This window comes from Xenopus laevis, chromosome 5L, assembly GCF_017654675.1.
Source record: "Xenopus laevis strain J_2021 chromosome 5L, Xenopus_laevis_v10.1, whole genome shotgun sequence".
Lineage (NCBI taxonomy): Eukaryota > Metazoa > Chordata > Amphibia > Anura > Pipidae > Xenopus > Xenopus laevis.
This window is the reverse complement of record NC_054379.1, coordinates 154,701,557-154,773,645: the sequence shown is the minus strand read 5'-3', so window position 1 is coordinate 154,773,645 and position 72,089 is coordinate 154,701,557. Positions and strand designations below refer to the sequence as shown.

General features: G+C 42.2%; 2 protein-coding genes across 2 annotated transcripts; both read right to left on the bottom strand.

Moving 5' to 3' along the window:
- Positions 1-34,450: 34,450 nt before the first annotated feature.
- rhob.L (ras homolog family member B L homeolog) lies at positions 34,451-37,391 on the bottom strand. The gene has a single exon (XM_018264046.2). It carries the CDS (start codon positions 36,842-36,844, stop codon positions 36,254-36,256), a length of 591 nt encoding a protein of 196 aa, XP_018119535.1. The 5' UTR covers positions 36,845-37,391; the 3' UTR covers positions 34,451-36,253.
- A 15,891-nt stretch (positions 37,392-53,282) lies between these two features.
- On the bottom strand, positions 53,283-70,751 carry LOC108717199 (b(0,+)-type amino acid transporter 1). The gene is made up of 7 exons (XM_018264045.2): positions 69,857-70,751; positions 67,206-67,339; positions 63,133-63,262; positions 60,707-60,831; positions 57,767-57,854; positions 55,908-56,151; positions 53,283-53,885 (listed from the first exon to the last, which is right to left on the bottom strand). Exons 1-6 carry the CDS (start codon positions 70,601-70,603, stop codon positions 55,921-55,923), a joined length of 1,455 nt encoding a protein of 484 aa, XP_018119534.1. The 5' UTR covers positions 70,604-70,751; the 3' UTR covers positions 53,283-53,885; positions 55,908-55,920.
- Between the last annotated feature and the right edge of the window lie 1,338 nt (positions 70,752-72,089).

Genomic DNA, 72,089 nt, shown 5'->3' with positions numbered 1-72,089 from the left:
CCACACTCCCTTCCCAGACACTATTATCCCACTGTTACTATAGGCACCACCTCTCCCTACTATACCTGCTATCCCACAGTCACACTCCTTTCCAGAGACTATTATCCACTGTTACTATAGGCACCATCTCTCCCTACTATACCTGCTATCCCACAGTCACACTCCCTTCCCAGAGACTATTATCCCACTGTTACTATAGGCACCAGCACTCCCTACTATACCTGCTATCCCACAGCCACACTCCCTTCCCAGAGACTATTATCCCACTGTTACTATAGGCACCATGTCTCCCTACTATACCTGCTATCCCACAGTCACACTCCCTTCCCAGAGACTATTATCTACTGTTACTATAGGCACCATCTCTCCCTACTATACCTGCTATCCCACAGTCACACTCCCTTCCCAGAGACTATTATCCACTCTTACTATAGGTACCATCTCTCCCTACTATACCTGCTATCCCACAGTCACACTCCCTTCCCAGAGACTATTATCCCACTGTTACTATAGGCACCATCTCTCCCTACTATACCTGCTATCCCACAGTCACACTCCCTTCCCAGAGACTATTATCCACTGTTACTATAGGCACCATCTCTCCCTACTATACCTGCTATCCCACAGTCACACTCCCTTCCCAGAGACTATTATCCCACTGTTACTATAGGCACCAGCACTCCCTACTATACCTGCTATCCCACAGCCACACTCCCTTCCCAGAGACTATTATCCCACTGTTACTATAGGCACCACCTCTCCCTACTATACCTGCTATCCCACAGTCACACTCCTTTCCAGAGACTATTATCCACTGTTACTATAGGCACCATCTCTCCCTACTATACCTGCTATCCCACAGTCACACTCCCTTCCCAGAGACTATTATCCCACTGTTACTATAGGCACCAGCACTCCCTACTATACCTGCTATCCCACAGCCACACTCCCTTCCCAGAGACTATTATCCCACTGTTACTATAGGCACCATGTCTCCCTACTATACCTGCTATCCCACAGTCACACTCCCTTCCCAGAGACTATTATCTACTGTTACTATAGGCACCATCTCTCCCTACTATACCTGCTATCCCACAGTCACACTCCCTTCCCAGAGACTATTATCCACTGTTACTATAGACACCATCTCTCCCTACTATACCTGCTATCCCACAGTCACACTCCCTTCCCAGAGACTATTATCCCACTGTTACTATAGGCACCATCTCTCCCTACTATACCTGCTATCCCACAGTCACACTCCCTTCCCAGAGACTATTATCCCACTGTTACTATAGGCACCAGCACTCCCTACTATACCTGCTATCCCACAGCCACACTCCCTTCCCAGAGACTATTATCCCACTGTTACTATAGGCACCATCTCTCCCTACTATACCTGCTATCCCACAGTCACACTCCCTTCCCAGAGACTATTATCCACTGTTACTATAGACACCATCTCTCCCTACTATACCTGCTATCCCACAGTCACACTCCCTTCCCAGAGACTATTATCCCACTGTTACTATAGGCACCATCTCTCCCTACTATACCTGCTATCCCACAGTCACACTCCCTTCCCAGAGACTATTATCCCACTGTTACTATAGACACCATCTCTCCCTACTATACCTGCTATCCCACAGTCACGTTATCTCTGCTACTAATGCTGCATTCCTACCAGTAATTACTGTTCTGCAGGACCAACTCTGTAAGGAGGCCTTTACTTTGATCGTACAATAGAAAGCTGTAATGAATAGTAAAGAATAAGCAGTGTCTTGCTGGGGAATCCTTACAAAAAGCTATGGGATGTTTTGCTTCTCTGAATGCTCATGTTACTGGGAGCCACTGGGAGATCTTGCTGGAACCAGCCAAAGCCAGAACCTCTCCCCCCCCCACCCCAGCTCCTTCTTCGGGATGATATATAGATATATATATATATAGATTTATTATACAAACAAAAAGGGAAACTCTGCTGCCCCTGAGAAGCTTTATGTTATGAGTCCTTTGCTAACACTGAGCAGACCATGTGAGCGTGCATCTGGAGAATAGCATGGGAAAGCCCACACGTGTCTGCCCACATGTATGTATGTGTATATATATAGAGAGTGTGGGAAAGGGACATGTAGCAGCAGTACAGCTGTGCCCCAGATCCCTCTTGCAACATCCTACAAACATTATTATGCAGTTAGTAACCTCAGTGTAGTTCCGTATAGAAAGCTGTCTGTGGGGTTCATTAACTCTTTAAAGCATATTAATTAAAAGCACCAGCTGTACACGTCAATGTTGTACTGGAGTGGGGTAAACACACGAAGAACAAGAAATAAATCAGAGGAATGTTCTGCCCATTTCGTGCTATGATGTATCCCTCTATTTTTAGTTCCAATAATAAAAGAAAGACTTCTTCCACCCCCTAGACAGTAGATAAATAGATGTACAGACAGACATATATAAGACGCAGAACACATAACAGACACATATGGAGTTCACATGGAACCTGCGAGGATGGAGCATTCTGTTCAATGTACATTTCCAGTCTGAACTAGTAATGGCTGCTTTATCCCTTTAGCTGAGAAAACTGCAATTCAAATTTCTCAATATTTCACCAACTCTCATAAAATAAAATAAATGAAATTCATATGCATTTCATTATCTATTCTTCATTGTTATCTTATACGGTAGATGCAGTAGATTTACAGGTAGATAGCGAAATATATATATATATATATATAACACTGACTTAATCAAGGTTCTAAAAGATAGAATGTGAATAGCCAAACAGAATAGATAGATAGATAGATAGATAGATAGATAGATAGATAGATAGATAGATAGATAAAAGATAGATAGATATATAGATAGATAGATAGATAGATAGATAGATAATAGATAGATAGATAATAGATAGATAGATAGATAGATAGATAGATAGATAGATAGATAGATAGATAGATAGATAGATAGATAGATAGATAGATAATAGATAGATAGATAGATAGATAGATAGATAGATGATAGATAGATAGATAGATAGATAGATAGAACGATCGATAGATAGACACATAGATAATAGATAGATAGATAGATAGATAGATAGATAGATGATAGATAGATGATAGATAGATAAATAGATAGATAGATAGATAGATAGATAGATAGATAGATAGATAGATGATAGACTAAGAGATAGATACAAATGGGAAATAATGGGCTAAATAATACGAAAACCTCTAAAAATGTGAGTTTTTCTGATAAATCCTAGAGGAGAAAAAAATCCGAAAACCCTCTAAAAGTCCGAATTGATTTAAAATGGCCCAATAGGATCAGCGCAGCTCCCATTGACTTCTGTAGGACTTATAGACAAATACATATAGACAAATACAAGAGTCCTTGTTTGTTCTGTAGGACCTCGACAACTTTTACCTGGCAAATTTTGCGTTTTAGTTTTTGTGATTTTTACACTTAATAAATGTAAAATTAGTAATGAATGAGAAAACCACAAATTTTTTGAAATTCGTGGAAAAAAATCAAAGTTTGATTGTTAGTAAATGGGCCCCATAGTGTATCAGCCAGTTTTAGTTTCAAGAATAACTAGGACTGCAACTATTTATTAACCCCCAAATATCACCCTAAATGAACTTCAAGATGGAATGTCAGATGTATCTAGGAGAGCAAATGCCCATCCTCTTCAATTCTCACCTTAACTGACCTTTAGGTTGAGCACCCCAGCACTAGGGGCAATACTAGGGGGCAATAGGTTAACACCAGGCTTCAATTAGTGAAAAGATTATCATTCTATACTCATGGGTGGGGGGGGGATGAAAATGACAAATTGGGAAATGTATCTCATAGTGAGAGGTGTTGGCAGATGCATAACACATGCATAAGAAAAGGATTCAGTATCATTTAGGTTTACATGGGACTCCATGTAGGATTACAATAATTACAGGCTGATAGGGGGTTGATCTTGGAGATAAGGATTCCCTTTCCTTTCCCAAACACCAGAATAGCTTCAAAGGGTATTTTTGTTGTTTCCCTTCCTCTGAATCAACACACAGGATTTGGCACAAGCTCCACTTGGTGGGCATGTGTCACATTTCAGTTTTTAGAAATGTGCAGTGGTTGGACCAGATAATACTTGATATTATTCAGGTGCCAAGTACAGGAGGGACAAAATATTTCATACAGCCAACTTTTAGGCAATAACATAACCAGAGCCCCCAGACCATTGTAATACTATATGTTTTGAATTGACAGTCTGGGACCCAATGATTTCCCCAGCAGTTTGGGGAAAGCTGGGTTGGGAACATGAACAACAATATACCTCTGGTTTCCATCGCCATATCATGCATGCATCCATTTGGACAAATCTTGAGATTGACCATTTAGCCATATCTTGAACACTAAAATATTTCTGGTCCAGAGGTTCTCCAGCTGTGATCATTTGCTTACCCTCAGTAAGTAGCATATTACTGACACCATTATTTAGTATTCCTTACAGAGAGTCCCATGGGTCTGCCTGAGAAATGGAGACTGTTGATACCATGATGTCCCAAGGGTCTGCCTGAGAAATGGAGACTGTTGATACCACAATGCTTACTAAATGTTAATAAACATGAAACAGCAAGCAAATGGCGCCATTACGGTGTTACAGTAAGAACATTTGTTGAGAAAAAACAAAGCAATATGGCGCCCGCATCTGATCTACACAGTTGTAAAGATCCACAGTGTGAAGACTTTTCAGGTTCTTTGTTGTAAGACAGCTGCCACCCATAGAAGTCTGCAGGGATTCTGTTGTTTTGTGTCTTTGGCTGATGGTTTTCCTATCTTCTGGCCATTTGGTGACCTGCTCATTCTATAAAAGCTGGATAGTTTGTTGTATGTCTCTGAGATGATTACTGCAAATGTTGACCAGGTGCATCCAGACTTTGATACAGTGGTTATGTAGGTCAGTCCAAAGGCCTATTTGGATGGGATCTGAGGACAAAGTCAATAGACTTGCTCTTCTAGATATACCTGAAAGCCCAGCTTGAAGGTTTATGGTGAAATTTGGGATGGACATTTATTTGCTGCCCTACATTTTCTTGGAACAATGTCTGAATGGCTGATATACCAATGTTTTACAATATATAAAACCATGTTACAAACTTACATGGTCTCCAACCAAAGTTTGAACCTCCAGTGGGGGTTTGAACCAAAAAGTCTGAGGGAGCCTCCAGACTCTGGCACAACAGTTATCAAACTGTAGGTCAACCTAAAGGCTTATTTGGATGAGATCTTAGGACAAAGTCAATAGACTTGCTGCCCTAGATATACATAAAAGCCCATCTAGAAGGTTAATGGTGAAATTCAGGATGGATATTTATTTGCTTCCCTAGATATCCTTGGAACAATGTCTGAATGGCAGATATACCAATGTTTTACAATATCTATAAACTTGTTACAAACTAACATGGGCCCTAACCCAAGGCTGGACCTCCAGTAAGTGTTATAACCAAGAAGTCTAACACTGTTCTAATATGACGTTGATGCAGGGATACTTCCAATCCTCCATCCACCTGAGGGCGCAGAGTCAGTGCTTTATCAGTTATGTCTCCTGGGTTAGGATAGAGGTGCAGAGGGTGAGGATTTGCTAATGCAGAGAGTACAGTTGCATCCTCCCCTTAGTGTTTTTGCAGCAGGGGGTGTCTTTAAATGACCCCCAGTCACTCTCATACACGTACTGTGCAGATGTTAGAGGTTAAGACTTATCCCTAAGGGAGCCTAACAGAGCATTCTTGGGTTCCAGAGTGCATTAGTGACGTTAAACGCATCCTTCTGTGTACCTGTAAACACTTAGCGGCTAATCAGTAGCCGTCCCTAACGACCCCCCTGTTTAAACATGATACAGGCTCCTTTGAAATGAATACATTATCATTGTCAACTACTGTGATAGCAGCGGGAGACAAATCTGCCATTAGGCTAAGCAAATAAAAGCTAACGGCTGTCCCACATGGCCATCAGTGCGTGGCACTAAAGTAAGCATGGAAGTATGGCACATTTACTGATCTCAGCGAGCAGTCTGGAGGTGGGCAGGCAATTAGAGAAGAGGCATTTCTGTCCAGCTGAGAATGTAATGAAGGGAATGCAATATATCAGCTCTGCCACTGGCTTCTTCTGAGAAGTCTTATATTGACTAGGGCAGAGTAGGTAACTGTACAAAGCAGATGGTGCTGTAATGCCTTCAGAAACGGGCTGTTAAACATAATATACATTCTATAGCAGGAAACTTCAGATTCCGTGTTAGGTTTCACCTGTGGGAGTCTACAGTTCATTTCTCTGCATGGGGAGAGAATTGGAGATGCACAATGGTCTCAGTGGAGCTCAGCAGGTGAGGAAAGCTGAAAATCTCTAGTTATACAACAGCAGTTTTTCTCTCTCTCAAGCCACAGAGCGCTATCAGATACTGTGACTAACTGCCTGGCCAAATCTGGGGAAGCATGGCCACCCATGGTCACTGACCCATGTACCAAAATATTCTCCAAAATCCATTATTTTGGATTCGGCCGAAAACCCCCGAATTCTTATGGACTGTGAAAGATTACTGAACCTAATCCAAACTCTAATTTGCAGGGGAGGGGAGGGAAAAAGAGACCCGCGTTCAGCACCTGGATAAAAAGATTTCCTTGTTTTGTGATGAAAAGTTACATGATTTTAAGGATTCAGTTTGGACAGGCACAAGGATTCGGCCAAATCCAAATCCTGCTGAAAATGGCCGAATCTTGGGTTGGTGCATTCCTAGTTTTTTAAATATACACCAAGTTGACTACGAAAATCCATTTGTTCTGCATTGGGTCCTGAAGGTATTGAACAGCACAAGTTGAGATCAAGTTGAGATCTGCTTATTGGCATAATTTACATAAAATGAAAGGACAAGGCAAACCAAAGAGCATGTAGCAAAAGCCTACTTCATCATATATTGGACACAGGATGGGTGCACAAAGTTTTGGGGTTCCTCTTTCTCAACTGCCAAACAGGATAAGGAAACAAATACAAAGTTCGAAATTAATTTCTGAATCTTTGTCCCAGTTAGGTCCCAGTAGGCAGTGGTGGAACTACCAGGGGAGCAGGGGGTGCGAGCGGGCTAGGCCGGCACCCCCTCAGGGTGAATGCAGCCGTACAGAAGGGGTCGGGGGCCCTGCTGCATGTCACCCCAGGGCCCGCCCCATCTAGTTACGGTACTGCCAGTAGGGCTCAAGTTTCAGCGTCTGTCAGGGGGCCTAGCGGCTCCCAAAGGGAGTAGTTGGGACCAAGGAGGAAGCCCAGGAGGAGGAGTCCAAGTCGTGGTAGCCAAAGGGTTAAACAGGAGTCGTAGACAAGTCACAGGCAGGCAGCGAAGGGTCAGAAAGCAGGAATATTCAATGGAATTAACACCCAGGTTCATATAGCAGCATAAACCTATACTTGGTCAGGCGCCCTTTTATTTGAATTTGGTGCCGGGTGATGACGTAATCGCGCCTGTATTACCGCGCCGGCGCTGTAACTACGTGGGCGGCATGGGCTGCTGTGGGCTCCCGGCAGCGGTGTTCCTGACAGGGTCAACCAGTGAACAAGTGTCTATATAATCCATGTGGTTACAGTTAGTAACACAACACAATCAGAATTCTGTCCAAATGGTTACCAAATTATGCATTTCGCTGTGCATGACTGGCAGAGATTCCTCACTGGCACATACCTGTATATTTATGCACTGGAAAGTACATATATCTGACCTAATCTCTCAGACTAAGCTGTGTAGGATATGTCTGACAGGGAAAGATGGAATTCCCTCCTGTAGATTTGGAAGAGGTTCACTGATTCCATAATTCTGGTTTAGGGCAGATACAGAGAGTATTTTGTAACTCTCGGTGGGGTGTCCCTGGGAGCAGACTCACGCTACATAACACATGATTCTGCACAAATTCTGCAATTCTGGCTCTGACCGGCTTCAAAATGTTATACAAACCAGCTGGACTTTTTTGGCTAATGTTATAATAGGAACATTTATGAAACAGGCCACATAAGGTCCCTATAAAATATGTAAAATATTAGAAATCGAAATTGGTGCTTAATTGTGCCCATTATACTGGCACCATGAGCCACGTTGCCAGTTGTGCTTATTTTGGTTAAGTAACCAAGTTCTTAGGCCTTTACCAAGATGCTATCGGCCAAACTATCTATTAGGCAGACATCATACAATGCAGGACCCACTGGCCATGAATGCAAAGGGGCTCAGACTTGAGCAGGCTTTGGATGCTGGGAGCTGGAGAAGCTGAAAGACATTCCTTGATACAGTACTATAAGTGGTCCCTTTACCAGGGTGTTGGGCAATCATGGGCAGCAGCCTTGGGTCCTACATGCAGACGACACACTTTAGCTGGGGGTACATAATATCCTTTAATACATGTGTGATTCCACAACTTGGCTTGTCTGGAAGTTTAGCAACAGCTGATGGGCACCAAACTAAAGCTCCATTGTATTAATACTGTACAACCATTATTATTCCTGCACTAGAGTCCTCCAACATTTTGTGAGTGGCTGAACAAAACCACCCCACCCCCCAACTGCAGATCTATAAGGCAATTTACAGTAAGAGATAAACAGGCTGAAGGCCTTTAGTGTTGGCAATGTATAGGGGCCATCTGTCCTTGGTCATTTTAACACATTTGTCAAATGATGTGACACAGAGGACAGTGTCCCTTTTGGAGAGAATACTGTAAGTAATTGTAATCATCTTCACCAGACTTGTGACTGAGAGCCGTGTTTAAATTAATGTCTACTGGCCCATTGGTGGGATTCAGCTGTGATCTCTATAATAGCAGCTCCCAATTCTGCACTCTACTTTATACTACATATTGCAGAAGATCTGTGGTCTCCTTACCCCTCCTGGAATGGTTCTCCAGTTTTCCTAGTGACCATATGAGACCTTCACTGCAGCACCCACTGCTACCAGAGGAAGGGTGGTCTCACCAGTTTGCCAAAGGAGATCCTTTCTAAACAGAGGTGGGGGTGGTTGACAGATAACTTCATTTAATTGCTAATTCAGTTACAATACAATTCTACGTATACAGGGTAGAGACAGATCATCACTTATTATTCAGTTTACCCTCATCCCGTTCCCCTGGTTCCAGAAAAGTATCCTGACATCATTTAGTTGCCTGACATGATTTATTATCACCAGAATATGGACAATTGCATCTTTCTATGTGAAACAAACCATTACAGGATGCTGGAGTTTGATATCTGCTATTTATATCAATGAAAGGACATTCCATGTGCCATTGCCCCTAATCCACTAATTTGTTATGTGTCATTTTTCTCTTGATCAGGGGACAAATTGCTCACCATGTTTATTCCAAAAACAGTTATGGAATCTAGAATTGCCAACAGGTTTAGTCTAATGGCCCTTGCATCAATGCATACACTTACATTACATGTTATTCATTAGAGCAGGCTGCAGGAGAAGGGGTGCATTGGCAAGTACCTTCATGGATAGAACCAATACCTGCTCAATTTTATATCCATTTTAGAACTTCATAAAGGAGCCTTTTTAAATGGAGGAAAAATTGGGCTGATCCAGTTCTCAATTCCGATGATTGGATCTACAATGGGCCTGAAGTGGTCCTCATCTCATAGGATTTTTCTACCTAGGCTTGAGGAGTAGTGATGGGCGAATAAATTCCGCAGGCGTGAATTCGCTGTTAATTTCTGCGTTTCGCCGCCGGCAAATAAATTTGCAAAACTGGGGAGAAAAATTGCTGGCAAAAAATCTGCTGCATAGAAAAAATTACAGAATAATCGTGCGCATAAAAATTGTTGTGCGTCAAAATTATTTTACTTTAATGCATTTGGACATAATAGGCACGCCTATAAAAATTGAAGCAGGCGATGAAATTGACGCGCGACAAAATAATTTTGACCCCCGTTGACTTCAAAGCGTTTCGCCGATGTTTTGCCTGGACATATTCGCTCATCGCTATTGGGGAGACATCAGCAAGGTAAAGGATTATTTGAGAACAGGGCCAAGAGGCCAAGTCAGCAGCCAGTGGCACCTTAAAATATTCAGGCCTGAGTGATGGATACTCACGTTCCTGAAACCCTTTGTTGAATAAAATACTCTGCCAGTCCTTGTGCTTCAGTGTGAGCTGTGAATGGCTATTGTATTCAGCAGGGGGTAAGGATGGAAACCTGTTGCTAATAGCCAGTGACAGACCAGCAGGAATGTTTGGGGGATGGTGCAGACAAAGCACTCAGAAGTCCTAGTTTCGGAGAGTGACACAGGGAGAGTATGATTGGGTATTGAAGGAGGCATGGAAAAGAGAGAAAATGCTGTTTGCTGAAGTGTGAAAATACATTCAAGAGCAACACGGCCCAGACGTCACCAGTAGAAAATCAATGCTTAACCTAGAAATGTCTGTCCTGGCCCTCCAGCTCCAGCACAGCACAATTTTTAACTAGGTTCATAATCTGTAGGAACTAACAATATGTTTGCTTTTAAACAGGTGTCCAGTAAAGGCTACCTGCTGATTGGTTGCTATTGGCGATTAGACCTGAAGCAAATGTTCAAGTCAAGTCAAGTCAAGTGGATTTTATTTTCATTTCAGCCATATACAGTAAATAAAGTACATAGTAGAAACGAAATGACGTTCCTCCAGAACCTTTTATTGCATAGACCCGATGGTAGTGATCAGACTTGAGTGATCCAGCATTAATGCTCCTCTTTGTGGTCCAGCATCTGTTCAGCTATGGTTCATACGATATCCAGGACAGTGATTAGCATTCACTCAGAAGTTCACCATAATTGTCACCAGACTATGTATCCACCCCAAACATCACATTAAAGGAGAACTAAAGCCTGACTAAAGAAGTAGCTAGAAATGTTGTACATTATGGTTCGTGCTTCTGTACCAGCCCAAGGCAACCACAGCCCTTTAGCAGTAAAGATACCCCAGTAGCTCCCCATCTTCTTTTCTGCTTATTCACTGCACATGCTCTGTACTGCTGTCACTTACTGAGCTTAGGGACCCACTCGCAATATACAGTACACATAGAATAGAAATGTCACAGTATAAGGCTGATTAGTAATTAATACAGATAATTACTACATGGCAGCACAGAAACCAGTGCAATTAGCATCAGAATTGAATAATCAGCCCTGTAGCATCAGCTTATATTACATACACTTTCCAAGATGGTGACCCCCTGTTATAAATTTGAAGTCCTGGATCATTGCTGCTATTAACAAGCTGAAACGTTGGGCTGGTGCAACAAAGTAATTATATAAAATAAATAATTTTTAGCAATATTCATTTTTAGGGTTTAGTTCTCCTTTAACTGGCCATCAGGCTGTACAGTTATAAACTTGCCAATAGTCTGAAGACCCACAGGTTTAAAGAAACACTATCCAGCACCTTAACAGCAGGAGGAATGGGGTGCACTGGGTGCAAAATGTTAAGGCTCCATGTGTAATTTCGGGTGTTCCCTAGACTGCTCTACAGCCAAACAGTATGAGTAATATTGGCAAAAGAACTTCATCCATGGAAAATAGACTGAAAATGGATGTCTCTGCTTTATTTTTAGTTGTGCTTTGCTGACTACAGTCACATTAAATCTCAGTCTAAATGTCATGGCACAGGGGCCGCAGATTAGTGCCCCAAAACTGCTCTGGAAAGGCCGGGAGCGACTACTTGAAAGAATGACCCTCTCTGTATTTCAGCCGCAGCTGTGGAAACTCCAGACAGACAAACGCTGAATCCGTTCATATAAAGAAGAATTTTAATGGATGCAGATTGTTTTGGAAGTTCCTATTAGTATAAGTTGCTTAGAGGCATCTTTCGTGCCATGGACTGTGCCATTGCACTGCATTGACCCATATCATGAAAGGATCTGGGACCTTCATTGAGAGCAGAAGGGTGCACATTGTCTGCCCTTGTCAGCTTGTGGTTTGATCTGTACAATCGTTACTACTGAGGTCCTAACCTCTAAGCACACAATGCCAGTTCTACTGAATAGAGATCTAGGTCCCCCAAGAAAAAAGCTTGAAAATATATATTTTTTTAAAAAAAATATTCTTTTGCAGTTTACACCCCATACATATGACTGCTCACTGGGGTAATGTGTGGGTAGCCACCTGGTATTTTGCTGTGTGGATAACACACCTGGTATTTTGTTTTCTTTTTTACAGCTGGTTCCTCTATAGCAGGGGTCATCTGACATTTTTTTGTAGTTGGAGAGATCCAACATTTGGTCAAGGCCCCTCTTAGCTCATACTATGGTACATTTATATGAAAACATTGCTGAATCAAACATTTAGCCACTGTTCTAAGAATATATAGGACAACAAATTTGCAGTTTTAGCCCCAAATCTCAAATCCTAATTGGCCTTCAAGCTGAGATTTTGAAGGTGCAGCAAGGAGAGCAAATAAGCATTCTACCCAAATCTTCAGACTGAGCTTTCCCTGCGGTGCTGCTCCAGGCAGGGCTGCCATCAGTAGTCACATGATCCCATACTACTAAGTTATCAGGGCCCTGCCTCCAGCTGGCCCCAATTATTATCCCACTGGTTTCCTGGGCCCACTGGGTGCTGGGGCCTTCAAACATGCAAAATGATGTCCCAATGAAAAATGAAATGCCCCTATCATGCATGGCCAAACACCACCCCTGATCTGCCCAGAAACTTACTAGTTATGCCAAACTTCACCATTATTCTCCCAAACTCCACCCACTCAACAAAGCTCTGTCCCTTTCACAGCTTAAAAACCTATTTTATCCATCTTGGCCCCTTCCTCTGCCATGACTTCCATGATGGTGGCCCTGGCTCCTGGCCACCCCAGATAGGCTGACCCACAGTTTGAAAACAATTGATCCAAAGGAAGGTGTATTTGTGCTTTTCTGCATTCTGTTCTTTCATCAAGGTTGTCTAAATTGTCAGTTTTATGGCTAATTGACTTTTGGGTTGGTCTTACCTCTTCTTCGTTAATTTAGGAACCTGCAGCCATTCAGCAATGATTTCCATGGTGTATCTCCATTATTTTAGTAGTTCATTCTCTAGAAACATGTTCCAAGATCAAGATAAAACCAGTTACCCAAGTTAGTCATGTTTCATTAAGGAATATATAATACACAAAAGACATGAATATCCTGTAAATTATATCCTTATAAATGGTGAGTTCTGATGTCATCAGTTATAAACGGTGAGTTCTGATGTCATTTCTGTCACATGACTCATTGAAACTTGTGTATTATAATTAATAAAGTACCCCCAGTTGCAAAATATGAGGATATTAGAAGTTACGTCGGAGTTCCATGACCTGTATAAAAACACTCGGCCTTCGGCCTCGTGTTTTTATATGGTCATAAAACTCCTCGGTAACTTATAATATCCTTATATTTTACAAGAGGGGGTACTTTATTCACTATATAGTTGCAGCAAAACTTTTTTATTCTAGGATGTCCAACCTAAAATACCGGGCAATAGAGAAAGTAGAACAGATACCATACCATGCATAATAAACCCAATCCTCAGGGCTTTAGAAGTCCATGTCAACAGAGGAAATAGACCCAGAAGATACAGAGGTGGGTGGACATAGATAAATGTATAAACTCTGCCTGCTCAGGCTTTTAGGTAGAAGAAATGAGATCTATTTTACATGCATAATAAAGCCTTCTGCTTAGGGCTTTAGCAAAGTCCATGGATCCTGGTGGGCATTTAGAGCATGACTTTCACCAAGGCCTCAACCCTTTTAGCTACAGTATCCTCCTGCCTCTATAATAAATGTAATGGTTATATGCAACCAGTGAATAATTCACTGACCTTACATTTACATGCTAAGATGACCCCAGGCAGACCATGCAAGTAAGGGTGATTGGTTGGTCTTGATTATTTAATGTAATCACATTTGAAGTCAAGCATGCCCAGTTTAACAGAGTCAATGTAGGAGATGGTTAGACCTCTGACCTTATGCAGTCACAACAGAGGACATTCAGTTCTACTTCTTTACGTCCCTGTTTCTAAACTGGTTCTGAGGACATTTGCATTAACCTAAGCCGCTGAATGTGTGCTCTCACCCAAACAATAAGTTGTTCTAATACATCTCTTAGTTTTTTGTTCTGCTCTGTCTGAAAAGTAAACACACTAGGTCCTTATCTGTTTCCGATCAGCATATAATATGATTAGGACAGCCTGGTGTGCCTGTATTTCTAATCCAAAAAATGCAGAGTGACTGGGTAATTACTCTAGACAACACCACATGAACTTCTTAACCCCAATGCAATGTGTGCAAAAAACTAACACAGCATTCTGATGGAGAAAAATGTTACCCCTACAGGCATTGCTGTCTTGTTGTGGTAAGGCCCAGATGAAAACAGAGATTGCAGGGCTTTGTTGTAAAGTAGCACTGTTCAACTTATAGCCCTTCAGAAGTTGCTGCTATAGGCAACGTCTCTCCCTACTATACCTGCTATCCCACAGTCACACTCCCTTCCCAGACACTATTATCCCACTGTTACTATAGACACCATCTCTCCCTACTATACCTGCTATCCCACAGTCACACTCCCTTCCCAGAGACTATTATCCACTGTTACTATAGGCACCATCTCTCCCTACTATACCTGCTATCCCACAGTCACACTCCCTTCCCAGAGACTATTATCCACTATTACTATAGGCACCATCTCTCCCTACTATACCTGCTATCCCACAGTCACACTCCCTTCCCAGAGACTATTATCCCACTGTTACTATAGACACCATCTCTCCCTACTATACCTGCTATCCCACAGTCACACTCCCTTCCCAGAGACTATTATCCACTGTTACTATAGACACCATCTCTCCCTACTATACCTGCTATCCCACAGTCACACTCCCTTCCCAGAGACTATTATCCCATTGTTACTATAGGCACCATCTCTCCCTACTATACCTGCTATCCCACAGTCACACTCCCTTCCCAAAGACTATTATCCACTGTTACTATAGGCACCATCTCTCCATACTATACCTGCTATCCCACAGCAGTGGGATAATCTATTGTCTTTATCTATTCTACTTTACTTCTCATACCACCATTTACTACTCTGCTCTATGGTGTGTTAGTATTAGGACATCTGTTTTTATATGCAGCCCCCTTAAGAATGATCTACCCCAACAGAAGCTATGGAACAAAGCAATAGGAGAATAACTATAAATATACCTCTTATTAGTTCCATAACACAAAACATAGGTAAAATATATGCTTTGCAGTCCACGAAGCAGCAGAGCAAACATATACTAAAGGTGGCTATACACGGGCAGATAAAGCTGCCGATATCAGTCGTTTAGACCAATTTGACTTCTAATCTGCCAGTGTATGGATGCTTCCAATGGTTCTTTCCGATCGATATCTGGACACGATATCGATCGGGAAGGTTTGATTTTTTTCCAGACCGACCCGTTGGAGCCCATTGCGCTCGTCGTAATTCGATCGTTCGGCCATAGGGCTGAATGTTCAGATTACCCCCGATATAGCCATGCTGTTAGTGGCATATCGGGGAAAAGATCCGCTCGTTTGGCGATGTCGCCAAACGAGCGGATCTTATAGTGTATGGCCACCTTAAGACAAGAATTCAGAATAATGTCATTTTATAGGCTAAATGTATTACAGATAAGAACATGCTGATTACGTGCAAGCTCTTACGCACAGCCAGTAGAATTAATTTACTGCCCATTACTACTCCAATTAAAATAATCTGCCAATGAATGTTTAGCAAATTAGCAGACAACATAGTGACGGTGGATTAGGTATGTCCATCAGTAAACACAATAGGCTCCCTGGGGTTAGTCATTAGGGGCAACGTAGTGAGAGGTACCAAGGCCAAACGAGGCCAATACTGTCATTAATTAACAAACGAGACTGTGTTAAGTTATTAAGGAAGGCACACTGCAGGGATTTTAGGAACTAAATTAAACTCAGCAGGTATAGCTGCCACCTCAACCCTATAAATCCAGACACATCTCAACCCAATACCCCTAAATGCTTTGAAATTAATGGTAATTAGCAATTCAGCTAATTCCTTGCAGACAGGGTCAGACTGAACAGTCGGGAGACCAGGTACAAACCTGATGACCCACCCACACCCACAGCCCTCTGATACCCTGCTATGCTCCCTGATCTACCTTCCCCCTCAACTAAATAACAAGTACACTCATGGGGGTTCAGGTTACAGTTTGGGGGGGAGTGGGGAACCTGGTGTACCTCTGACCCTCCAGTCCGACGCTGATTTTAGATGTGTCTGGTTTAAAAGGGGTGAGAAGGCCCAGATTTGTGGAAAGGCCACCAATGCCCAGGCCTAGGGCAGCAGGATTTAAGGGGACGGCTTGCTGCCCATTCAAACCCACATTGGTTCAAAGACACAGGGGTTTGGCAGGAGATACAATAGTTTTATTTTAATTTCCCGTGTGCCAATCCCCATTGCTCTGGTCCTGATGATGAAAATTTGCATGAATAAAGGGGAGGGGACAGGGGCCATGAACTGCAGTTGGCCTATGGGCGCCCGCAAGGCAACTTTGGGCAACTTTGGGCAACTTTGGAAAAAGAAGCACCGCGAGTGCCATCCCGCTGGTGATTTTTTCATTATAGCCGGCGGTAGGGGAAGGCAGTTTGGGGAGATTGTCGCCCGAAGCCGAGGCGACGCCGGACGACGAATCTGCCCGTGTTTCCTTACCCTTAGTTGTATAGTCCACAATCATATTTATTTATTTCCTATTATTTATATAGTTGTGACACATTTCTGCAGCACTTTACAGTGGAGCTTACAATCTAAGGTCCCTATTACACGTCCACAAACTATGGCCAGTTTAGTCTGAACCCAATTAACCTGCCTGTTTTTGGAGTGTAGATGAAACCCACAGAAACACGGGAGAACAAACTCTTTGCATATAGTCCCTGCTGGGATTGAACTCAGGACCCCAGCACTGCAAGGCAAGGCCCGCTGAGCCACCATGTTGCTATGCCCTACCAATAGACGGCGTCCCTAAAATACTACTTTTAGATGATAACGTGAATGAGAGACCCACCTGCAAGAATTAGTACTTTCTTGAGTGGTCACATTATAATTGGGGCATCTATTCATCAAAGCAGCACCAGTAGACTTCACACCCTCCTTGGATGCACGTCCTGAAGAAGGCTGGTTAATTGTTCTGGAGGGTCCCTGTTAGATAACAATGTCCCTGGTAATACAGTATTATTACACCAAAAGTTACACGATATAGTGTTACCCTACTAATAAAGCTCATTGCTGCTTCTGATTATGGAAGTTTTCTTCTGGTCATCCCACTCCCCAAGGACACCCGTTAGTGATGGATGAATTTATTTCCCAAGCATGGAACTGCGGCTAATTTCCGCGTTTTGCTGCCCACAAATGTTTTCATGGAACTGTGGCAAAAATTCGCTACAACAAAAAATGGTCATGCATCAAAATTGCCACACGCATAAAGGTTGTCGTGCATCAAAATTATTCGCCTGTTGGCTTTAATGCATTTGGATAAAATTGTTGCGCATCAAAATTATTTTGACACCCATTGACTTCAATGCGTTTTGCACATTTTTACACCATTTCCCAATTTTTCTACCATTTCGCAAATTTTTCCGTGAAAATGGACAGATTCGCCCATCACTACACCCAGGGGCCACACGATACAGGAGCTGAACGAAGAACCAAAAAGACATTAGCTGTAATTCTATAGGGTCTGGAAGAAAACCCGAAGGTCAAAGGGTAACACATCTGACTCAACATCCCAGAAAACACAGGAAGGCTCCTCAGCTGGAGAAGTTATAATCGTTTGCAAATGTAGAGAGATAAAGACAAACACACAGGCCAAGCCGAGGTTAAAGGCAGGGGCGTAACTATAGAAGAAGCAGACCCTGCGGTTGCAGGGGGGCCCAGGAGTGTAGCGGGCCCAGTGAGACCCTAATTAATTAGCAATTTTAATATATCTTGGTAAAATAGGCCAACATATAAATATTTTGGGGCCCTAAATTGAATTTGCTATGGGACCCAGTAACAACTAGTTACGCCACTGGTTAAAGGGGAGATTATCCAAACGTTAACTCTCTGTATACGGCAGACAGTAGAGATTTAAGTATATTTTTGATTTTGTTTTTTAAATGATCTATCTTTCTAATGTGACCATCGGAAGCGCGGTCTCTTGAGACATCTAAATGGGCCCTGAAGAATAGTGGCTCTAAGCAAGTCGACTGAGGGCAAGAGGTACAGTATAGCAGGGCACGGTGGGGCAACAGTCACACTTTTTGAGATTATTTGTATCAGGGGAAGCTGAAGCCCCATGGGGTGGCACTGAAAGTAAAAATAAAATTCAGCTGTCATTGCTTGATAAGATAAGAACGTGTAAAAGAGGGTAGAAGCACTTTAAGGGCAGAGACACACGTGAAGATTCGGGGATATTTAGTCGCCCGACAACAAATCGCCGCTTCTTTGGGCGACTAATCTTCCCATAAAGGCCCTTCGGGGGGAGAAAATCACCTGCGGGATGGCACTCGGAGCACTTTGTTTTTGGTTCGGGCGACTTCGGAAAACGAAGCGCTCTGAGTGCCATATCACCAGCGATTTAAATTCTATCCGGCGGGAGGGCTTTTCGGGTAGAAAAATCTCCCGGAATTTTAGCGTGTGTCCTTACCCTAAGAACTGAATATTTGGCACATTATATTAATTGTAAATGTATGGAGACCCAAAATATGGAATGATCCCTTATGAGCATTCTGGATAAGAGGTCCCATACGTTTACTACTTCAGAACATTATACACTTTCACATCTGCCCCAGATCAAGATGATAACAATAGTACGAACTGGATCTATAACTTCTTGGAAGCCCAGGAATTTTGAGGGCCAGTACAGCCCTGACTGTTGTCAGTGTCAATATGTTCTTATGAATCACCTTCCCAGGGTTTTGAGGGGTTTAAAGGGGTGCTTCACCTTTAAAGAAGAACTAAACCCTAAAAATGAATAGGGCTAAAAATGCCATGTTTTCTATACTGAACTTATTGCACCAGTGTAAGGTTTCAGCTTGTCAATAGCAGCAATGATCCAGGACTTCAAACTTGTCACAGGGGGTCACCATCTTGGAAAGTGTCTGTGACACTCACATGCTCAGTGGGCTCTGATTGGCTGTTGAGAAGCTAAGCTTAGGGCTCGTCACTAATTATCCAGCAGAAAATGAGCTTCCCCTGTAATATAAGCTGATGCTACAGGTTTGCTGATTATTAAATTCTGATGCTAATTGCACTGGTTTCTGTGCTGCCATGTAGTAATTATCTGTATTAATTACTAATCAGCCTTATATTGTGACATCTCTATTCTATGTGTACTGTATATTGTGAGTGGGTCCCTAAGCTCAGTAAGTGACAGCAGCAGGGCCGCCATCGGGGGGGACAAGTGTCCCGGCCTGAAGGGGGGCCCGGCAGTGCTGCACTTTAGAAAGAGCGGGGGCCCCCTTGACAGCGCCGAAGCAGCACAGCAGCGCAGCACTTCCGCATTTCCCGAACAGCCGAAATGCGGTAGGATTTCCTGTTCTAGCAGGTCAACTGTTCGCTTCATGTCTGTCTCTCCCCCCCCCCCTCTTTTCTCCTTCGTGGATCGTGCGGTCAGTGCCCCTCCCGGTGCCTCTCTCTTGGGATGTGACTAGTGATGTGTAACCTACAGAATGCCCAGCAGTACTGGAAAAAGGTTGAAACTTACCACTACCACTGAACTACCACTCCCAGCATCCTCACAAAGCCTGAAGGCAGTCGGGTGGTGGTGGCATTGCTCCTAACAGGCAGGGGTTTGTTCTTCATGAATGGCGCACTCTTAGGGGAGGCTAGGTGTTCCTCCCACAGTAGCCCTTCAGCATTTAGATTAGGTTCTCAATCCACTGTAAATTGTCAGAGCGCAAAATCATCGTCAGTCCTGGCTGAGTGTGTCAGAGAGGCCATGTATACAATCTATATTCATCAAATATGTCCAACCTTCACAGAGGTAATTGTAGGTATTCTGGCTCGGGTTTTTCTGCAATGTTGTGTTTTATACACCCTTCTTCTTTTAGATTGTAAGCTCTTAGGGGCAGGGTCCTCTATATTCACCCTTCTACTGTACAGCACTGTAGAATATGTTGCATATATGCAGGGCTGCCATCAGGGGGGCACATACCGGCCCCGCCTGTAGGGGGGCCTGGCACCAATGTTTTTTTTTTTAAATATTCTCTGGGGCCCTAATTTTTTTTAACTTGTAAGTGGGGCCCTGGCGCCAATGTTTTTTTTAAAAAATATTCTCTGAGGCACCATTTTTTTTTTACTTGTAAGGGGGCACCATTTTTTTGTAAAAAAACTAACGGGATCCATGGCATCATTTTTTTTTAACTTATAGGGGGACCCTGGTCACCAATTATTTGTTAACTTGACCACTAATTTAATAATAACAACTTTTATGGGGGCCCTGGTGCCACAGTTTTTTTTAACTTATAAGGGGACACTGAGCATCAATAGCTTTTTATAACTTGTGTTTTGTTACCTTTTTTTTATCGCTGATGTCTGTGTGGTATTTTAACTGTCGTGCACAGTGGGCGGGATCTGGGCTGGGGCTTGGGGTGGGCGGTGCCCAACGGGGCCCCGAAAATGTTGTTGTACGGGGCCCCGTGATTTCTAATGGCGGCCCCGGACAGCAGGACAGAGCATGTGCAGTGTATCAGCAGAAAAGAAGATGGGGAGCTACTGGGGCATCTTTGGAGACACAGGTCTTTACTGCTAAAGGGCTGTGGTTGCCTTGGGCTGGTACAGAAGCACAAAACATAATGTACAACATTTCTAGGTACTTCTTTAGTTAAACTTTCTTTTTCCTTTAAGTTAACTTTTAGTATGTTATAGAATGGCCAATTCTAAGCAACTTTACAATTGGTCTACATTTTTCTTTTTTTTATAATTTGCCTTCTTCTTCTGACTCTTTCCAGCTTTCAAATGGGGGTCACCCCACCTAAAGAACAAATGCTCTGTAAGGCTACACATGTATTGTTATTGCCACTTTTTTCCTTACTCATCTTACTATTCAGGCCTCTCCTATTCATATTCCTGTCTCTTATTCAAATCAGTGCATGGTTGCTAGGGTAATTTGGGCCCTAACAACCAGACTGCTGAAACTGCAAACTGGAGAGCTGCTGAATAAAAAGCTAAATAACTCAAAAAAGACAAATAATGAAAAACTGTGTAAGAATATGACTCTCTGCATCATACTAAGGGCGTTATTCAGCAAAGGTTGAATTTTAGAGTTTTTTATACCTCCAATGAACTTACTACTCGAATGGTTTCTTATTTAAGAAAAAACTCAAATGAAAAAAAACTCAATTCAGCCAGTTTGAGTTGCAAAACCCAAAAACTCAAATTGATCAAGTTTTCAGTGAAAACATCTCAAATTGCTCGAATTGAGTTTTCAGGCAAAACCCTCCAAAAAAGTCTCAAATGTCATGAAGGCTGTTAACATCTTCAAACGGTTTAAGCGACCTTTCCTATTGACTTCTACATGACCTCAACATGTTTTTGATGGTGTATTTTTGGATTCGAGCTATTTCCAGGGTCGGGGTATAATAAATCTTGAAAAATTCGATTTTTTTTTTTTAAACTCGAAAGAACTCTATCCTTAATAAATTTGCCCATAAAAGTTAACGCAAAGGTGTGCAAGCCCTTTAAGAGTAGAAATGGGTGATTTAATGAGTATGGCATATTCTATGGATACTTTCATGGGAAAAAAAGGTTTTTTTTTAATTTAATAGTGCTGCTCCAGCAGAATGCTTTACTAAAATCCATTTCTCAAAAGAGCAAACTGATTTTTTTAGATTTGATTTTGAAATCTGACATGGGTCTAGACATATTATCAGTTTCCCAGCTTCCCTCAGTCATGTGACTTGTGCTCTCATAAACTTCAGTCACTCTTTACTGCTGTACTGCAAGTTGGAGTGATATCATCCCCTCCCTTTTACCCCCCAGCAGCCAAACAAAAGAACAATGGGAAGGTAACCAGATAGCAGCTCCCTAACACAAGATAACAGTTGCCTGGTAGAACAACACTCAATAGTAAAATCCAGGTCCCACTGCGACACATTCGGTTACATTGAGTAGGAGAAACAACAGCCTGTCAGAAAGCAGTTCCATCCTAAAGTGCTGGCTCTTTCTGAAAGCACATGACCAGGCAAAATGACTTGAGATGCACCTACACACCAAAATTACAACTAAAAAATACACTTGTTGGTTCAGAAATGAACTTTTATATTGTAGAGTGAATTATTTGCAGTGTAAACAGCGTCAATTAGAAATAAAAACTACATCATAAAAATCATGACAGATTCCCTTTAAGCACACAACACGCATGAACACTGTGACACATTAAACGTTAACAGTTTAACCTTCACTTACAGCCACTGAACGGCACTACGTGGTTCTCACAGACACTTCTATTCATCGGATCCGCCGGCTTTCATCCTACACATGAAAGAGAACTAGAGGTCAAGTGCTTGACAGAAGAAACATCTGGATCTATTGTATCACACTTCAAGAGGTGTCAGGTTAACAACATGGGCCGAAAGGTGGTAGCTTGAGGGACACCTGGTCCTGTTAAATAAATCCTGGTCCTGTTAAATAAATCCTTAAAACAAGTTATTACCAGAACCTGTCAACAATTTGCCTGGACATTTGCAGAACAATGACTAGTTATAGGCCACATGTGTTTTATCTGGCACGGGCAAATGTTTGGGTGGAGCAGAGTAAATCCTTCTCACACACATCACTTGAATATTGATGGAGCAGACATGAGGGCCCTATTGTATGCAACAAGCCTGGTTTTAGCCAAAGTAGGTAGATATACTTTGGGGTGTAGCCTGCAAAAGCAAAGCCAGTGTTTTACCTACTCAGATACTGGTTCCAAGTGCTTGATCTAAGACATGGGTTATGTTTTTGTGTTTGTGACCTTAAGCTGGCCATAGACGTGCAGATTTACCTTCATATCTGACGAACAATCGTTTGGTGCCATATCCCGACCTGCCACTAACCATTCAGATCAAATAAAGTAGTAAAAGAACAGATCAGCGATGTTCTGCCCCTGACAGCAATCGTACGAAAGTTATGTCCGACAAAAGCTGGTGTCTCCCACTGATATCTCCAAATGGGCAATACATGCAGAGAAATTATCAGTAGCCGAGAGCAATTATCTAGACTGTCCGATCAACTGAACGACCGATCACCATGGCACAAAAAATGTCAGGACTCTCCACACACGACCCGAAAAAAGTGCGAATCAGAGATTCGTAGATCAAATCTTTGCGTCTATGGCCAGCTTTAGATGTGATGACGATTGGGAAAACAAATGGCCTCCAGATAAATACGTCTGGGTGGAAAAGGGAGTGACTGTAGAGTAAAGGTACATACCAGAAGTACTTTAAAGTGGTGGTTTACCTTATGTTAACTTTTAGTATGTTATAAAATGGCCAACTTTTCAATTGGTCTTCCTTATTTACTTTTTATAGTTTTATAATGATTTGCCTTTTTCTTCTGACTCTTTCCAAATTTCAAATGGTGGTCACAGACCCCATACAAAAACAAATGTTCTGTAAGGCTACAAATTTATTGTAATCGTAATTTATTGTCATCTTCTGTTAAGGCCTCTCCTATTCAGTGTCGGACTGGGCCGGCGGGACACTGGGAAAAAAACTCAGTATGCCCTGGCCCTCTTGGGCCCCGCCGGCCCAGACCCGTCCTTTCTTGAAAGCTGCTTCATCCCTCCCTGGCCCCCAGCGCAGCAGAAAAAAAAAGAAGGTGTGTGCAAGAACCAGTGGGGGGCTGGGTTGTGGCTCAGGGAGGGGGACCGGGTTGCAGCTCGGAGAGGGGGGGCCATAGATCGCTTCACGTCTGGGGTGGGGGGTCCGAGGCAGCAGCCCAGGTGGGCCCCGGGCCCCCCAGTCCGACGCTGCTACTATTCATATTCCAGCCTCTTATTCCAATCAATGCATGGTTGCGTCTAGATGCAAACACCAACAAAGTTGCCTTCCCCATTATTATCCATTTCTGTGAAGATGTTACTGGCTGTTTTAGTCTCATCATCACCTACCAGAAGCCTCTTATTGTTTTATAGTTTTCTTATGAAGGGGAACATGGCCCTATCAGCCCAGAGGCTGTGGTTTAATATTATTAGAGGTGTGGCCAGTGGAACAGGATTTGTAAATAAAGCTCTCCATAGCAATCAGATAGGGGCAGATTCACTAACCGGCAAAAAGTCGCCAGCGACTGCTTCGCACCCATCGCTAAACTTTTCCAGGCGAAAATTCGCTCAGACAATGCTAGTTCACTAAAATGCGGAGTTTCATCGTGGGTGCTGAACGCTGGCGACTTTTCACTAGCGTTACATCAGCAATGCCAGCAAATCAAAGCGAAGATGAGACAGCGTTCGTTTCAGCCTAGCGCAAATTCGGTAGAGGTTTTGCGCGTTCAGGTTAATTTGCACACGGCGGGAAATTAAAAGTTGAATGGACGTCTTTATGTTATATGTTGCAGCAAATACATTACATTTCCACTGTTAATTACACAAGTCCAGGAAACCTTAATAAAGACAATAAAGTTGTTATATTGCCCTACACATGAGCCCAGTGTATAGTTTGTGTTCCATATGTTAGAAAATGTATGGGGGAAACCGGTTACCCAAAAATATTTTTAAAGACTTTTGCAGACTGTCACTTTAAAAAAAGGAAAAGACGCCAGAGTTTTTTTTTTTTAACTTTGATGCTTTTTCCACTAAAGAATTTGATGTAAGTAACAGAAGATTGAGGAAGATCTATAAATTCCAGTGCACTTCGTCTGGTCTGAGCTGGCAAAAGGCAAGTCTGGCGAAAGAGGTAACGTTCAGTAAAATCCGCATTTTAGTTCATTTGTGGAGTAACGTCCATTCGCCACATTGCATTGTCGCCTGGCGATAGAGTGTGAATGAGCGATAGTGTCTATGTCTTTCGCTAACGAATTGGCGCCTGCGCCTGTTAGTAAATCGCAGATGCCCCTGCCGGTGGTAACGCTGGCGAATTGCCCTTTAGTAAATCTGCCCCTTAGATTCCATTATAATTTGTGTAGATAAATATCATAAAATGATAGCTTTTCTCTGTTACCGTGGTAACATTTTAGGGTATAATAATGTTAAAGGGGTTGTTTGCTTTTGAGTTAACTTTTAGTATGATGTAGAGTTTGCAATTTGTTTTCTTAAAGGGATACTGTCATGGGGAAAACATTTTTTTTCAAAATGAATCAGTTAATAGTTCTGCACTGAAATCCATTTCTCAAAAGAGCAAACAGATTTTTTTTAAATTCAATTTTGAAATCTGACATGGGGCTAGACATATTGTCAATTTCCCAGCTGCCCTAAGTCATGTGACTTATGCTCTGATAAACTTCAATCACTCTTTACTGCTGAACTGCAAGTTGGAGTGATATCACCCCCTCCCTTTCCCCCCCCCCAGCAGCCAAACAAAAGAACAATGGGAAGGTAATCAGATAACAGCTCCCTAACACAAGATAACAGCTGCCTGGTAGATCTAAGAACAGCACTTAATAGTAAAAACCCATGTCCCACTGAGACACATTCAGTTACATTGAGAAGGAAAAACAGCAGCCTGCCAGAAAGCATTTCTCTCCTAAAGTGCAGGCACAAGTCACATGACCAGGGCAGCTGGGAAATTGACAAAATGTCTAGCCCCATGTCAGATTTCAAAATTGAATATAAAAAAATCTGTTTGCTCTTCTAAGAAATGAATTTCAGTGCAGAATTCTGCTGGAGTAGCAATATTAACTGATGTGTTTTGAAAAAAAAACATGTTTTCCGATGACAGGATCCCTTTAACTTTTAGATTACCATTTTTACCAATTCTGCTACCCTTCTACCTTAATTCTACCCTTAAACTGGAGGAAGGGAGGCCCAGGCTTCCATAGCTGATGTATATTATAAGCTAGTAATGAATCAAGTTTAACAGTATTAGGGCTTCCTTTGCTTACCCTTCATTGCTATACTTTATTCTCCTTCCAGGACAAGACCCCAGACACATGAGGAGAAGAGAAAACCAGTGCGTTGGACTGGAATCAAAGAACAAAAAGTGATGCAGCTGGATTTGCACTGTGGCCAGATGCAGCGGACCAAGAGAATGTGCCCTAAATGTGAGATTATCACCTTGAAAACCTTTGAAAAAAACATGTTTCCAATGACAGGATCCCTTTAAATAAGAAACCATTAAAGCTGTGAGTTCATTCGATTTAATTCAAGGCATATAAAAAACTCTAAAATTCGACCTTTGTTAAATAACCCCCTTAGTAAGATGTAGAGAGGGATATTCTAAGACACCTTGCAGTTGGTTTTCATTTTTTATTATTTGTGGTTTGGGACTTATTTAGCTTTTTATTCAGCAGCTCACCAGTTTGCAATTTCAGCGATCTGGTTGCTAGGGTCCAAAGTAGCCCAGCAACCGTGATTGATTTATATAAGAGACTGCTATAATCCACTGTACTTTTAAGGCAAAATGAGAAATAATGGAAACACATGGAAGCAGTTAATAACTTGTGCACATGGGGGAATTAATGAATATACAGTCATGGGGAGAGGGGGGATAAACACACAGACTGTTACTGAAAAGCTAAACACCGGCATAAGAACATAAGTTTTCTTAATAGGGAAATAATTTAACTCAGGGTCTGGCCTTAAACTGAAAAGCTTATTAAAAGGGTGAAGGGGGAAGGAAAGAACAATACAATGAAACATTATATTATATGAACAATATAAAGAGCTAAATAACTTAAAAATCCCAATTAATTACCCCCAAAACCAGGGTTCATCATTTTCACCCACCCCTGAGCTCACTGGATACTCACACACACATTCTGGCTCATACACTTGCTCCCCAGAAAATTAACTTAATTACCATAAGAGCAAGGAGTTGTCCTCAGTTTATCATTAAGAACAAAGGATTTGACTTGTACACACTAAAGCTAATAATGAGAGGTGTACTGGGATTTTATATTCACCGTCCATATTCAACCTAGTAATGACTATAAGCACTGCTCCTGTATTGCATCCTACAGCAAGCCTCTTAAACAGCAAATATTCCATAATGATAGTATTTTCCCAAAGGCAGATAAGACAATATGGGTGCCATATTGTTGAACTATTCTTCTGCATGCTTGCTAAACTTCAAAATTCACCAAAGAAAATTCATTCAATCAGAAAACTGCAAACTAGTGTGTTTGTTGTATTAAACCGAAGCTACTACAGCTAGTCAGTTATCTTTAAAATGTAGGGCAACAATTAAACAGTTATTGTTGCCATTTGGCCCTTTTATACCTTCTATGCTATTACCCTACTATACCTTCCCAGAGACTATTATCCCACTGTTACTATAGGCACCATCTCTCCCTACTATACCTGCTATCCCACAGTCACACTCCCTTCCCAGAGACTATTATCCCACTGTTACTATAGGCACCATCTCTCCCTACTATACCTGCTATCCCACAGTCACACTCCCTTCCCAGAGACTAGTATCCCACTGTTACTATAGGCACCATCTCTCCCTACTATACCTGCTATCCCACAGTCACACTCCCTTCCCAGAGACTATTATCCCACTGTTACTATAGGCACCATCTCTCCCTACTATACCTGCTATCCCACAGTCACACTCCCTTCCCAGAGACTATTATCCCACTGTTACTATAGGCACCATCTCTCCCTACTATACCTGCTATCCCACAGTCACACTCCCTTCCCAGAGACTATTATCCCACGGTTACTATAGGCACCATCTCTCCCTACTATACCTGCTATCCCACAGTCACACTCCCTTCCCAGAGACTATTATCCACTGTTACTATAGGCACCATCTCTCCCTACTATACCTGCTATCCCACAGTCACACTCCCTTCCCAGAGACTATTATCCACTGTTACTATAGACACCATCTCTCCCTACTATACCTACTATCCCACAGTCACACTCCCTTCCCAGAGACTATTATCCACTGTTACTATAGGCACCATCTCTCCCTACTATACCTGCTATCCCACAGTCACACTCCCTTCCCAGAGACTATTATCCACTGTTACTATAGGCATCATCTCTCCCTACTATACCTGCTATCCCACAGTCACACTCCCTTCCCAGAGACTATTATCCCACTGTTACTATAGGCACCATCTCTCCCTACTATACCTGCTATCCCACAGTCACACTCCCTTCCCAGAGACTATTATCCCACTGTTACTATAGGCACCATCTCTCCCTACTATACCTGCTATCCCACAGTCACACTCCCTTCCCAGAGACTATTATCCCACTGTTACTATAGGCACCATCTCTCCCTACTATACCTGCTATCCCACAGTCACACTCCCTTCCCAGAGACTATTATCCCACTGTTACTATAGGCACCATCTCTCCCTACTATACCTGCTATCCCACAGTCACACTCCCTTCCCAGAGACTATTATCCCACTGTTACTATAGGCACCATCTCTCCCTACTATACCTGCTATCCCACAGTCACACTCCCTTCCCAGAGACTATTATCCCACTGTTACTATAGGCACCATCTCTCCCTACTATACCTGCTATCCCACAGTCACACTCCCTTCCCAGAGACTATTATCCACTGTTACTATAGGCACCATCTCTCCCTACTATACCTGCTATCCCACAGTCACACTCCCTTCCCAGAGACTATTATCCACTGTTACTATAGACACCATCTCTCCCTACTATACCTGTTATCCCACAGTCACACTCCCTTCCCAGAGACTATTATCCACTGTTACTATAGGCACCATCTCTCCCTACTATACCTGCTATCCCACAGTCACACTCCCTTCCCAGAGACTATTATCCACTGTTACTATAGGCACCATCTCTCCCTACTATACCTGCTATCCCACAGTCACACTCCCTTCCCAGAGACTATTATCCACTGTTACTATAGACACCATCTCTCCCTACTATACCTGCTATCCCACAGTCACACTCCCTTCCCAGAGACTATTATCCCACTGTTACTATAGACACCATCTCTCCCTACTATACCTGCTATCCCACAGTCACACTCCCTTCCCAGAGACTATTATCCCACTGTTACTATAGACACCATCTCTCCCTACTATACCTGCTATCCCACAGTCACACTCCCTTCCCAGAGACTATTATCCCACTGTTACTATAGACACCATCTCTCCCTACTATACCTGCTATCCCACAGTCACACTCCCTTCCCAGAGACTATTATCCCACTGTTACTATAGACACCATCTCTCCCTACTATACCTGCTATCCCACAGTCACACTCCCTTCCCAGAGACTATTATCCCACTGTTACTATAGACACCATCTCTCCCTACTATACCTGTTATCCCACAGTCACACTCCCTTCCCAGAGACTATTATCCACTGTTACTATAGACACCATCTCTCCCTACTATACCTGCTATCCCACAACTTCCCAGTCCAGACCTTTTCTATAGTTTCTTACAAATGTATGGATTGTCAGCCCAATTGGGAGGTGAACATATGCATTCATGTAATTTCCTATGCCGTTTGCACCCACAAAGTCTAATGCTTCAGTAAGTGGGGGGTCGTCCCTGCTAGCACTAATGAGACAGATCTGCTATTCTAGTTAAACAAGAGTTATGCATTGACTGACAAGTTTAAATGACTTGTGTTTTGGAATACTGTATAAGCATATAAGTAATTTTATCTAGCACAGTTAATGCCCTGTCTATGCTGCTTTATTTCCTCAGATGTGTAACATAGGAAACCACACATGGGAGAGGCAGAATTACATCATGGAGGCAGTGACTGAAAACAAGGAACTGTATATAATTGCCATAATAGAAAGCTTGTCTTGGTGCCCCCTTCATCCGGGGAAGGGTTAATGCTTTGATGTAGTGGCCCCTTTTCTATAGGACATTGTTCACTGTGCTGTGCAAATGTGCTGACAGTTGTGTTCCTGGATAGGGTCAGCTGGTGCCGAAACCCCTTTGTGAAGCAGAGACTCTCTTTCTCTTCTAATAATCTTCCTGCAGCTTCTTCTAATACACAGAGTCCGAGTGATTGAGGAGGTTTCTATCTCTGGCACTAGGGAGGGTTGTGCTAGTCTGTACCTGGGTAGGATGATACTGAGTAATGGAGTGACCAGCCAGCAATGAATATAAAGCTAAATAACTCAAATACCACAAATAATAAACAATGGAAACCAATTGCAAATTGTTTCAGAACATCACCCTAAAATTAACTTTCAATATAATGTAGAGAGGGATACTTTGCAATTGGTTTCCATTGTTTATTATTTGTGGTATTTGAGTTATAGAACTATAGACTAGGAGAGGCCTGAACAGAAAGATGAGTAATAAAAAGTAGCAATAACAATAAATGTGTAGCCTTACAGAGCATTTGTTTTTTATAGATGGGGTCAGTGACCCCCATTTGAAAGCTGGAAAAAATCAGAAGAAAAAAGGTAAATCAAAAAAAAAAAAAAAGATATATAAAAATAATGAAGACCAATTGAAAAGTTGCTTAGAATTGGTCATTCTATAACATATTAAAAGTTAAGTTCAAGGAGAACTAAGCCCTAACAATTAATATGTCTAAAAATGCCATATTTTATATACTGATCTTATTGCACGAGGATAAAGTTTCAGCTTGTCAATAGCAGCAATGATCCAGAACTTCAAACTTGTCACAGGGGGTCACCATCTTGGAAAGTGTCTGTGACACTCACATGCTCAGTGGGCTCTGATTGGCTGTTGAGAAGCTAAGCTTAGGGCTCGTCACTAATTATCCAGCAGAAAATGAGCTTCCCCTGTAATATAAGCTGATGCTACAGGTTTGCCGATTATTAAATTCTGATGCTAATTGCACTGGTTTCTGTGCTGCCATGTAGTAATTATCTGTATTAATTACTAATCAGCCTTATATTGTGATATTTCTATTCTATGTGTACTGTATATTGTGAGTGGGTCCCTAAGCTCAGTAAGTGACAGCAGCACAGAGCATGTGCAGTGAATCAGCAGAAAAGAAGATGGGGAGCTACTGGGGCATCTTTGGAGACACCGATCTTTACTGCTAAAGGGCTGTGGTTGCCTTGGGCTGGTACAGAAGCCCAAAACATAATGTACAACATTTCTACCTACTTCTTTAGACAAGCTTTACTTCTCCTTTAAAGGTGAACCACCCCTTAATGATGGAGTTTCTTCAGTTGCACACAGCTGCCCTGCACCCTACACACGCCCCGTGGCACAGAAGATTAATACATAGCAATAGGGAGAATGTCTGGATATAAATATATATAAACAGGGAAAGACTGAATGTAGTAACAGCTGGTTTGGTTTGGCAGCTGCTGTTTCAGAGCACGTGTCCTGAGCACAGAGAGGGCACAATTCCAATGGCTCTGAGCACAAGTGTTACTGTAGATCCAACAGTAAAATACATCACAGGGGTGGGGGTAGATAGATGTTTTTTTAGGTTATCACCAGCTGGGACTGTTGGAAAATCAGGGATATTATGCAATATACAGTAGATATTACTGAAACGTTGGTTGCTATGGGTTACAAGACCTTGAAGCTGGTGTGTGTCTTTAATTATGCCAATAGCAGTAGTCATAGCAAAGGCAGGGACTATTTTTCGGAAGACCGCAGCATTCTGTTGTTTATAGTGTGTACGGGCACATGCATATGTATATATGCATTTGTTTGGTGACATTGCCAAGGAAGCAGATTTTGTGGTATACATGGGAATGGGTGTGTGTTGTAGGGGCATTAGACTGTAAGCTCCAGGGGGGGCAGGAAATGATGGGAATGAGGTTTAATCTCTATAATGCTCTGCAGTTATATCATTAACGTCAATCCTGCCCCATTGCACTTACAAGCAAAGGTCCAAAGATAAATCATAATACTAGGACCCCCAGGTGCAGCTTTTTAGTGCCACTGCCATATTAAAGGGGTGGTTTACCTTTATCTATTTCAGGGCTCTTACAGACGAGCGTTTTTACCTGCATTCTGGTTTCATGCGTTCAGCCACAGGGGAGTGCAGGAGTAGACTCACTAAATTATCTTCAATGGGGCTGTACTCGCACAGACGCATGTAAGCGCTGAACGCAGGTTGGGACGCAGCATGTTGCATTTTTCTTGCGTTTTGCACTTACATGCGTCTGTGCGAGTACAGCCCCATTGAAAATAATTCAGTGCGTCTGCCCCTGTGGCTGAAAGCATGAAACCAGAATGAAGGTAAAAACACTCATCTGCAAAAGCCTGATACTAAGCAACTTTTTAATTGGCCTTTTTTTTCGGTTTCATAGTTTTTGACTTATTTGCCTTTTTCTTCCGACTCTTTCCAGCTTTCAAATGGGGGTCAATGACCCCATCTTAATAAACAAAAGCTCTGTAAGGCTACAATTCTATTGTTTACTTGTTCATCTTTCTATTCATTTTCCAGTCGCTTATTCAAATCAATGCATGGTTGCTATGGGTAATCTGGACCCTAGCAACCAGATGGCTCAAATTGCAAACTGGAGAGCTAAATAACTCAAATCCCACAAATAATGAAAAAAAAAAAAAAAACAACTGTATACCACTCTGTCATGCTAAAGGTTAATTTACAGGCGAGAGCTGCTGAATAAAAAAAAAAAGCTAAATAACTCAACCACAAATAAAACCAATTGCAAATTGTCTCAGAATATCACACTCTACATCATACTTAGGGGCATATTTTATCAAGGGTCGAATTTCGAATAGAAAAACTTCGAAATTCAAAACTAACCACCGAAATGAAGTCTGTTTTTTTTTTTGTCAAACAGGTCCGTTTTCGATCGAATAGGGTCGTATTCTGCCTAATTCGAATCATACGAATCGAAGGAATAGTGCCTTTGATTCAAAGTTTTACCCCAAAAAAAAAAAAAAGTTTTCAAAGTCCACCAATAAACTCCAACTCCAATAAATTAGGTTCTAGGAGGTCCCCCATAGGCTAAAAGTCAAATTTTCAATTCTTTTTCAAATTCTAATTGAATTTGGACCATTCCGTAGTCCAAGTACACAAAAAAATAGCTTGAAATTCGAAAATTCACCTCGACCTTTGATAAACTGCCCCTAAAAGATTATTTAAAGGTGAACAACCCCTTTAAGGCAGCAAGTACATGGGATTCCTCATACAATAGAGCTTCGTGTTGCACTAGGGCCTAACAAGTCCCTACTGTAGAGCAGTCCATAGCAGGGCTGTAAATGGCAATAAATTGTTACATGTAAAGCCAATGACTGACCACACACACAGGAGCTTAATGACCACTGATCCAGTCATTGGGTTGAGGGTTCAAGAGCCATAGATTGTCCAGATGTTGCTCGACTACAATAAAATGGAGTGGACTTGGAATAATAAAGAAAATAAAGCTTTAGGCACTAAGCCAAGTCTGGGAGTAACTGGGCTGGGTGAGGGGTTCAATCTGAGGCCGGGAATTTTACAGACGGTGCAAGTTTACTCCAGCTATAGTCACCCATCAGCAGGCAGCAATCTCTAGCCAGCTACTTTTACAGCAAACTACATTGCTATAGGTTACTAGACCTCAAACAATTATTGCCTCTATTACAAATTTCCCCCCTCCCCATTATTTTGAGTTGTAAAAGATTTACTGCCCCAACCCCATGAAAATCCATCAGTCAGGTAAGTCAACACCACCTCCTATTTGTTTCAAAGGGTAAACGAGCGACAATACAAGCAAAAAGGGAAACTGTCTCCAAAGATGCCCCAGTAGCTCCCCATCGTCTTTTCTGCTGATTCACTGCACATGCTCTGTGCTGCTGTCACTTACTGAGCTTAGGGACCCACTCAATATACAGTACACATAGAATAGAAATGTCACAATATAAGGCTGATTAGTAATTAATACAGATAATTACTACATGGCAGCACAGAAACCAGCGCAATTAGCATCAGAATTTAATAATCAGCCCTGTAGCATCAGCTTATATTACAGGGGAAGCTCATTTTCTGCTGAATAATTAGTGACGAGGCCTAAGCTTAGCTTGTCAACAGCCAATCAGAGCCCACTGAGCATGTGAGTGTCACAGACACTTTCCAAGATGGTGACCCCCTGTGACAAGTTTGAAGTCCTGGATCATTGCTGCTATTGACAAGCTGAAACTTTAGCCTCGTGCAATAAGTTCATTATATAAAATATGCCATTTTTAACCCTGCTTAGCAAAACAGCTGATCCCTTAAATTAGCATGCTAAAGCATAAACCAAAATGGCTGGTTTTCAAGCTAGAATTAGTACAGACCCACCGAGAGAGATTTACACCATATTGCATCATACTGCAGTATCAACCTAATGAACACACAGACCAAGATAAATAGGTTTATAGAGTGCTTTTTTTTTTAATATTTTACATAAAAACCAATATATACATATCAACATTGTATGTAAACATTCAAAATTAGTTTCACTGTTCGGTCAGCTTTTTTTTTTTCCTGTCTTCAAAGTCACAAATGTAGTACCACGGTCCCAAAACAGTTATTTTAGCCCCCCCATCCCTCCCCCCAAAACAATTGTACTGTAATTATGTAGTGTCAGTTGCAGAATGAGGAAAATGTAATGACAAGAACAGTGTTTTCAGTTCCTCTACCCCTGCTTGTACAACTGGTCATAATGGAAATAAGTTTGCCCAAGGGCAGTAACCTATAGCAACCAATCAGCAGGTAGAATTTACTGGGCAACAGTTTAAATGCAAATATCTTATTGGTTGCTATGGGTTACTGCTCCCAGGCAATCTTAGTGCCTTTTATAACATATAGGGGTTTAAGCGCTGCATTTTTAGTAGCATTAAATCATGGTGCCATAGTAGTGCCCATAGCACTTAAGTCACTTTATATTCCATTCTATGGTGGCAGCTTAAAGTACCCCCAATGCAGCCCCCCCATACACGACTGCCTTAACATACCATCATACAGTTGCCAAAGGACAGAGGAAGCCCAGATTAGAGTGCAGAGAAAAATGTTTCCTAGTGTTACACTTTTGGGGGGTGGAAAGTGCATCAAATGTCAAAAATTTAAAAAAGGGGAGAGAAATGTGCAAACCAAAAATTTATATATTACATTTGCACTGTTAGCAAACGTTGCACGAGCCTGGCCTCTTGATTTCCACTTATGGTGCTTGGGGTATGGGAGGACGGCACCTCCACCAATCAGTGAAAACCAAGTACTCCAGCACGTTATCTGCTTAACCTGGGTTTAATGTCAAGCCAACAAGGTTACTTTCGGGGTATTACCCCTTCTTCCCCAAAATGTTGTAACCTTGTTGGCTTGACATTAAAAGCGGGTTAATGCCTTTAGCAGATACATGTGCTGGTGTACTACATTTTAACATTTACAGTGAAGTCAAAGGAAAAAAAAAAAAAAAATACATTTTACCCGGCTCTGAATATTCAGAACAAACAAAAAAAAAAAAAAAAAAAAATATTTTTCGCCCCCTTTGCTGCAAAGGGAGAGCCCATCGATAACAACGCACGGCTGGTTTTCCTTTAGCACTGAAGTGGTTAATGCCTCTCTGCCATGACAGGTATCAGTTAAAGGACTGAAAAGCGGCAGTTTTGTATCAAGAGACTGCAGTGCTACAGGAAAGTAACAGAGGCCCTGCATGTAACAGCTACACAACTGCCATGAGCATGAAACGTCAGACAGACTTTAAAGGTCACAGGGAGATTTGTTCTTCACAGGCCCCCTATGCTAGATCTCCCAACACCCCCACAAGGCTTGAAAAGCTGGAGACAGAAGTCCTATGTACAGTATAATACTGAGGCTCTGGGGAAGGAGATCCTTACCCCTGTGATACAGTCACATAGTCCCACATTCATTCTCTGTGTCTGTTCCAAAGTGGAAGCCATGATGATCAGTATGGCAGCTCCGCTCCCACAAAGACTCCGGCCTGAGCGGACATGGTTCTAAGGGGCAGATTAGCACACACCACCCTCTTGCTCTTTTAGTACTGGAAGCAAGAGTGTCTCAATGCAGGAAGCAAGAGAGTCTCAATGCAGGAAGCAAGAGAGTCTCAATGCAGGAAGCAAGAGAGTCTCAATGCAGGAAGCAAGAACCTCAGTACAGGAAGTAAGAGTCTCAGCTGAATTTGTGTCCCCTCTAAACAGAGCAGGATTAGGGGGATCAGAGGAGTTTACAGCAGCTCATACAGTCGCCGCTCCGCCCGTGTTTCTTCTGCAGCGCCGCCCTGGTGGCCGTCTCGAAAACCTCCCGCACGCCGTCCTTCGTCTTGGCCGAACACTCGAGGTACTCGAAGGCGTTGATGCGAATGGCCATGGCCCTGCCGTCCTCCGTCCGCACGGGCTCCTGCTTCATTCGCGCCAGTTCGTTGCGGACGTGCTCGTCGTTGCGCAGGTCCTTCTTGTTGGCCACCAGGATGATGGGGACGCTGGGGCAGAAGTGCTTCACCTCGGGCACCCACTTCTCCGGGATGTTCTCTAGTGAGTCCGGGCTGTCCACAGAGAAGCACATGAGGATGACGTCGGTGTCCGGGTAGGAGAGAGGCCGGAGCCGATCATAGTCCTCCTGCCCCGCCGTGTCCCACAGCGCCAACTCCACCTGCTTCCCGTCCACCTCGATGTCGGCCACGTAGTTCTCGAACACGGTCGGCACATAGACCTCGGGGAACTCGTCCTTGCTGAACACGATGAGCAGGCAGGTCTTGCCGCACGCCCCGTCCCCGACTACCACCAGCTTCTTGCGGATCGCGGCCATGGCTACTGCCCTGCTGCTCGAGGCTGATGCCCGCTGCTTTCTCAGCTTGCCTATGGCTCTAATGGTGCAGCCGATCCCCTTCCGGGAAGCAACTCAAGAAGATGGACAAGGGACGGTGTCGCCTCACGCCGGTACAACACAGCGCGCAATCTCTACACCGCGTCTGACTCTCGGCTCAACACAGCTCTTTCTCACCCAAACATGCAGCGCTCCGGCTTTATAAATGGTCAGCCTGCGTTCTTAATATAGCCAGCCAATGAGAGTGGCGCCGGTGACGTGATGCGCATAGAAGCCGCGCGATGATTGGAGGAGGAGAGAGGACGGGCGTGGCCTCAGTTCGCTGACAGCGTGACTCGGGCAGATTCTTTCCTGCGCTGGGGGAAGGGGGAGAGCGGATGAGATTGTCCCATGGAAGCAGGAATAGGGGGAATCGCCTTTGTTAATACACTGAGGAAAGCCTACTAACTGGGGAGAGGGGTGGTATATCTTTAAGGTAATAACTTGCCCTTAAACTGGTTGTTCGCTTTTAAATTAACCTTTAGTGTGACATAAAGAGTGAAATGCAGTTGGTTTTCATTGTTTGTGGGTTTTGAGTTATTTCGCTTATTATTCAGCAGTTCTCCAGTTGTCGATTTCAGCAATCCAGTTGCTAGGGTCCCAATTCCCCTAGCAACCATGCATTGATTTGAATAAGAGACTGGAATATGAATAGGAGAGGCCTGAATAGAATAGAAAGAGGAGTAATAAAAAGTAACAATAACAATACCTTTGTAGTCTTACAGAGCATTTTTTTTAGATGGGGTCAGTGACCCAGTCTATTTGAAAGCTAGAAAGAGTCAGAAGAAGAAGGCAAATCATTCAAAAATGATAAAAAACGAAAAGTTGAATAGAACTGGCCATGCTATAATCTACTACTAGTTAACATAAAGGTGAACCACCCCCTATAAGTCCAAGTGCTGAGGTCGGGATAATGTTAGAGATGTACCAGGCTATAATAAGGGCTGGGAATGGAAATAAAAGAACCAAAGAGCTTACAGTCTAAATTGGTCGGGTAACTATAGAGGAAGCAGACCCTGGGGGGGGGGCAAGGTGGTATGGGGGGGGGTCAGTCAGGCACTGCCTGATACTCTATGAAATATATTTTATTCCCAGAGTTTAGAGGGGCCTAGGCAGGTATCAGTGACTGTAAATGGGGTAAAATATCAGTGTATAAATTTCTTTGTGCCCACCGCCCTCAGGCAAAATGGCTTGTGTACCCCTATAAAGTCTTGGAGCATTCAATGGAGGTCACTATCTAGCAGAGCTCTGATTCAGTGCATGCCGGGACTGGTAGTTCAGCAACAGCAGGGGAGCCAGAGGTCGAAGTACATTTGTGGCTGTTCACTAACCTGCATCCCTATGTGTTAGTAGCTAGACTGTGCATGCTGGGAGCTGTAGTTCTAGCTGCAGAATGACCCCTGCCTGACCGCCCCTCTCCTCCATGCAGATGCCTGAGTGTTACAATGTCAGTTATTTTCGGCACAGCCCCCCCCTTCCCTTTTCCTGTTCTGCTGCTGCCGAGCGATTCCCACTAACACGGGGCCACAGCGACTCCCAGACAAGATCTGTTTGTTTTGTTCCCTGAGCAGTGTAATGAGGAGCGGCCATTTCTCTATGGAACTGAGCCAAATGTACAAGTCAGTGCCCTGGGACAATGTTATTGATCCTCTATAGGGAGCCGAACTATAAACAGGAAAAGGAGCCTTTAGTGTCCCATAGGAGCCCCCTCATCCTGATATGCTGCTGTCAATCATTATCCAAAGCTGCACTGGGAATGCTTCAGGCACATGGGGTGCTTGTACCTCAGAGCTTACAATCTACATTTGGTAGAGGAAAGGACAAAAGGGGAAAGGCAAGAATCACCCCAAATTTGCTGTTTAGTGAAACTGATCAGTCTATAATCCCCGTTTATATATTAAGATTAGTGATGAGCGAATTTATTTCATCAGCCATGGATTTGTGGTTAAATTCCAAATTTCGCCATGTGCGAATAGTTTCGTGAAACTGCGGCAAAAATTCACTGTATAAAATTTGCCGCAAAAAAAAAAGGCCTATTGACTTTGATGCATTTGGAGAAAAAGTCACCATGAGGGCAGAGACTCACAGGCAGAATCGGGGAGATTAGTCGCCTGGTGACAAATCTCCTCTTCTTCGGGGCTACTAATCTCGCCGAACTTCATTCCCACCGGCTAGAATAAAAATCACCAGCGGGATGGCACTTGGAGCGATTTGTTTTCCGAAGTCCCCGAAGTTTCATCGTGAGGCAAATTCGGGCAACTTCGGAAAACGAATCGCTCCAAGTGCCATCCTGCTGGCGATTCTCATTGTAGCCGACTGGAAGGCAGTTCGGGGAGATAAGTCACCACGAAGAGGAGTTTTGTCGCCGGGCTACTAATCTCCCTAAATCTAACAGTGTGTCTCTGCCCTAATGCATTAGTAGAAAAAAAGTTGCCACAAGAAAAAATGCCCATTAACTTTAATGCATTAGGACAAAAAAGTCACCATAAGAAAAGACACCCATTGACTTTAATGCATTGGGAGCAAGAAAAATTGTTGTTGCGATTAACAATTGTCGCGCGTAAAAACACCTATTGACTTCAATGCGTTTCGCAAATTTTTCGTCGATGCACAGTGCATCTGCAACTGCCAGCTACAGTTAAGCTCCCCATAGACGCGACGATTCTTCTTGCCGAACGACCGATTTTAGGGAAGTCCGACCAATCCTTCGAAATTATCGTGCGGTTAGTGGGATTCGAACGATCGTACATCTTACGATTTTTCGGCCGACATTTGTCAGGAAATTGATCGGCCAGGTCAAAAAATCTTTGTCGGTCCCAGTGCAATCTATCTATGTTTGCAGGGCCAAGCAGGCAGCTCCCCTTTGTTTTCCTGGCAAATTGGTCTTTTTAGTTGATGGTAAATTCGTACGATCGTTCCGAGAAGATCGTGGTCTCACGATCAGGATCTGATCTTTTAAAAATCTCAACATCTATGGCCAGCTTTAGTTCTTCTGTCAGCTCCATATAGGTTGCACAGCGTATATCTGCAACTGTCAACTACAGGATGCACAGAGGGTGGGATTGTAGAGGTCCATTGGGAGCCCTGAAATGTGTAGTTTCAGTATATCTTTATGATGTTAATGTCTGTTATTTTGGGGGCCCCAACAGGACCAGTGATAACAGGAATAAGGATCAACTTCCCGGCACGGGTTGTGTATTCACATACATTACTACACAATCATCACTGTCAGTCCATCCCAGGCTTGTGTATCAAGATAGAAGTGCAACCCCTATGGCAGCAGATAACCAGCCCTTTGATATGTAAAACTAAATGAAGTGCCACTGTGATGCAATAGCCCGTGTTTGTTCCTGTGCCTTTGACATGCTAATGTGCCATCTAACCAGCAAACCACAGCTCTTTCATTAATTCAAGCGTATTGATCTGAAAATAAACTCTGCATTGCCCTAGATATTGATCTGCCTATCCAGACTGGGCATTTGTGCCCCCCCCCCCCCGCAAAAAAAAACCCATTAAACCCAATTGAAAAATTATATGTGGGTTATGTCGCCATCTACTGTTTGTTGTTGGTAATGTGACAGTTGCATCCTGTTTGATTGTATTATGTTTCTCCTCTGAACAGAAGAGGCTTTCAAGTTTTTAAGGTCCCGGCCATGCCCCTTCAATCTTGAAGTCCCCCATCAGTGAAGAGACTAGCAGAGCTGAGTATGGGTAGGACTACACAGACGTTTTCAACGCAGTCCGACGCTTCGCGACAAAACGCATGCAACAAATCGCATGCGACGGAAACAAGGTAAGAGATAGAAATGTCGGATGAAGTTGCAGCATTGATCCGACGCAACACGACTGTCGGATGCAGACGCAGCGTGCATCGCCTGCATCCGACAGTCGTTTCGAGTTGGATCAATGCTGCAACTTCATGCGACAATGCATTCACTTACCTTATTTCTGTCGCATGCTATTTGTTGCAGGCGTTTTGTCGCAGCACGTCGGATCGCGCCAAAAATGTCCGTGTAGTCCTACCCTAAAGCACAGGTAGCTGATCCACAGACTGGGATGTACAGAGACCTTTTGGGGGCTTTGCTACAAGGTTTGGGGCAGGATTGTATGAGGGTTGATGAGTGGTTGTGGTTCACCTTTAAATTAGTTTTTAGTATGTTATAGAATGGCTAATTCTAAGCACCTTTTCAATTGACCTTCATTGTTTTTTATTTATTTTTTTATAGTTTTTGAATTATTTGCCTTCTTCTTACTCTTTCCAGCTTACAAATGTGGGTCACTGACCCCATCTAAACAACAAATGCTCTGTAAGGCAACCGATTCATAGTTATTACTACTTTTTATTACTCATCTTTCCATTAAGGCGCTCTCCTATTTATATTTCAGTTTCTCATTCATATTGGGACATGGTTGCTAGTGACATTTGAACCCTAGCAACCAGATTGCTGAAATTGCAAACTGGAGAGCTGCTGAATTAAAAGCTAAATAACTCAAAACCCACAAATAATAAAAAATGAAAAACAATTGCAAATTGTCTCAGAATATCACTCTCTGCATCATAGTAAGAGTTCAGTTAAAGAAAGGTGAACAACCCCCTTAAAGGAATAGTTCAGTGTAAGAATAAAAACTGGGTAAATAAATAGGCTGTGCAAAATGAAAAAAAATTATCTAATATAGTTAGTTAGCCAAAATGTAATGTATAAAGGCTGGAGTGACTGGATGTGTAACATAATAGCCAGAATACTACTTCCTGCTTTTCAGCTCTAACTCTGAGTTAGTCAGCGACTAAAAGGGGGCCACATGGGACATAACTGTTCAGTGAGTTTGCAATTGATCCTCAGCATTCAGCTCAGATTTAAAAGCAACAGTTATGACCCATGTGGTCCCCCCCTCAAGTCACTGATTGGTTACTGCCTGGTAACCAATCAGTGGAAACCAAGAGAGCTGAAAAGCAGGAAGTAGTGTTCTGGCTATTATGTTACACATCCAGTCACCCCAGTCTTTATACATTACATTTTTGGCTAACTAACTATATTAGAAACATTTTCTATTTTGCACAGTCTATCTATTTACCCAGTTTTTATTTTTATACTGAACTGTTCCTTTAATAGGGGCAACTGCTCTGTGGCCTGAGATTCAGTCTTTCCGCCTCTAGGCAAGGGGGACCTCAAACATAGCAACCAATATCTGTTTCCCCATCATAACAATACGTGGCTCCTCTTTAGAGCAATGTGTGGTTCTATTGCGTGTGAATGTGATAGGGGCTTTAGATTGTAAGCTCACTGGGGCAGAGTCTGAAGTGCATGATGCATTATCTTTCATATAAATGAAAAAGAATAATAAATAAGGAAATGCCCTAACAAGCTGAAAGGCACCAGTGTATTTACTATTGGCCAGTTCTTGTTTGTGCCTTTTATAGTTATGGGAGCAACACGGCAGCCCAAACACTGGGGCAGATGATTCCTTCCTTCCTCTGCACTCGGGACCCTCCTGCCGCTCTTTGTTATTCTTACACTGGAAAGTCAATACAAAGCCGACACACAATAGACAGCAGGTTCTGGGCAGTTCTTGCCATAATCATCTTTCTAAGGGACTGTGCTTCTGTTTGTTATGCTCAGCGGGGTATCTCTCTCTTTTAATTTACAAATCTATTCCATTCTTAGCTCCTACTGTTGATCCCAGAATAGAAACTTGGAATATGACTGCAGGAAACAAGCACTTGCCCCTTTAGCTCCCCCACAGGGAAGAGTTAACCCCCCACAGGAATCACTTCCAGGTATGGGAATACTGTCAAAATGCATCAGTTAATAGCGCTACTCCAGCAGAATTCTGCACTGTAATCCATTTCTCAAAAGAGCAAACAGATGTTTTTATATTTAATTTTGAAATCTGACATGGGACTAGACATATTGTAGTTTCCCAGCTGCCCCCAGTCATGTGACTTGTGCTCTGAAAAACTTCAGTCACTCTTTACTGCTTTACTGCATGTTGGAGTGATATCACCGCCTCCCCCCCAGCAGCCTAAGAACAGAACAATGGGAAGGTAACCAGATAACAGCTGCCTGAAACAAGATGAAAGCTGTCTCGTAGATCTAAGGGTAAGGGCACACCTGGCAATTTGGGGAGATTTAGTCACCTGGCGACTAATCGCCTCTTCTTTGGGGTGACTAATCTCCCCCCGAACGGCTTCCCCCTGTATTCTGCTGGCTATAATGAAAAAACGCCTGTGGAATGGCACACCCGGTGATTCGTATTGCGAAGTCACCCGAAGTTTCCTCATAAGGCAACTTCGGGCGATTTCATAAAACAAATCAACACGTGTGCCATGCCGCAGGCGTTTTTTCATTATAGCCAGCGGAAGGCAGGGGGAAGCCGTTCAGGGAGATTAGTTGCCCCAAAGAAGAAGCGTTTAGTTACTGGGGACTAAATCTCCCCGAATCGCCAGGTGTGCCCTTACCCTAACTCGCCAGCGATACATCTCCTCTTCTTCACGGTGACTAATCTCCCCAAACTGCCTCCTGCCGGCTAGAATCGAATTCGCCAACAGGATGGCATTCAGTACGATTCATTTTCCAAACTTGCCTCACGAGGAAACTTCGGACGACTTCGGAAAATGAAGTGCTCCAAGTGCCATCCCGCCGGCGATTGATTCTAGGAGCCAGTTCAGGGAGATTAGTCTCCCACGAAGAAGAGCCGATTTATCACCGAGCAACTAAATCTCCCGGAATCTGAGCGTGTGTCTCTGCCCTTAGAATCAGTTACATTGAGTAGGAGAAACAACAGCCTGCCAGAAAGCAGTTCCATCCTAAAGTGCTGGCTCTTTCTGAAAGCACATGACCAGGCAAAATGACCTGAGATGCACCTACACACCAATATTACAACTAAATAATACACTTGTTGGTTCAGGAAGGAAATTTTATATTGTAGAGTGAATTATTTGCACTGTAAACAGTGTCATTTAGGAATAAAAACTACACCAAAAAATTATGACAGAATACCTTTAAAGTTATTTTGCTGCTGCAAAAAACAAAAACCTTTGTCCCTTGCAGTACCAGTTCCCACCTGTTTGGCCAAGGGGCACCATTGCATCAGTTTTGTGCTATAGATAAGTCATGGGTATTGGAAATGTAATATCTAAACACACTTTGCAGCATAAAAACCAGTTCCTATAAGAAACAGATGAAATAGCAAAGCAAATAAACCCACAGTACTTTTATTATATGTACAGTGTAAGGGCACCAAAATAAATACCATGTTAAGATGACAAAGTGACCCCATGCACTTCCTGCAATTCTGATTGGATGGGAGTGATAGAATACATATATAACTATATATTTTTCCTGGAGACTGATTGGTCAGATACAGTGCAGGGTCAGCAGTTATATGGCCACCATAACCTGTACATTGCCCATTTTTTATTGCTAATTTTTACAATTTCCACCCAATTGCTAAACACAACATCATGACCCCTCTTTTGAATTGGGCTGTTCAGCTGTTATGACTTTTGTGGATTAATAATGCTGATGAGACTCTCTGTGAGACCCCGGTGCGGGGAGTAGGCAGATACGGGACAGGGAGTTTGCGGGCACAGGGCAGGGAGTGGGGGGGCACTTGGGGATCACAGCAGGGCCGCCATCAGGGAGGCACATGGGGTACTACTGTACCGGGCCTAAAGGGGGGCGATACCCCCCTTGACAGTGCCGAAGCCATTGCACATCTTGCGTAGTTTAGAACCGCAGAAGAGAAGAAGTCGCGAAGCCGCAAAAAGACCCAAAGCCACAAAAAGAGACGAAATTGAAGTCCTGAAGCCGAGAGTTCAGTTCTACTGAACACCAATGTGTGTTTTTTTTATTTCATGAAACTCCTGGCCACCAATGTATTATTCTAATACTCTATAGGCCCCTGCCACCAATGTTTTTTTAAAAAATATTCTCTGGGGAAGAATGTTTCTTTTCAACTTGTAAGAGGGGGTCCTGGAGCCAATGTTTTTTTTTAACTTATAGGGGGGCCCTGGTCACCAATTATTCTTTTTAACTTGTAGGAGGGCCCTGACCACCAATGATTTTTTAAAAAAAACTTTTATGGGGGCCCTAGCGCCACAATTTTTTTTTTAACTTATAAGGGGCCCTGACCATTATTGGCTTTATATAACTTGTGTGTGGGGGGGTTTACCATTTTTAGTGCTGATGTCTGTGTGGTCTTTTAACTGTGGTGTGGATGGGATCGGGGTGACCGGGGCCTCCCAAAATTTTGTTGTACGGGTAGGGTTGACACCTTTTAATAAAATTTCCACCGGCTGGTGTTGTGGGGCGGGAACAAAAGGACGGGCCGTGATGTAAAAAGGGACGGGTTGTGACATAAAAGGGGGCAGAGCCACATCGCGCGATGACCAGAAGGAGGCAAAAAGGTAAATTTTGAGCGGATTGGGGCTGGGCCAAGGGCTTTTGTTAGGGGTATTACAAATTTACAGGCAGCTACATTGCCAGTAAACCTGCAATACCGGCCCGGCAGGTCTTTTACCAGCTAGGTCAGTAAAATACTGGCCTGGTGGCAACCCTATGTACCGGGGCCCAGAGATTTCTTATGGCGGCCCTGGACAATGCACTGAGCTCCTTAGAAGTTTTTATTGCCGGCGGACCTGCCGCACTGGAAGCTGGGGTTTCTTTCCTGAAAAGTACACCCCTGTCATTCTTTGCTCCCAGAACCCCCTGTGCCACCCTGGGTGGGGACGTGTTTGAAACAAAAACCTCTTTGGAGATTACTGTATGGCACACATGCCCAGTTTGAATTGGCCCAGGGGGTACATGGCAGCAGAGAGAGAGGTGGTGCCAGGGCCAACCCAAGACAAAGCTCCTTTATCTCCAGCTAGAGAATCCCATCCTTTTTTATGTTCTGAGAGACGGGGCAAGTGCTTGATGGACCAATTGGGGCAGCGGGTGGAAAGAGTTGATGAGGATGATACCATTTCTTTTGTTTAGAGTCTTGGGAGCAGCGAATAACATGAATGGCCGGTCAGAAAGAAAAGGATCCTCTGCAGAACTTCAAATACAGGAGTGGGCCGAGTCCTCCGACGCTGGAAGCGCTGGTTCTGCTCCTCAGAGACCGTGGAAGCTCAGTAACCCGTCGTTCCTCTACAATGGATGCTTTCATGTCTAGTGCAGGGCCTTGTACATACTCTAGTAGATACTTGTACATACTCTAGAAGATACTTGTACATACTCTAGTAGATACTTGTACATACTCTAGTAGATACTTGTACATACTCTAGTAGACTCTACTGTCTGTCTGATGAATGGTCTGGCTATGGCCTGGGCCCCTGAGAGCCGCCAATAGATTGATGCCGCCTACTTTATATTCTACATAGAAGCTTCTGGGTCCTAGAATAAAGTCTTTTTAGGGCCTACAACCTTAAGAGAAAGCAATAGAACAAGCTAGTCATCTGGGGTCCATCTGATCAGCAGGACTTGTGGAACTTTTAAGGTTATATCATTCAGAGACACAAGAAGCTGAAATCCTTGGACATATGTTTAAAGAGGTGGTTCACCTTTAAGTTAACTTTTAGTATTTCATAGAATGGCTAATTCTAAGCAACTTTTAATTGGGCTTCATTTTTTCTTTTTTATAGTTTCTGAATTATTTGCCTTCTCCATCTGACTGCCTTCCAAATGGGGGTCACTGACCTCATCTAAAAAAAAATGCTTTGTAAGGCTACAAATTTTTTTAGGTATCGCTACTTTTTATTACTCTTCTTTCTGTTCAGGCCTCTCCTATTTATATTCCAGTCTCTTATTACAATCAATGCATGGTTGCTAGGGTAAATTGGACCCTAGCAACCATATTACTGAAATTGCAGACCGGAGAGCTGCTGAATAAAAAGATCAATAACTCAAATGCGCTATTCCTTCGGTTTCGAACAATTAGAATTCGTCCGAATACGGACCTATTCGGTCGAAAACTGACCTATTCGACCAAAAAAAAACGTAGACTTAATTTCGGTTGGTCTTTTTGAATTCAAATTTCGAAGTTTTTTCAGTTTGAACTTCAACCCTTGATTAATATGCCCCTAAAGGTTAATTAAATGGTGAACAACCCCTTTAAGCTTAACGCTTTCAACGGTGGTCCGGGTGCTCATGCCCCAGACCTTCAGCAAATGGGAGTAAATCACAGGAAATTGTATTTGCAGTCGGGCACCAATCCTGAACATCAAAGAGTAGAATCCAGTAGGCCAAAGTATAAATAATACAAAAAAAAAAATGTATTTTACTTGATGTATAAAAACGAAATCCTTACGCGTTTTGTGTCACCAAGAGACACTTAATCATAGGCTTTTAGGGGTTCAGAACCAAGATGGCTTCTGACCAGCCGCCGAGTATATGGTGCGCTAAGGTCAGGAATTGGTATATCCTTCTATATAGTACAGAAGAAATTCCTATTGGCCAAGTGCCTCCTGGGCTGGCCAATGAGAGGAACATCAGGTAGCTTGAGGGGCTGCTTTATTGCATGAACCGAATAGTCAGGAGTCAAAATATATTTTGATAGAAGAATAGGAGCAGCCAGTTCCTATAGTATTCAGTGTGGGCATTCTAATTAGTTTCATAGGTACCCAGAATGCACAAAGATTTGCTCTACAGTCAGATAAAATATTATTCCCATGACCAGGATGTACCCTATTGTATAGAAGGTAAGAGAATAAGAATTGGTAAAATTCCGTTCACAGGGTATCAGTTTAAAGGGACTATATACCCAATATATAACTGGGGTTTTTGTTATTATTCCTTTTTCTATAATGAACATAAATATTAGAACACACGGGCACAGGTTACTTTGCACAGAGACTCTCAAAGGGGACAATTTTGCAATGAATTAAAATGAAAACGAATCACATTTCGCTTTAGGGTTGTTTTTCGATTTCAGCCGCTGCGCTAATATCCTGATTGTGTAACAGGAGCGCCCCCTGCTGCTCCTTCTGGATGCCACAGTAGCGTTTAGTATGTTACAGAATGGCTAATTCGAAGCTACTTTTCAATTATTTTTTAGAGTTTTTCAATTTTTTGCCTACTTCTTCTGACACTTTTCACCTTTCAAATGGGGGTCACTGATTGATCATCTTTCTATTCAGCCCCTCATATTCCAGGCTCTCATTGCATGGTTGCTAGGGGAATTTGGACCCTAGCAACCAGATGGCTGAAATTGCAAACTGGAGAGCTGCTGAATAGAAAGCTAAATACCTCAAAGAACATAAATAATAAAACACTTGAACGACTTGATATTTTAATTATCTGTTTATTTAATGTGTCACAGTGAGCCCATTCCCATGACAATTTGTTCACTTGTGAGCTAAGTGTTCCCCTATATTTTGTCTAACGACTTACTACAGGCTCCCCAACCTTTTTTTACCCATGAGCCACATTCAAATGTAAAAAGAGTTGGTTGCAACACAAGCATGGGGTGCCAAATAAGGGCTGTGATTGGCTATTAGTAGCCCCTATGTGGACTGGCAGCCTACAGGAGACTCTGTTTGGCAGTGCACCTGGATTTTATACAACCAAAACTTGCCTCCAAGCCTGGAATTCAAAAATAAGCTCCTGCTTTGCAGCCACTGGGAGCAACATCCAAGGGGTTGGAGAGAAACATGTTACTCGTGAGCCACTGGTTGGGGAACACTGACTTGTTTTGCAAGTCGTATGGCAGCATCAGTTTTTATCTCAAGATACTTATCATTATTGATGAAAAACAATAAAAATTATTCTTATTGCAATACAAAAATTCATGTTACTTATTACACAAGCAGCCTGCTGCCCTGCCCTTAGGGGACCCTGCCTAACATCCTACTACTGCGGAGTAGGGATTCACCGAATCCAGGATTCACTTTGGTATTTGGCCAGGATAGTTCCCTTTTCAGCAGGATTCGTATTTGCCTGAATCCTTGTGCCTGGCCGAACCGAATCCAAATCCTTAAAATCATGTGATTTTTGATCATAAAACAAGGAAGTAGATTTTCCTCCTCTCCCTAGCTAATTTGCATATGCAAATTAGGGTTCAGATTCTGTATTCTGCCGAATCTTTCACAAGGGATTCGGTGATTCGGGCAAATCCAAAATAGTGGATCCAGTGCATCCTACTAATGCTGAGGTGCTGGGCTGTATCACCTTCTACTCCTACTCCTCATTGGACAGGAATGCACCCCTATGTATAGGGTTGCCACTTTTCTGGAAAAAAATACCCGCCTTCCTATATATTTATCTTTTTTCCCTATTGATAACATTGGGATCAACTGTAATTTTTACAGGCCTGACCAGTAAAATACCGGACAAGTGGCAACCCTACCCGTGATCCTTGGTGTCTGGAATCATGTCCACCTCAATAATAACAGGGACTGCAGGGGGTCCCCAAAACTGAGCTGGTAGGTGAGGTGATTTCCTACACAGAGTCGGATTGGGCTGGTGGGACACTGGGAAAGAACACCTGGTGCCTGACAGTGGCTAAATGCAGCAGTTAGTGTACCATACACAGCTAGGGTTGCCACCTTTTAAAAAAAAAGAATTACCGGCCAGTGGTGGTGGCATAAAATAAAGGGGCGGGATGTGATGCAAAAGGGGCGGATCCAATGAGGCGCCCGCAAAAGGGACGGGGCTATGGATGGTAGCGTTACAAAAGGGGCGGGGCACCACCCACCACCAGAAGCCGACGAAAATGTAAGTTTTCATCGGCGGGCAAGGGATTTTGTAAATGGTATTACAAATTAAATTTGTAATTTGGTAAATTTGTAATACCGGCCCCCGGCCCTGGCAGGTGTTTTACCGGCTAGGCCGGTAAAATACCGGCTGGGTGGCAACCCTATACGCAGCGCTGAATGAACTCACAACCTGAATGGTTTCTAATTTATGAAAAAACTCGAATTGAAAAAACAAATCAGAGAGTTTTCGGCGAATGATCAAGTTTTCGAGCAAGATCCACCAAAAAGACTCAAACATCATGAAGGCTATTAACATCTTCAAACGGTTCAAGGGACCTCTGCCATTGAGTTCTACACGACCTCGACAGGTTTTAGCTGGTGTATTTTTGGATTCAAGCTATTTCCAGGATCGGGGTATAACAAATCTTGAAAAATGTTTTTTCAACTCGAAAAATCAATTTTTGACTCAAGAATACTCTCAAAAACTTGGCCCTTAATAAATCTGCCCCTTGGTGTTGTTTTTGTACTTTAAAGGAGAATTCAACCGTTAACAAAAAAAAAACCCTACCCCCCTACCGTATGTAGACCCCCCTCCCTCCTCCCCCCAGCCTAGCTGCCCCCCCCCCGGGAAATGCCCCTAACTTTTTACTTACCCCTCGGTTCAGATTCAGGGATCGCAGTTCATGGCAGCCATCTTCCAGGCAGGCCCAGATTTACATACCTGCCGCCCCTAGGCCAGCTCTGCTCTTCGCCCCTCCCCTTTCAGTTTCGTCCTCTCCCCTCTCCTTCGCTGGTGCCAGGCGCCGTCCCCTACCTCTGTGTCAAGTCAAGTCAAGTGGATTTTATTGTCATTTCAGCCATATACAGTAAATACAGTACATAGTAAAGTGCTCATGTGCAGGGTGGGTGCTATCCCTGACAATGCTGGTAGCCTTCTGGAGACAGCGGGTGTGGTAAATATCCATAATGGCAGGAAGCGAGACCCCAATGATCTTTTCCGTTGTCCTCACCACCCGCTGCAGGATCTTGCGATCTGATACAGAGCAGTTTCCATACCAGGTAGTGATGCAGCTGCATAAAATGCTTTCAACAGACCCTCTTTAGAAGTTTGGTTTGATGTGGTTGGGCGGCATGCTGCCCCTCAAATTCTGCTGCCCTAGGCCATGACCTTTGTGGCCTTGCAACAAATCTGGGCCTGCTTCCGGGTCCTCGTGTCTTCTTCGGGCGCTTCGGCAATTTCTGTCCACTTCGGCACATGCGCAGTTGTCGCAAACCAGCAAATTGCTCCAACTGCGCATGCGCTGCTTCGCCAGTCTCAGATTACCGAAGACCCAGAAGATGGCTGCCGTGAACTGTGATCCCTGAATCTGCACCGAGGGCTTAGTAGAAAGTTAGGGGCATTTCCCTGGGGGAGGGAGGGGGGGTCTATGTAGGGTAGGGGGGTAAGGTTTTTTTTAAGTTAACGGAATGTTTAAGAGAAACAATGGCTGAGCAATGGGGCCAAATACTGGCAACATGAGGGAGGTAAACTAACACAAGGAACAGGATTAGTTTAGGGTGACATTAAAGGAGAATTCAACACTTCACCAACACCACCATACCCCCCACCCCACATAAACCCCCCTCCGTCCTTCCCCCCAACCTATCAATGTTGAGATCAGGCAATCTTCTGCCTATCACTGAGTTCCCTGCACTAAAAGCAACAACAAGGGAAGCCTTGTAGGAAGCTTCTTCCTTCTATCAATCCTCGGTGGAGCGACAACTGCTCTTTTTGCTAAAAACTCTCTGCCTCACTCTCCTAGAGAGTCTATTACAATTGTCTAAACTAGCTATTCCTCATTCACGGGGTTTGCCTGGTCCCCAACTTAAGCACCAAAGGTGTCAGGTCCCTTTGGGGTAAATGGCTTTACTGGGGCCTTGGTTACAACGGCGTATGCTCAATAACAAAGGATATGAGAAAAAGGGTAGGGAATTAACTCTATAGGGATAGTAGATCCTATAGGTCCCTACATTTACTTACCCCTCGGTGCAGATTCAGGGATCGCAGTTCACGGCAGCCATCTTCCGGGTCTACGGTAATCTGAGACAGAGACCGGCGAAGCGGCGCATGCACGGTTGGAGCAATTTCCCGGTTTGCGAAGAAGAATTGCCGCAAGAAGACGGAAGATGGCTGCAGTGAACTCCGATGCCTGAATCTGCACCGAGGGTAAGTAAAACATTAGAGGCATTTCCCCATGGAGGCAGTTAGGCTGGGGGGGGAGAAGGGAGGGGGTTTACGTGGGGGGTAGGGTTATTTTGGTAAAGGGTTAAAATCTCCTTTAATGGCAATCCAGGCCCATGTAAATCACTCTTGTAATCTAATACTAATTAGTGGTCTAAAGGTGATACATTTCAGAGTGTAAGCTTTTGGGGTGCCATGGCCTCTGCATGTCTTTTTAATAAACCATGGGTGTCTGCAAACTGGGCTAGTTCCAAATAATTGTCTGTAAATGTAATGCCCAACAACACAAGACATTTTTTTATACTTCCCACCCAAGGCAATTCTTAATTAGGTTATCTTCTGCATTGAACAGGTTCATCTTCAATGGGATACTACCCTGTGATATAAGCTTACTTGCTCCCACCTGGAACATTTTCTGCAGACACCCATGCGTGGCAGCCAACCCTGGCTGATCATTGATGCAGTTGGCGCTGTAAAATCAGTTGCACCCAGAGCCATTTAGAACAAAGGTCAGCTGTTATACATTCCTCTTATACATTCCTTGTGAGGCAACTTCGGGCGACTTCGGAAAACGAAGAGCTCTATGTGCCATCCCGCCGGCGATTTACATTCTAGCGAGTGGGAAGGCAGGGGAGGCAGTTCGGGGAGATTAGTCGCCCCAAAGAAGAGGAGATTTGTTGCCGGGCAATTAATCTCCCTGAATCGCAGTGTGTGTCTCTGCCCTTAGGTGTATCTATGTCCAGAGCCTAATTAATACAAATACTTGTAGAAGGGTTGCAGAACAAAGCTTTTTTTTTAGACATGCCTGGGCTGATATTTAATATGAATAGTGATGAGCAAATCTGTCCTGTTTCGATTTGCTGAAAAATTTGCAGATCTGCGACAAAATTAGCGAAATGCATTGAAGTCAATGGGCATAAAAAAATGTTTACATGCAGCAATTTTTACGCAACAAATTTTTTTGTCGCAGCAAATTTTTTTTGTGGCAAATTTTTGCGAAAAAATTTGCAGGTGGTGAAATGTGGAAATGCGCCGCAAATCCATGACTGGCGAATAAATTCGCCCATCACTAAATATGAACTTGGGCACACCAATTCCCAAACTGCCAACCACAGGCTTGTTCACCTCTGAATTAACTTTTAGTATGATGTCGAGAGGGATATTCTAAGACAATTTTCAATTGGTTTTCATTTTTTATTATTTGTGGTTTTTAAGTTAATTTAACTTTTTATTCAGCAGCTCAGTTTCTGAAAATTACCCTAGCAACCATGCATTGGTTTGAATATAAAACTGGAATCTGAATACAAAAGGTCCTGGATAGAAAGATAAACGATAAAATGTAGCAATAACAATACATTTGTAGCCTTACAGAGCATTTGTTTTTTTTAGATGGGGTCAGTGACCCCCATTTGAAGCTGGAAAGAATCAGAAGAAGATGAAGGCAAATAATTCAAAAACTATAAAATATAAAATATGAAGGCAATTGAAATGTTGCTTAGGATTAGTCATTGTATGACATACTAAAGGTTAACACAAAGGTAATCCACCCCTTTAAGTGCCGATCTATGGCTGCTAAAAGCAGCCCCTCTAGGATATTCAGATTGCCAATCGGGGTCTGCTGACTGATATAGGAGCAGTTTCACTCAAAAAAAAATCATTTTTATCTGCATTTGGGCAATATTAATTCCTACTAAAATTTACATTTTGATTGTCTGCTCACTTCACTCATTCTACATAGGGTGTCCATGCTGATGGTCTTTGCTTCTTGGTTCCAAGTGTCAGTCTCAGCTTCCAATGTGAGCAGCCAATAGGAAGCCATATGCCTCTGTGCGTGTTTCATAAATTCAGCTTATTGCTTCTCTCAGGCTGTGGAGCTTTAGCATCAGTTTCACTGGTGGGGATGAGGCGCCCCAGCCTGACATTGAGCACTACTAGTAATGAGGAAACCCATTCCATTGGATGAAAGATTACATTTTCCTGAATTCTGTCTGCTTTTGGGCAATCCTGCTTTTATTCTCAAGGGGGCACACTTTTATTTTCGTTATGTAGAAGAGTAAACATCCCTCTGACACCACAGAAGTCACAGTCTGAAAGGAAGGGGTAAGCATTAAATATATTATTAATTATATATAGTTTTTTAAAGAACCCCTTCAACCTGAAAGCCTATTATATAACATTGATCTACAGTATAAGGAGCTTGATGGATCTAGATATGCATAGAACATTGATCTACAGTATAAGGAGCTTGATGGGTCTTGATATGCATAGAACATTGATATACAGTATAAGGAGCTTGATGGGTCTAGATATGCATAGAACATTGATCTACAGTATAAGGAGCTTGATGGATCTAGATATGCATAGAACATTGATCTACAGTATAAGGAGCTTAATGGGTCTAGATATGCATAGAACATTGATATACAGTATAAGGAGCTTGATGGGTCTAGATATGCATAGAACATTGATCTACAGTATAAGGAGCTTGATGGGTCTTGATATGCATAGAACATTGATATACAGTATAAGGAGCTTGATGGGTCTAGATATGCATAGAACATTGATCTACAGTATAAGGAGCTTGATGGGTCTTGATATGCATAGAATATTGATCTACAGTATAAGGAGCTTGATGGGTCTTGATATGCATAGAACATTGATATACAGTATAAGGAGCTTGATGGGTCTAGATATGCATAGAACATTGATCTACAGTATAAGGAGCTTGATGGGTCTTGATATGCATAGAACATTGATATACAGTATAAGGAGCTTGATGGGTCTAGATATGCATAGAACATTGATCTACAGTATAAGGAGCTTGATGGATCTAGATATGCATAGAACATTGATATACAGTATAAGGAGCTTGCTGGGTCTAGATATGCATAGAACATTGATATACAGTATAAGGAGCTTGATGGATCTAGATATGCATAGAACATTGATTTACAGTATAAGGAACTTGATGGTCTAGATATGCATAGAACATTGATATACAGTATAAGGAGATTGATGGGTCTAGATATGCACAGAACATTGATATACAGTATACTGTAAGTAGCTTGATGGATCTAGATATGCATAGAAAATTGATTTACAGTATAAGGAACTTGATGGGTCTAGATATGCATAGAACATTGATCTACAGTATAAGGAGCTTGGTGAGTCTAGATATCCATTGTCCAAATATCTATCAGGCAGGTTAGGTTAGGCCAGGAAGGACCTGATTGGCCCTTTAATATAGAGCAAGTAGCAATGTAACTATTCTATGCCCATCGAATCACCGTAGTATACCAACTGTACTCTCATCACTGCCTGTATATTGTAACTGGAGCATGTTCCTCTGATGGCACTAGTAAAGGTCAGGCCAGAAGGAAAAGCCATATGGAAATTCAGTTCTTCCACTGCAGTTCTTAAAGTATAAGTAAACCTTTAAAACAAGTGAATGTAAAACTAATAAGGGTGCTATTCTAAGAACATGTGCAATGTACATTCATTATATATTTTTCTTTAATTCCAATATATTAAGGGATACATGTGCTGTTAATATGTTAGAATTTTGTTTAGAACAGCACCACCTGCTGGTCATTTTTTGACTATTTTGACCACCAAGTAGTCAAAGAAGTTGTCAGGAGAAAGAAACCTTTCTCAAACCTTTCCTAAGCAGAAGAACATCAGAGCAGCCTCTTTCTTTCTCCTGACAACTTCCTTGACTACTTGATGGTCAGAATAGTCAGAAAATGACCAGCAGGTGGTGCTGTTGTAACAAAATTCCTTCATATTAACAGTACATGTATCCCTTAATACCTTAAAATTAAAGAAAAATAAATAATGAATGTACATTGCAAAAGTTCTTAGAATAGCAATCTAATCAATTTTACATTCACTTGTTTTAAAGATTTACTTATCCTTTAAGAGGTACCCAGAAACCATCTAGTCTTGGGGGGCCTAATAGCAAGTTTGGAAACCAGTAATCCAAGGGCATGAGATGGAAATGAGGTAAAATAAGTCACATTTACAGGTTCCCTTTGGCAATGTGATTATTAGCCTATGAAAACTTGAGAGTAACAAACCGAAAGCATATTTTTTTGGGTTGAGATACGTACCCCTGGCATCAGCTCAGTCGTTTTTATTCGTTGGCACAACCTGAAGCAGAAGCTGAAGCTGGAGAGTAACTGATCGGAACCATTTTGGAGACCACTTGTAATGGACCACGGGAATGTAGACAATGAGTCCGCTGAGAATAAATAGCACCACGTAAAGGTATTCCAGCTGGGGGCTTCCAATGATGGGCGCCAGGACCAGGTACACTGATGCAATCAGCACAATGATCGGAATCACAATGGGAACCTACAGCAATAGAGAAACAAAAATAAATGGGAAATATTGAATCCTATTAATTCATAACAATGTCTGAAGCCACACGGCTGCTCCCAGTTTTCCTTCACTTCTATATAGTTGTGCCAAGCATCGCTGCGTTTATTTTTCACTGCTGGGGATCCCTGGAATTACTGCCAACCGAAATAGCATGGTAATTCTAGGGTTTTAAAAAAAGGAAAGATTAGGAGACCCTTGGCTGTCTGCTTATGATTATATCCTCTTGATTATTATTTAATAGGGTGAGCTTTTGATGCAGATCCATCCAGTGGCTGAGCATTTAGTGTGGCACTAGAAAGAGGTAAGGTACAGGCTGGGGCAGATCCAGATCCATGGGTTTAATTGACCATGGTAAAAAAAAGGGGGAATCATTTGGTGCAGATCTGAAGTCCTACAATACAATTCCCACTATCCCGCCAAACAGCCTTGCTCACAGCCTGGATGTTAGGCAACACTCCCCAACATTCTCTCAGCCTAGCTGTTCCTTTAAAGGAGAACTAAAGCTTAACTAAAGAAGTAGCTGGAAATGTTGCACATGATGTTTTGTGCTTCTGTACCAGCCCAAGGCAACCACAGCCACCTTTAGCAGTAAATATCTGTGTCTCCAAAGATGCCCCAGCATCAACAGCTGTTCAAACCCCACTGAGAATGTGAGTGTCACAGACACTTTCCAAGATGGTTATAGACAAAAATAGCAGCACACTGTTAAGTTGCAAAAGTGCTCAAGTGCATAATTTATTTAGCCCACAGCATACAAAGGCAACGTTTCGAGCCAACCAGGCCCTTTATCAAGCTTTATTGGCTCGAAACGTTGCCTTTGTATGCTGTGGGCTAAATAAATTATGCACTTGAGCACTTTTGCAACTTAACAGTGTGCTGCTATTTTTGTCTATGGATTGATGTGACCCGAGGACAGGATTGGGCCTTTTAGTTCAGCACCTGGCACTTCAACTGTGTTTGTCTGAGAGGTGAGCGCTCCAATTTTTGTGACTGACTTTCCAAGATGGTGACCCCCTGTGACAAGTTTGAAGTCCTGGATCATTGCTGATATTGACAAGCTGAAACTTTAGCCCAGTACAATAAGTTCCAGGGTCAGACTGGGGCCCACCGGGACTACTGTTCAGGGCCCCCATCCGACCCCGCCACCCCAATGTGATGCGCAGAGCGAGCATGCATGAAGGCTCCTGAGTGAATGGTGCCACATACATGCGCAGATGATGCTGTGCGGCACCTAAAAAAAATCAGATCGGGAGAGGGGGCTGGTCCGGCGGGGCCCGTTAAGGGTTGGGGCCAACCGGGTTTTTTCCCAGTGTCCCGCTGGGCCAGTCCGACACTGTTCAGTATATAAATATGGCATTTTTACCCATATTCATTTTTAGGGGTTACTTTTCCTTTAAATCCCACTACTAGAGAAAACAAACTTGGATATACATTGCGGCGTGGTTATTAATCGCCAATCACCGTCAATAACATTCCGGCCCTTTGTGCCAGTGTCTGTGCTGGAAATGGAAGGAGATGGCGGAGAGATTAGCAAACTATGCAGTGAAATTCCTGTTCCTTCTCAATAAGGGAAAGCTGCAATATTCACCTTATATGGCCGGGGAAGGTCCGGTCTCTTTATCTTCATGTACAGGAGCCCGGAGATGGTTATACCGTAGAACAGCCAGGCTGTAAAACTACAGGAAAATATAAATACTTTTATTTCAGGGAAGTACATCATTCCAGTAAAAATATTTTCATCATCTAAACCATCTGGGTGCCTAGTGCAAGTGACATAGTTTAGTCTTATCATGGCCTCATTTATGTATATGGACCTGCTCCAGTTAAGAAAGTTAGATAAATTGACCTCCCGGAAATCTATTTCTGTGAAAATGTTATATAAGCTTCAGCAAACTGTAATAAGAAACTTTCTAAATGCAATCAAGTAAAAATTCGGTATCAATTCTGAAATAATCAAGTTTATTTTCACTATTCCTCTCTCAGCATCTGTTTCTCTTTATTCTGTCTTCATGCAGGAGTTGGGTGTCAGATATTCATTGACAGTTAGATCCAATATATCTTATAGGGGGGTTTCCTTTCCTAGCAGATGGATTAGAGCTCACTCAAATAACTGATTCCAGTACAAACACAATCCAACAAAATATCTGACTTTAGTACAAATCCTGCATGTAGAGAGACAGGGTTTCTGGTGTCTGTAAAGGGGTGGTTCACCTTTAAGTTAACTTTTATGTCATAGAATGGCTAATTCTAAGCAACTTTTCAGTTGGACTTCATTATTTATTTTTTTATAGTTTTTGAGTTATTAATTTCCAGCTTTCAAATAGCAGTCATTGACCCAATCTAAAAATAAATACTTTGTAAGGCTACACATGTATTGTTATTGCTACTTTTTATTATTTGTCTTTCTATTCAGGCCTCTCCTATTCATATTCCAGTCTCTTATTCAAATCAATGCAGGGTTGTTAGGGTACTTTGGACCCTAGTTACCAAATGGCTGAAACTGCAAACTGAAGAGATGCTAAATAAAAAGCTAAATAACCCAAAAACCACAAATAATAAAAAAAATTAAATCCAATTGCAAATTGACTCAGAATATCATTCTCTACATATTAAAAGTTAACTTAACGGTGAACAACCCCATTAAACGAGTGAGCTCTAAAAATGTTCTAGGCCCCCCTAAAAGATACATTGGATCTAACTGTCATTCACAATCAGACACCCAACTCCTGCGTGAAGAGAAACTTAAGAGAGATAGTGAAGAGTAACTTGAATATTTCAGAAAGGCCCAGAATTTTTAATTGATTATATTTAGAAAATATCTTATTTCAGTATGAAGAAGCTTATGTTCAATTTTCATTTTGGTGATGGTTCCCCTTTAAGTTGTGGGGCCCTCACTAGATACACATAACACCACTGTTCAATATATTTGTGTGCTTACCCTTGCTCAAGCCCATTTACTCAGAGAAACCAATCAGCAAGTAGTTTTGCTTAGGCTACAACCAGTTAGAAAATGTAAGCAAAGATCTGATTGGCTAAAAATTGTACTGTTGCTTTGTAGCGTTTATCTTTCTAATTCTAAAGTATTTTATTCTGCAGATCAGGGTTGGACTGAGCCATCCGGGGCCCACCAGGACTGCGACTGAAGGGCCCTCTTCCATGCTCCTCACCTGTGTGCATGCTTGTTGCTTATTTCCTCCCCCTTTGCCGCTATTGGGTCCGGGGGAGGTAAAGGCTACGTTACGGCTGGGGAAGCGGACTGGGTCACTGGGGCCCACTGAATTTTTTCCCCATTGTCCAGGTGGCCCAGTTCGACACTGCTGCAACTCTGTTTCCAGGTTTTATATTTGTTCTGGCAATTGCTTCACAAGGGGCCACTTATAAATGCAGCTGCAAGCTTGATTGAGTTAAAATGAACCTTTATTAAAGGAGAACTAAACCCTAATAATGAATATGGCTAAAAATGCTTTATTTTATATACTGAACTTATTGCACAAGGCTAAAGTTGCAGCTTGTCAATAGCAGCAATTATCCAGGACTTCAAACTTGTCACAGGGGGGTCACCATCTTGGAAAGTGTCTGTGACACTCACATGCTCAGTGGGCTCTGAGCAGCTGTTGAGAAGCTAAGCTTAGGGCTCGTCACTAATTATCCAGCAGAAAATGAGCTTCCCCTGTAATATAAGCTGATGTTACAGGTTTGCTGATTATTAAATTCTGATGCTAATTGCACTGGTTTCTGTGCTGCCATGTAGTAATTATCTGTATTAATTACTAATCAGCCTTATATTGTGACATTTCTATTCTATGTGTACTGTATATTGTGAGTGGGTCCCTAAGCTCAGTAAGTGACAGCAGCACAGAGCATGTGCAGTGAATCAGCAGAAAAGAAGATGGGGAGCTACTGGGGCATCTTTGGAGACACAGATCTTTACTGCTAAAGGGCTGTGGTTGCCTTGGGCTGGTACAGAAGCACAAAACATCATGTATAACATTTCTAGCTACTTCTTTGGTTAAGCTTTCGTTCTCCTTTAATGGTACTTGCGTCCAAACAATGCTCCTTGCACTTTTGTATAGTTGCGCCATTCGCCATTATGTCCGTCCGGCCTATTTTGCTGAATCGTGTGCAAGTTAACTTACTGGTGCCGTGGAACCCTCAAGCCACCACCACTGCACGTGGCAGTAGTTGCAGGGTTCCCACAGTAGGTGACATCAGTGAAGAAAATGCTGTAGGGTGGTAAAAAAATGCTTGTGTCCATGGTCTCGGAAATGCTAAAGCTAAACAAGACCATATATATTCACTCAGAACTATGTGTGTATGTTGTGAGGGTTTGGTTGAGATGGGAGCTGATAAAAATGTGTCAGGAAGAAGAAGAGCAGTGACATTTAAGGCAACGGGAAGTGATACTGTACATAATGATACTTGGGAGCAGGATCCCCCCTACAGACCTCTCCACTTCACTAACCCTTGTACATCACTGGAAGGAGAGTCCGTATCCTACGCTTATATACACAAACAAGTCACTAATTACCTGAAAAAATTCACAATGCTGCTGAAGTCTGCAGGTATGATCATGATTAAAGAGATGGCGGTGGTGAATATGAGAGCGGGGGCGGGGGTGAGGCGTTTCACATGGGCCATGGACAAGACGTCTGGCTGGAACAAAGAAGGAAGAATGTTGTTTATCTGGAACATACGGCAGCACTGCTTTAAGAGATAAGCAACAGCAATGGCTACTCAGTTTTGGGGGACTGGATCATCTATATGAATAAAGACCACTCATGTCATATGAAGAAGGCAGAGTTATTGTTTCTGAACCTATGATACGAGATTTTCTAGGATAGACCATCAACCACAAACAATCTGAGGGATCTTTTCTATCTATCTATCATCGATTTATCATCTATCTATCTGTTATCTATCTATCTATCTGTTATCTATCTGTTATCTATCTATCTATCTATCATCTATCTATCTATCTGTTATCTATCTATCTATCTATCTATCTATCTATCTGTTATCTATCTGTTATCTATCTATCTATCTATCATCTATCTATCATCTATCTATCATCTATCTATCTATCTATCTATCCATCTATCTATCTATCTATCCATCTATCTATCCATCTATCTATCATCTATCTATCTATCTATCTATCTATCTATCATCTTTCTATCTATCTATCTATCTATCTATCTATCTATCTATCTATCTATCTATCTATCCATCTATCTATCATCTATCTATCTATCATCTATCTATCATCTATCTATCTATCCATCCATCTATCCATCTATCTATCATCTATCTATCTATCATCTATCTATCTATCTATCTATCTATCCATCCATCTATCTATCTATCTATCTATCTATCTATCTATCTATCTATCATCTATCTATCTATCTATCTATCTATCTATCTATCTATCTATTTATCTATTATCTATTTAGCTATTATCCATCCATCCATCCATCCATCCATCCATCCATCTATCTATCTTATTTATGTATACTGTGTATCCTATAATGGTCCTAACGGTGGCCTACACAGCATGGTACCTTCTTTAATTTGTATTTGATATGGGCTCAGCCATATATTGCTCATGATAGGAGATGTATTAAGTCTGCTTCTGACAGTGGATCCACCATATAATCTTATCATTGGTCCAAGGGCTTGGGTGATCTGGAAAGGATCTGTTTGCATGGCCAGGCCAGGGATTGACGAACGACGTCCCGATACATCAACTAGCATTTGTTACCCTTTTTTAGCCTCCAGTTCTTATGTCATCAATTTGGGGGCAGATTTATCAAAGGTGGAAGTGAAAATTGGAATTAAAAAAACATTGAATTTCTAGTTAATTTTTGTTTACTTCGACTAGGGAAAAGTCCAAAATCGATTTGAATTTGAAAAAAACCCTGAAAATCCGAATTTCAAATTTATCGTACGATTCGAATGAGCTATTAATTCGATTAGTAGAATTCTAATTCAATCGAAAATGGACCTATTCGATCAAAAATGGACCTATTCGCCCAATTTTGGTTGGTCTTTTTGAATTCGAATTTCGAAGTTTTTCAAATTCGAAATTCAACCCTTGATAAATCTGCCCCATAGAGTAGAAGTAAACATACTAATTTAAAGGCCCCATTCCGGAATTAATGTAAATTTGGTAATAAAATTAGCACTCAAAATTTCCAGATCCCTCTCCACGGGCTTCAGGTTTATAGTGTGGAAAATGTTTTTTTTAAAGATGAATGCAAAGGAGAGTTTCTGGAAATTAAGGTACCATTGAGTAGAACAACTCAGTCACAAATATTTTGCATGAAAGATGAGGTGCTGATGTATAAAGAAGAGGTTTAAACGCTGAGAACAGCAAGAGCACATTGGTCAAGAGCCATTGGTTGCTAAATAGTGTAGGTGTAAGCATGTAAGCATGTACTTTGCTCTTTTGTCTCATTCATTCCTTCAGTATCTTGTATTCAGTATTCAGCAAATCTAGGATTCAGTTCGGGATTCGACCAGGATTTGGCCATTTTTATGATTCTGATTCGGCTGAATCCTTGTGCCTGGCCAAACCGAATCCTAATTTGCATATGTAAATAAGGGGCAGGAATGGGAAATCACATGACTTTTTGTCCCAAAACAAGGGTGTAAAAAAATTGTTCCCACCTTTCCTTTCCTGTCCCTAATTTGCATATGCAAATTAGGATTTGGATTCAGTTGGGTATTCGGATGAATCATTCAACAGGGATTCGGCCGAGTCCCAAATCGTGGATTCGGTGCATTCCTAGTATTCAAGTCAATAACTGCTAGTGCCCCTTTTTTATGGAATAGTGCTTAAAACATCAATGAAATATTTGTAATGAAAGTAGTACTTTAAATGAAACTAAACTGGTCAGTCATGGGCGTATTATCAAACAGATCAAACATAGGTCAGGTGGTCCCTTTTCTTACCAAATGCCCTTCTCTCGCTGCCACGAAGCACAAACGGCCCCCAGTAAAGAAGGTTCCATTTGCTGAGCCGAACGTAGAGAGTGCGACACCCAGGGATATTATCCATGTCCAAGTGCCAAGCAGCTTCACTCTACAACGAAAAAGGTAATGGTATAAGCCAACAAACCTAGAGTATGGCAGACATTTTTAGGCTCAAAATCAGTGCTGCATGTCCATGTCCCATGTAAAGTTCCACTAACACAGAGCTGGTGTATACTTCTGATCAGGGCCACCATCCAGGGGGGAGAGGGGGGACAGTTGTCCCGGGTACTGAGGGTTTTTGTGTCTAAAAGGAAAACTATACCCCCAAACAATGTAGGTCTCTAAAAAAAGATATTGCATAAAACAGCTCATATGTAAAACCCTGCTTCATGTAAATAAACCATTTTCAAAATAATATACTTTTTTAGTATTATGTGCCATTGGGTAATCATAAATAGAAAATTGCCATTTTAAAAAATAAGGGCCGCCCGGGGGATCGTATGATTCACCGTGCACACAAACAAACCAACAAACCATACTTGTTAGGTCACATGAGCCAATTAACAGACGGAGTTCTGTCTTTTGCTGCCACACTTCTTCCCGTTACAGTTAGAGCTGCAGTATTTCTGGTCAGGTGATCTCTGAGGCAGCACACAGACCATCACCAAATGGTGGCTCAAGGCAAGAGATGTAAAAGGGCAATATTTACTTAAATATATATTCCAGTTTGGTAAGATTCTTTAATATGTCATTTAATATAAAATAAACTATCTGTTGCTTAGGTGTTCATTTTCGGGGTATAGTTTTCCTTTAAGGTAGCCATACACTGAGAGATCCTTGATGTGGCGATATAGGGCCCAACGATCGCATCATAACGAGGGGCAACGGGAGGTCAGAACACGGGACCGCATCAATGAACTGATGCGGCTGCAATCCAACGGGATTTTTAGTCCTGTCCAATCAGGGAAGCCGTCGGAGGGCCCCATGCACGGGCTAATAAGCTGCCGACTCGGTCTGTGGGACAGCAGAGGGGGCTGGAAATCAAGTAAGTCAAAAAACTTTCATCCTGGCCACCAATAGTTTTTTTTTACTGGCCTGGGGCTGGCCTGGAGTGGAGGGGAACAACTCAGTTCCATCCATGCATAACAATATATTAGCCTGGGAGATGGTACTGCCCCATTTCAGGGCTTTCAGGACAACAGTTATACATTGCATGTCGTATATGTTATAAAGGTAATCGTTTCCATTTCCGTTATCCAGAAACCTGTCACCCATAGACTTCATTTTATCCAAATAATCCAAATGTTTAAAAGTGATTTTCTTTTTTTTCTATAATAATAAAACAGTAGCTTGTACTTGATCCCAACTAACATATAATTAATCCTTATTGAAAGTAAAACCAGCCTATTGGGTTTATTTAATGTTTATATGATTTTCTAATAGACTTAAATGAGTTGTTCACATTTCAGATGACTTTTATTATGATATAGAGAGTGATATTCTGAGACAATTTGCAATTGGTTTTCCTTTCTTATTATGTTTGGTTTTGGAGTTATTTCATTTTTTATTCAACAGCTCTCCAGTGATTGCAGCAAACAGGTTGCTAGGGTCCAAATTACCCTAGCAACTATGTTTTGATTTGAATTAGAAACTGAAATATGAATAGGAGAGTCCCGAATACAAAAAATCATAGACTAAAAAGTAGCAGTAACAAAAATAATTTTTTAGATGGGGTCAGTGACCCCCGTTTGAAAGCTGGAAAAAGTCGCAAGAAAAAGGCAAATAATTAGAAAACTATAATAAAAAAAATAATAAAGACCAATTCAAAAGTTGCTTAGAATTAACCATTCTATTACATACTTAAAGTTAATGTAAAGGTGAGCCACCCCTATAAGGTATGAAGATCAAAATTACGGAAAACACCAAGAGCATTCTGGATAACAGGTCCCATAACTGTACAAAAGACTAAATCTATACAAGGGGTACATTGCACTGACAATAACTGCCAGGAGGGGTTAAGTTGTCTTTTATGAACCAGTAATCAACAAATGTAGTGATAAGATGATGGTAATGTTAATGTTTCATTAGATTTATATAACCAGAGCAGTACAACGCTGAGCAGCTTAGTTACACACTGTGCTTGTTCTCATTATCCTCATCGTGCGCAAGGGATTAGACGAGGAAAATACTTATTTTACATAATGTCAGCTCATTCTGCTCATGTAATGCACATACTTTTAGTCTGATTGACTTTATACTAATGCACTCCCCTTATAATCCACATGATTTACATTTAACAGCATATTTTGTAAGTTAAAGGTCTGTTGGCTTTAACTATTTATTGCTATCATGTCATCAAATGTGCCTCATTGTCTTAAAGGAACAGTAACGACAAAAATTTGAAAATGTGGGTAGTGCTGCCCTGCACTGGTAAAACTGGTGTGTTTGCTTCTGAAACTTTGCTATAGTTTATATAAACAAGCTGCTGTATAGCCATGGGGGCAGCCATTCAAGCACAGGATACACAGTAGATAACAGATAAGTACTACTATAGTTTATATAAACAAGCTGCTGTGTAGTCATGGGGGCAGCCATTCAAGCACAGGATACACAGTAGTTAACAGATAAGTACTACTATAGTTTATATAAACAAGCTGCTGTGTAGCCATGGGGGCAGCCATTCAAGCACAGGATACACAGTAGTTAACAGATAAGTACTACTATAGTTTATATAAACAAGCTGCTGTGTAGCCATGGGGGCAGCCATTCAAGCAAAGGATACACAGTAGATAACAGATACGTACTACTATAGTTTATATAAACAAGCTGCTGTGTAGCCATGGGGGCAGCATTCAAGCACAGGATACACAGTAGATAACAGATAAGTACTACTATAGTTTATATAAACAAGCTGCTGTGTAGCCATGGGGGCAGCCATTCAAGCACAGGATACACAGTAGATAACAGATAAGTACTACTATAGTTTATATAAACAAGCTACTGTGTAGCCATGGGGGCAGCCATTCAAGCACAGGATACACAGTAGATAACAGATAAGTTCTAAAGAATCCCATTGTATACAACTGAGCTTATCAGTTATCTGTTGTGTATCCTGTGCCTTTCTTCTTTTTTTAATTTTGAATGGCTGCCCGCATGGCTACACAGCAGCCTGTTTATGTAAACTGTAGCAGTCTTGCTGAAGCAAACATGTCAGTTGTACCAGTGCAGTGCAGCAGAATATTATATTTTCATTACTTTAAATCACTTTAATTTTTTGGCGTTACTGTTCCTTTAAATAGTAGAACAAGGGCAGCATCCGCCTATTAGCAGCTAGCTTTCTGTTGCAAGATGCTGGGGGGAAATCTAGAGGTACCACCAGGTCTAGGGTGGCTGTAGCACCAGGGTTCCCCTGCATCAATAGGCGCAGTTGAGCACCATTGATCAGAAGGTACAGGATAGACGCCACTATAGCAACCACGTGGAAGTGCCTCAATCTACTCGCTTCATTTTAGAGCACCCATGCTTTCTCATGTGTCCAAATATGACCACTATTAGTGACCATAGGTAATAACTAGTGATGAGTGAATCTGTCCTGGTTTGCTTTACCGAAAAATCAGCGAAACTGCGAAAAAATTTGGGAAACGCATTGAAGTCAATGACCGTTTTTACGCGCCACTTTTATTTTTTACAGGCGTGACAACTTCTTACTCAAAATGCAGTCAATGGCCATTTTTTTCTTACGGTGACTTTTTTTCTCTTAATGCATTAAAGTCAACGGGCGTTTTTTTACGTATGGCGAGTTTTTTTGTCCTAATGCACTAAAGTCAATGGAAGTCTTATGCCCGTTTTTTCTCGGCTAATTTTCACCCATGGCGAAATTCGGAATTTCAGTGCAAATCCATGGCATCACTAGTAATGAGCAGTATAATATGCTGACAATTCCAGCTGTGACAATTCTCCATTAGAGATACCAACCCAACAGTGCAACCTAATTAAGCCTGGCTATGGTGCCTGGCAATGATCACTGTATGCTTTTCTACAAGATTACTGACCCCCAGCTGATAGCGACGGCATCCGAAGAGAGAAGTTCTCGCGGGGTCATAGCTGCAAAATAGCTGACGTTGACCAACAGGTACAAGCAGGTGACCAACGGGATGGCAATCATTACAGCTCGAGGGAGATTCACCTAGGAAAGAAGTCACAATGAAGGTTTAGAAATCCTTATCATTAATATATATTCCACAGTAATGTATGGAAGGAGGTATATATCAAACCTACATGTTTATTGATTATGACAGGGGTAGAGAGGGCCCTGCCCAATAGAGCTTACAATCTAAAAGGAGGAAGAATGTGATCTGTGTATAACAGTTCTGCTACATAAGTATTAGCACCCAAACTATAAATCCAATATAGGCTTATGTAGTAAAAAGTAAAAGCCTTGCCTTGATCCAGTAACTATTCTCAGAATATCGCAAGGCATGTCCTTATGGAACGTTCGGATTAATCACACACACATTCTCTGAATTCTTTTAATATGTGTTTGATATTTCATTTAAAATCTCCATGTCTCATGTTTTACAGCTTTAACATATACACAGGGCTGCAATGCCTCAATGAAAGGGCCATAGCTCCACAGAATATGTGCTGCCGGGGCCCCCTGGGGACAATTATTTCACTGATATTCCTTTTCATGCTGCCTCAGCTAGAGAAGGGCCTTTACTGATAGCCAAGTGGTTTGTAGCCTCACTAATCATACTTGGCACATTTTGCTGAGACCGGCATATATTAAAATATTGGCAGAAAACCCGGCACAGCTCCGGCCTGACCCTGCTGCACCAATCATTCATTAGCTCTCTGCATGGGATTGGCTTCCAAGGGAAAATGGTATTACATCATTATAGCACTATATTCACATTAACACAATGAAGGTTAGCTCACATGGAAATATATTCCATTCAGGGGCTGAATAATGAAGATTTAGAAAGGCTTAGCCTCCCCAGCTAAAACATATAAGTAAATAGTTATAGACATTCCCATGGAAAGCCTTCTATTGGTAGCCTCCCCAAAACAAAAATGTTACTCTTCTCATCTGCCTGTAATAAATATGTTTGCCCCTGTACATACTTTAGTTTAGGTCACACAGTCTATACCCCAACCAGTGGCATAACTACCATACAGTAGACCCTGTAGGATCTGTATGGTTCCACCACCACCATCCCTCGCCATCTAATTGTCTTTTTTGCCACTGCCTCCAACTATCCTAATTTAAGGGGCAGATTTATCAAAGGTCGAGTTGTGACTGTGAGATTTTCATTCATCCAGGTCATGGCATATATAGTCGGTGCCGGATTTCAATGACCGGCGCCCCTAGGCCGCGCGGTCCGACCAGGCGGCCGCGCGGTCCTAGCGCCCACCTCACCTCCCCTTCCCAGCGCGCCGGCGAAAAAACACCGGCACAGCTGCTGTAATTTAATGGGGAGGCACACGTCCCCATAATGCGGCTGGGCGGCATGCCGCCCCTATTTTTTTGCCGCCCTAGGCCCGGGCCTATGTGGCCTTGCCGCAAATCCGGGCCTGTATATAGTATAATTTTCCCCAAAAAATTCAAGTTTTTTGAGAGTAGTTTTCAGTAAGAAACTAATTTTTGAGTTAAAAAAAAATAGAATTTTTTGAGTTTTTGTAAAAAAAACCTCAATTTTTTTCAAGATTTATTATACCCCGAACCTGGAAATAGCTCAAATCTGAAAATATTCCAGCTAAAACTTGTCGAGGTCATGTAGAAGTCAATGGCAGAGGTCCCTTGAACCATTTGAAGGTGTTGATAGCCTTTGTGATGTTCAAGTTTTTTTTGATGGATTTAGCTCGAAAACTCAATTAATTCAAGCATTTGATTTTTTTTCCCACAGAAAACTTGATTATTTCAGGGTTGTTTATCCTGAGTTGTGACTATGAAGATTTTCATTCATCCAGGTCATGGTATATCTAGTATAATTAATCTTAATCCAGTTCTTTGAGTGTAGTTTTCAGTAAAAAACTAAAATTTTCGGGTTAAAAAAAACTAGAATTTTTCTGGGTTAAAAAAAATAACTAAATTTTTTTTGGGGTTTTGTAAAAAATAAAAAAACTACAGTTTTTCGAGATTTATTATACCCCGAAGCTAGAATTAGCTTGAATAGTTCGAATACGAAAATATTCCAGCTAAAGGTCATGTAGAAGTCAATGGCAGAGTTCCCTTGAACCATTTGAAGGTGTTAATAGCCTTCGTGATGTGCGAGTTTTTTTTTTTTTTTGGTGGATTTAGCTCAAAAACTCAATAAATTCAAGCAATTCAAGATGTTTCCCACAGAAAACTCGATTAATTCAGGATTGTTCATCCCGATTTCACTGATTCCAGTTTTTTCTTACATCGGAAAATATTCGAGTTGTGAGTTCAATCGAGGTATAAAAAAAACCTCACAAACCTCTAAAACTCGACCTTTCATGAATCTCCCCAAGTATTAGAGGTATGTGAGGTTTTTTTATACCCTGAATGAACTTTCAACTCGAATATTTTTTGGGAAAACACAACTCGACCTTTGATAAATCTGCCCCTAAGTGTCATATTGTGTATTGTGTAATAACAATTCACTTTCTGGATATGGGGTGATTCTAACAAGCTTTGTTTCACTGCAATTTTTAAAGCAGTACATGTGAACCTACTGACCTCAGGTTTTTTCAGCTCCTCCGTCACGTAGTTAAGGTTGTTCCATCCATCGTAAGACCAAAGTCCTTGGTAAAATGCCACTCCTACAGGACCAAAACCTGTGGCTGTGTTGTCAAAGGCATTCTGCAAGCCCTGAGTGTGGCCCTTGGCCAGTAATACCATGCCACCCACTATTATAAGAAGCAACACCAACAGTTTGGCAGTGGTGAATATGTTCATTATGGAGGTGGACAGCTTGACATTGAGGCAGTTGATGATGCTCAAGACTAGGATGCATGCAGCAGCAGTGCACTTCACAGCAATAGTTGGTGATGGGCAGTCTGGATAAAAAGAAGCCACAACATACTCTGCAAAGCTTAAGGAGATTCCGGCAATGCCAGCTGGCCTTACCACAATGACAGAGGTGTAGGCAAGGAGAAAAGCCAGCGGTGGTCCAATGGTCCTTAAAATATAAATGTATTCCCCTCCAGACTCTTTAATAACAGTACCCAGCTCAGCATAGGATAATGCCCCCAACATTGCCAGCAAGCCACATGAAGCCCAGATTAACAGACTGGCCCCTGGACTTCCCATATGGTAAAGGACCCATTGGGGAGACATGAAGATTCCTGAGCCGATCATGGTGCCAGCGATCAGTGACACAGCACTGGGCAGCCCCAGCTCCCGCTTCAAACATACATTTTCTGTTTCTTTCCTAGAGATTCCATCGCTCAAAGGCGGGCCATCTGCTTGTCCCTTATTCTTCATCCCGAACCCTCGGAGGATTGTATCTGTTGGATGCCGACCATTTAATAAAACAAGAACTCATGGACTTTTCTCTTCCACCTTTCATATCATTCCAAAGTTAATTATTACAGGCACACATACAGAGAACAAATTACCTCCAACTTGATATGGCAGTAGTTAATGATCTATCTCAGATATTCAAGATATCTAAATGTGTGTTTTAACGGGTGGTGGAATATCACAGATATGTGGGATCCAGTTCCAAATATCTTTATTGTCTTTTCTGACTGTCTACCTAGTGGCAATCTGTGATTGGACAATTTCCCTTTTCACTGTAATAATAAAACTGTACCTTGTACTTGATCCCAACTTAGATATAAATAATTCTTATTGGAAGCAGATCCAACATAGTGGGTTTATTTAATGTTTACCTGATTTTTCTAGTAGACTTAAGGTATGGAGATCCAAATTACAGAAATATCCTTATCCGGAAAACCCCAGGTTCCAAGCATTCTCTATTAAGAAATAGAGAATGACAATGAAATAGGCCAAATGATTAGAAGCAAGAGGACCCACTGACACCTGGGCCCACCTGGAGTTTTCCCGGTATCCCGGTGGGCCAGTCCGACACTGGGTTACTTCCCTTCCTTTACCACAACAAATCACGGCTGCATAGGAGGGGTTTCCATATTTTCATACTTTTTTTTCTTGTTTTCTAGGAGGCAATTCTGAAAGGAGAGACATCATATTTATTTCGAATTACGTACAGAGACAAAGGCCCAGTTACTCTGTAACTCTGAGCCTGACGAGTGAGTAGAAACCAGTTCTGTGAATATTATCGTCAGCACTTTGTCTTATCTCTTGGAGTTCTCATTACATTACACTTTCTGCTTATCAGAAATCTCTTATCTGATTCTGCAAAATGCTCCCTTTCAACCTGCTGTCAAAGTTTCCTCAGACCTGGACCAGAATCTTAACAGAAGACTACTCATTGTTATGAGCAAATTCCACAGACAGCTGAACTCGAACCCACGGCCCAAGCATTTTGTGCAAGAGATGGCCCGAACACCTCGGTTTAGTCTTCGGGACAGCCCACACATCACTACACTATACCAGGTCAAACTGTGTGAATTCTATTACATTATCCACCCTCTCCTAAAATATCCCGGCACTTGTGTTTTCTGTTTCCGCTGGACATTTGTTTAATGGGAGTACAGTGCAGCAGTTGTCGGTAGGAAGGACACTGGGGTTGCATGACCATGAGAATTACAACATGGCAGCACCCTTAGTATCGGTAAGGACACCACTGGTGTTCTCTCAGCAGGTTGCTGCCACTGCTGAGGTTGGTAGTTCAACAACTGAAGGTGTCAGAGGTTAAACTGTCGTACTTTATAAATTACGTGGCCCTTCCCACCCCCATTCAACTGTGCAGCTAGAAGAATTCTAAAACAGAGATTCTTCTACAAAACCAGGTCAATGTACAACATGGGCAGGGGAATCCCATGAG

Bases quoted from the DNA above. Each gene is read 5' to 3' on its own strand.
- LOC108717199 (XM_018264045.2), bottom strand. From the start codon at position 70,603: ATGAAGAATAAGGGACAAGCAGATGGCCCGCCTTTGAGCGATGGAATC. The intron at 63,263-67,205 runs GTCAGTAATCTT...TTTTCGTTGTAG, and splicing joins GCCGTCGCTATCAGCTGGGG to AGTGAAGCTGCTTGGCACTT. The intron at 57,855-60,706 runs GTAATTAGTGAC...ATTTTCCTGTAG, and splicing joins AGCATTGTGAATTTTTTCAG to TTTTACAGCCTGGCTGTTCT.
- rhob.L (XM_018264046.2), bottom strand. From the start codon at position 36,844: ATGGCCGCGATCCGCAAGAAGCTGGTGGTAGTCGGGGACGGGGCGTGC.